Source organism: Lepisosteus oculatus, chromosome 1, assembly GCF_040954835.1.
Source record: "Lepisosteus oculatus isolate fLepOcu1 chromosome 1, fLepOcu1.hap2, whole genome shotgun sequence".
Lineage (NCBI taxonomy): Eukaryota > Metazoa > Chordata > Actinopteri > Semionotiformes > Lepisosteidae > Lepisosteus > Lepisosteus oculatus.
The window spans coordinates 4132126-4204214 of record NC_090696.1 but is presented as its reverse complement, the minus strand read 5'-3'; the positions used below and the strand labels follow the sequence as shown (position 1 = coordinate 4204214).

At 38.7% G+C, this 72089-nt stretch overlaps 1 protein-coding gene across 3 annotated transcripts; it reads right to left on the bottom strand.

The window, feature by feature from the left end:
* Window positions 1-38871: 38871 nt before the first annotated feature.
* si:dkey-33c12.4 (tetratricopeptide repeat protein 31) lies at window positions 38872-68002 on the bottom strand. Of its 3 annotated transcripts, none has more exons than XM_069187678.1 (18): window positions 67793-68002; window positions 61044-61096; window positions 60631-60712; window positions 57468-57652; window positions 56702-56785; window positions 56137-56187; window positions 55596-55796; window positions 54591-54749; window positions 54043-54097; window positions 53676-53766; window positions 53028-53169; window positions 51292-51396; window positions 50638-50728; window positions 49816-49993; window positions 49433-49507; window positions 49218-49320; window positions 43350-43468; window positions 38872-41014 (listed from the first exon to the last, which is right to left on the bottom strand). In XM_069187678.1, exons 1-18 carry the CDS (start codon window positions 67833-67835, stop codon window positions 40921-40923), a joined length of 1911 nt encoding a protein of 636 aa, XP_069043779.1. In that variant the 5' UTR covers window positions 67836-68002; the 3' UTR covers window positions 38872-40920. The 3 variants fall into 3 exon arrangements, with proteins under 3 accessions (XP_069043779.1, XP_069043748.1, XP_069043794.1); XM_069187647.1 differs by having other exon boundaries at window positions 38872-41018; window positions 67793-68001; XM_069187693.1 differs by lacking the exon at window positions 67793-68002 and adding an exon at window positions 67318-67557 and having other exon boundaries at window positions 38872-41018.
* Window positions 68003-72089: the final 4087 nt, after the last annotated feature.

Below are 72089 nucleotides of genomic sequence, written 5' to 3'. Positions count from 1 at the left end.
GGTGTGGTGGGTCCATGTTAGGTCGTCTGTGATGTTGACACCTAGGAATTTGAAACTGTTGACTCTCTCCACTGCAGACCCGCTGATGTGAATGGGTGCATGGTCTGTTCCTCTGTGCTTCCTGTAGGCCACGATCAGCTCCTTAGTTTTGCTGGCGTTCAGAGAAAGGTTGTTGTCCTGGCACCATGCTGTCAGCGTTTCTACCTCCTCCCTGTACACCGTTCGTGATCAAGCCAATGATCGTTCTATCGTCCGCAAACTTATTGATCTTCAACTAAGTCACAATGATAGACAAACACTATCTGCTTAAACTGATAACACACAAACAGTTGTACTTCTTTTTGTCAGTACGGAACACATCGTTTAAACATTCACAGTCTAGATTTGAAAAAGTATGTGAAACCCTAGTCTAATGGCTTCTCCAAAAGCTAATTGGTGTCAGGTGTTCTAATCAATGAGATGAGATTGAAGGTGTAGGTTGGAGGTGCCCTGCCCTATAAAAAAAGGAGTCTGCTCTTCTCAAGAGCTGTTCATGTGAACCATGCCCAGATCAAAAGAAATATCAGAGGACCTTAGAAGAAGAATTGTAGAGATGCATAAAGCTACAAAAGCTACAAATGAAAAGGCTACAAAAGCATTTCTGATGGCCTGGGTGTTCATCAGTCCACAATAAGACAAATTGTCTACAAACGGAGGAAGTTCAGACCTGCAGCTGCTCTCCCTAGGAGTGGGCGTCCTGCAGAGATCACGGCAAGAGTGCAGCGTGCAATGCTGAAGGAGGTGAAAAAAACCCTCGGGCAACAGCAAAGGACCTGCAGAAAACTCTTGAACTTGCCAAAGTCTCTGCTCGTGTGTCCACTACAAGAAAAACACTGAACAAGACGGGTGTTAATGGAAGGACACCAGGGAGGAAACCACTGCTCTCCAAAAAAAACATTGCTGCACGTCTCAAGTTTGCAAAAGACCACCTGGATGTTCCACAACACCTCTGGACGGTGCAGCAATGTTTATGTCATCTGTGATGACCAACATCCAACATCTGTGGACGGATGAGACAAAAGTTGAACTCTTTGGCAGAAATGCACAATGCTATGCTTGGAGGAAAAAAAGCACTGCACACCAACACCAAAACCTCATCCCAACCGTGAAGCATGGTGGAGGGAGTATCGTGATTTGGGGCTGCTTTGCTGCCTCAGAGCCTGGACATCTTGCTATCATAGAGGGAACAATTAATTCAAAATTGTATCAAGAAGTTTTATGTGAGAATGTCAGGGTAGCGGTCCGTCACCTGAAGCTTAATGAAATTTGGGTGCTGCAAAAAGACAATGACCCGAAACACAGAAGTAAATCAACAATAGAATTAAACTAAATAAGAATTAAATAGAATAGGCTTAAATAGAAGGAAATTTGTGTTCTGGAATGGCCAAGTCAGAGACCTCAACCCAATTGAGATGCTGTGGCATGACCCGAAGAGAGCTGTTCATGCAAGGAATCCCAGAAATATCAATGAACAGAAACAGTTTTGTAAGGAGTAATGGTCTTAAATTCCTCCTAACCATTGTGCAAGTCTCATCAGCAGCTACAGGAAATGTTTAGTGGAGGTTATTCCTGTTAAAGGAGGTTCTACCAGTTACTTAATACAAGGGTTCACATGCTTTTTCCAGCCTGGAATGAATGTTTAAAGATGTGTTCAATATTGACAAGAGGAAGTATAATTGTTTGTAAATCCAGGTAATTTCAAAGGGTTTACAAAATTTTTCTTGCAACTGTAGATGTGAGTGCAACAGGGCAGTAATTATTTAGACAGCTAACTGTGGTTTTCTTGGGGATCGGAACAATGGTGGTTTTCTTAAAGCAAGACATCCTTACAAGTTGGGTGTTATGATTATTTATTTTAGTTATTGACGAAGCTGCTCGGTCAGTTTCTGATATCTCACTGTTTTTATTACCCCCCATGTGTAACAATATTTTACCTGAGATTGTTGACCTATGAAACTACTCAGTAGTTGTTTGGTTGATCTGAAGGTTGAATAGTTTCAGCAACACACTGCATTAAACTAATGACTGAATTTGCAAAAATATACTTATACCAACTATTCTTTCACAATGCAAAGCCAACATTCTAACATCAGAGATGTCAGTAAACGTCATATTTACATCAATTAAATAATTACGTCAGTAAAGTACTGTACATATACTTTAATTAATAACAATAGTTGTATGGAAATAATCAGGAGCAAAGCTGTATAAATTGTATACAACATTAAGGATTCTCTCTAAAGGATTGTAAGATGTATCCCATTTAAGAAACCCATCACTAGCTTTGCTAGTTTTTATCCATTAAATTGCCTCATTTTGAAACTACTTTGACTATTTTCATTATTATGGTGTTTTGCTTGATAGTATTGTTATATGAAAAACTCAGTATACAGGATGGGTGAGTGCAGACAATTTTCAAGTTTTCTATCTTTGCAGATCAGACTTGCACAAGGAAAGTCGATTTGTGTGCAGTTCACGATTGTCCGATGCATTTGTCAAACCTGTTCATCTGGATTCCTTTTTTTTGCTCTTGTTATTCAATTAGAATTTCCAATTTAATTTCCCCTCCATTGATCAAATGCATCCATTTGGGAATGTCCCATTAAAATTTCGCTTTACCCTTTGCTGATCTTACTCAGCGGGGGTTATTGAACTGTTGAATCCCAATTGAGTCGGTTCAGATAAGGTGAGGGCTGTCAGATATCACCAGGTACAAACTCAGTGTGAGATCCACTAAGTCTGGCCCAAGTTAGTTTTCACCTCCAACTCCAGGACATTTCAAAACTGTTTCCACTCCTCTTGATTGGTGAACGGGCAGTGTCTGAAATTTAGGGGCACTAAGGAATTAATGTCATACTGCCATTAGTATTATATAAAATGAATAACATTGTACAAAACAGACCAAGAGCTAGAAATTACCCTGCTCTTATAAAGGTGCAACATCATCAGATTAGCAAAGCTAAGGAGGTTAACATGTACTTGACAAACTGACTAATGCCAATATATCTTCACAGTATGTATATTTAGAAGCAAAAGCAATACTTCCACAATAACAGGCTAATAAGCTATGATGACACACTTGTGTCAGATTATTTCCTTTATTTATAATATTGTGTTCAGATTTTGTATAGCAAAATATTGAGTACAGTACCTTTCCATGACATTGTTCTGAGGGTACTTTGGTTCTGGTAATTGGGGTTCTTGGACTGCAAGTCGTGTTATGTGCTCTGTGTGTTGGGTGAGCAGTCATAGGAATGGCTGTGTTATGGGATTACATTCTTGCGATGGGACAATTGGAAGACTGTAATAAAATGGGATACGCTATATGATAGCTATCTTGTCTGGTCTGTGGGTGCACTGGTGGCTCTGGGAGATAAAAAGAACCTGTTGGCAGGAGAAAAACGGTTCTACCACCCTTACAACTGCTAGATGTCAACTACAGAGTTAAAATAGTTTGACAGTTTAGGGGTCACCTAACCGAGACACAAATGACAGTTTGGTCTCTGTTAATTAAATTAAGGATTCAAAACAAATACATATAATTAAGTTACTAGTTACAAGCCTAAGTTTACTTTGAGCACAGCCCTAGACCCACTTAAATAAATCCTCACAAATTTCACATTTATTTACACATTTTTGAATGTTTGCACTTTTCATTAAGAATTGTTTTTTATTGTATAAATAAATGTAATGTTTTTGGAAGGCTTTACAACCTCTGTTAAGACTTAAGTGGCCTTTATTTCTTCACTAAATACAGTGTGTAGCTACACTCCATCGGTCAAATGCACCATAGCGCAGTGCCAAATTAAGATTTATCTGCTCTAATTTCAAACATTTTATTTTCTAAAACACAAAGAAAAATTTCATTTCATGTTTCAGTTACCTTTTAACCCCAAAACATATCAGAAAAAACTTTCTATCACTTTTATATTACATAAGAAACCATTATAAAGCAGACTTTTTAATATATTTTATATTTTACATATATATATTTAATATATTAAACAATCAGATAAAAAAATAAGCTTAGGCAAATTCAGGTTGCTTATTGCAGTCAAGCTTGATGAAAGATATCATACCATAATTACTATGACAGTCATTCAGGTGCTATTTAATTATTTCTCAAACTGCTGTCCACTTTCACTCAGTAAATATGTCCTATATTTAATACCCAGTCAACACAATGACTTGTTTTCTTCTCTGTCCACTAATCCACAGTGTTATTCCTTTCACTGAGGCGCTAAAAGCCACACCTGAAATACCCTTTTGAGCTCCCTCACAGCGTTTGTCAGCAGGAAGAGGAGAAAAGAACGTAGGAACATTCAACAAGTTTCAGATATCAGAGCCTTTTGAGGAGCTAAAATAATAAACAGTCACGTCTCAGGCATTTGAAAAAGCTTGCTGCCGCGGGATGAGTGCTTTGATCTCTAGTGGGGTGGAAAATCGCTCTCCTTAACATGAATAATGTACATTAAGCCTCATGTCAGAGTTCAGGCTGCCAGGAGATAATTGCAGAGAAGCTCTAATAAATCCCAAATGCTTAAATGACACAGATGAATAGCCGTAACAATTTAACAACAAAAGGAGTGCATACTCTATTTACAAAATACAGAATTGTTCCATTGCAGTAACATTGGCTGTAGGAGCATCGTTTTTTTTTCTGTGGGTTGTTTTGGAACCTTTGTCAAAATGACATTTTAGGCTTTCAAAAAACTCTGCAGCATCAATGATATGCTCTGATCTCTGCAAACACATCGGTGTGTTATTCATTTCAGTAATGAAATTTGTACTTTTTATAGTATTCATAGAAAACACTTTGCCTTATTTTGTTCCACTCTTTGCTCCAGTGTGGATTAGATTAAGATTAGGATTAGGATAGGAAAATAGAATAACACCTACACCTACAATTATACTATGAGTGTAAGGACTTGGGCATTATCAGTCACTGATTGCACAACTCACCACTGCAACTCATTCTGGAAGAAGAAAACCACATGTATCTGTGCACTCACAATCACTTGAGCCACTTGCTCCTATGTTCGGTGTAATACTGAGGACAGACATAGTGTACAATCTGTCACATTTTCCAGCATTTTGTAAAAATCATTAAACTTGCTTGCATTTGATTTTTTCTGCTTCTAAGTCAAATTAAAACATAATAAATAGCTTTTCCCTTTGCAAACTGGAATTTAACATTAAAAAATAAAGAACTAAAATGTAACTATTTTCATAACTAAAGAAAAATAAGGATAAAAAATGTAATGTTTTTAAAAATAAATTTGAAACCAGTATTAAAGCTAAATTCCTAATATATAATAAAAGACAACTTTGTTATGAACCTCCTGAATGCCCTACTAGACTACTCACACTTACTGTAGATGAAAACAAAATGTTGAGAACTAGCAGGAGTTGGAGGCAGCAGCTCAACTCGTGTGAAACGAGGAGTCTTTTGACCTTGACAACATGCCACCTGCTCTATTACTGGCAGTCTGAGGTCAAGTTAACCCTTTAATTTTAAATTCAACATCCGACACTTTTTAAACAGGTCAACAAATCTGTCTTAGTTTGAGTTCCTGATAACACACGGCTTCTTTTCCACACTGTAGACCACACCAAGGCTTCTCTGGGTAAGCGCTGTCTTTAGATGCAGAAAAGGCATGTGGTCATGGACCTTCCTTTGGACTGCTCTCTACCACACTGGCTGTCACGCCCTCTACAGCTGGGGCTCGGATGACTTTCTCTCTTTTCTTGTCTCAGTTTTGTTGTAGCCTGAGCTCTGTCCTTTTTTTTTTCTTTTTTCATTCTTCTTCTCCTGCAATGTTTTGATCTGTGTGAATGTTTTAAAAAAGCAACGAGAGGAGAATGACACAGCTGGTGCACAAACCTTCAAGAGCGATAGAAGACGAGCAAATTAAATGTGCACTTAATTAAGCATAAAACAAAGCTCAAAATGTAATCACTAGTTAAATTGATTAAAAAGACTTACTTAAGATGGATTTACTTAGACAGATGACGGACAGAATAAAGTGAATTAAAAGTATTGTGCAAAGCAAAAAAAAATCAGGCAGGCAGCTAACCTTCCTTGGTGATATTCTGAGTACATTTGCAATTCGGAATCATATTAAAGACTTTTGGTTGGGAGTTTAGACTCAGGGCGGAGCTTGTAAACATGGAATATTATAAAGATGGGATACATTAACATTATTCCTTTTGACACAACAATACAATCTACAGTATATTGTAAAGTTGCATTGTATGGATGCAGTTAACACTGTATAGCAGAGATATTGCAATAGAACTAAGCAACTTTAGTACTGTTGCTGTTAAACAAGCAATATATGTAACAGGGAGGATAGGCTTTATTTTGTAGCTTGTTTGCAAAGGGTATATTGTTCTGAAATTACTCTATGTGACAGTAGCCCTAGGTGGTATTACAATGACCAGCAGGCATGCCTTGGAAAAGTCAGCTCATGCTCTTAATAGCAAAATTCTAAACAAAAATAAAATGCCTTCTTATTTTTAGATTCTAATCTCAATAGGATACTTTTATATATCACAGGCATAAGTCCTTATTTTTAAACCCACATGTTGTTTAGTATACAGATATAAAGTCATGAACCTGCCAGCGTCAGTGAAAATTATATGAGTGATTTCCTTTCTTCTTTAGGTTAAAATGTCAAAGGCTCTGAATATGCCGTTTACAGAGACATATTTATAAAAATAGTACATTATTCCCCTACCTCATCCTCAAGAGGTCCTTTATCACAGTAACCTGCTTCAGGAGCTAATACATTTTACAAAAATCTAAACCCTTCAGGGAGATTAAGGGAGGATAATTAGGTGACCTTTTTAAACATTTTGTAGAATCTGAAAAGATGGTAAATCTAGTTTGATCATCCTAGCTTCAAAAGCCACTAGCTGTTCAGATTTATGCATTTTCATTAGCATAGTGATCGTGTTTTATGGACCAGTATTTCATGGCTGTCATTTACTTCCAAAGATCACAGAGAGGACAGACACAGGAAAGATTTTTTTAAAGGGCGTCAGAAGTATATTACGAGGGCTGTAACATTCATTCAGGACTTCTCTTCCTTGGGAAACAATGAACTGTAATTGCACTTGTAAAAAATATTGAGAAAACAGAATTCTGCATGCCACAGTGCTGTTAATTGTTAAAGGAATAAAGCCCAGGAAAGTAGTGTGATGATCAGTGCAGCTGCCTCACAATTCTCACCTGGGCACTGGCTTGGGTCCCAAACTGGGGGACATTCTCTGCGTTGTTTGCGTGTTCTCCTTTGTTCATGTGGGGTGTTCCCTTGTGCTCCGGCTTCCTCCCACAGTCCAGACACATGCTCTCTAGGTTAATTGGAGTCTTTCAATTGTTTGAGTTCCAGTGCTTCTTGTGTGAGTGCCCTATGAGAGTCCAGTGTCCCATTTAGGGTGAAGGTCTACCTTGCACCTTGGGTACAGGCTTTACCAGGAATGAATAATCTTCTGATAATGGATGGATGAACAAACCCATGTTGCAAGATGATCAAATCCAATGTACAAATAAAGTAGATTTGTTTAAAAAAAAGGCTTTTTAAAGTTTTTGATTTTGAAGGATCACATCAAGATTCACACAACTCAATGCAACTGGAGAAAAACACACACTAATCTTTCAAATAAAGCCTTGAAATAGCCCAACGTGTATACACCTCTAGCTTCTAGTAATGAATCGAGTCCCAGATGTTCTTGAGCTGAGGTTGGAGAAGGTTTTGTCGTCCTGTTTTGCTCTTGTTAATGTTCCCTGTTTTTAGATATAAGAAGTGCATATACTTTGCAGATTTAAAATATAAAATGTCTATAAGACGTTTTTTAAACGTGCAATATGTATTACAGTTTATTGCAGCTCTGTTACTCTCTGTATGCATTATCTTATGTTTGTTCCTGCATGTCAAGAGAACCGAAGACAAACAAAGACAAAGGCAGCTTCAATGTGACTCATCCATCATCATGCTCACTAGTGCAGATGCATCCTGCAGTGAATGCATGCTAGCCACATAGAATGATTACAATAAGCACAAAAAAGTATTGTGTAGTATTTTGAAAATAGAATATACTGTATTCACAAAATGTCTAATTATTATACTTATTATTATAGCTTTTTAAATTAATTTCTGTGAAGGAAGCTGACTGACAGCTCGAAATGGGATAAAGATTTCTTTGGTAAAAATGAGAATCTGCCAAAAGGCTGCTGCATACTGGATCAGTTTCATACTACTGTTACTATTGTTTGTAATCATCACCTTGTTTTCTGGCATGATATCAAAGCATTATTGAAAAATGGTGAAAGCAGAAAAATTGATAGGCCTGACTGTCATCGCTGGTGATAATGAGCCAGGAAAGAGAAGTAAAAGAGAATGACTTCATCATGTGGGCTGCAGGTGTGCTGCTGTCTGTCCTGCTTGCATAACAAAAGCAAGGCTATTCTGCTGAAGGTCACAGGCAGCAGTGTGATAGCCTTACCTCACGGCAGGTGTGGAGAGGTGGAGTTTTCATGATCCTCACACCTGGCTTTGTTCTTCCTTCTTCATGATCAAATTACTCTCTTTGTTTTTTCTGGCCGATAACTTTTCATTCTTTCATTTTTTGGACAATTTGTAACTTTTTGCTGGTGAACATTTTAGTTGCATCAATCCTACAAGATATTCTAAGATTTCTGGTTGCTTTAGTATTGTAAATTCCCTTCATATGTACAGCCAAACATCGTACTGTACATCACAGTGTTGCCAATCATTCATCTTTCCGATTTTAAACTGAGATCATGACTACTTGGTTATTCGATCCCAGGGCACTGTTCATGAGAGTAGGGGTCTGACCCCAGGCGTCCTGGCTAACGTTTGCTCTGGACTCGCACAAACTTTCACCCTTAAACACCCCGGTGAAGTAATCTCTCAATTCTCTACCTGATCAGCCATGTAATGGGGCTTCTGGCACGTAATAGCTGCCTTGTGTCACCCAGGCGGTGCTGCACTTCAGTGGTGGATGACATGGGTGCCCTCCTACCCATGAAAGGCATAAAAGCACCTCTCAGATGAAAAAGCTGTTACTGAAATTCATGGTTATTGTTCCAGGCAGCTAACAACAAGCAGATCCAGCTTTTTTAACAGTTAACAAACAGACTGTTACACACCTAATGCACGTCTCAATCCTAAGGTAATCATTTCCATCAGTCCACTCCAACTTAAAATGCATCATTATTTTGCAGTCTTACAGCAATGGCCCCTGTCACTGGCCAGGGATCTGAACCGGGGACTGACAAGTATCGGTGTGTGAGCAAACAGAGTGGTTTATCCTTGCAGCACATCTCATAAGACACCTAGTTGACTTGAGTTCTCCTCCATCAGTGGATATGGATACTTTATGGATATTTTTATAAGGTTGTCAACTAATCATCTGCTCAGACCTGCCAATAAAACAGAAGCCCTTGTTTCTGTAATTTGACACTCCTGTGTGCCAGTTCCATTCATGTCATCAGACAAGACTTTTCCTGAGATGCTGTACACTTCACAACATAACTCCTCCTCATTTGATATGACAACGTTTGTAAGAAGCGGATTTTGAGTTACAGTCTCTAAACTGTACTGTAAGCTTCTGTCTAACACTGACAGTTGCGGCTCAATAATACAATACAGTATGTATTTTTCTTCACCTACAGATGCAGCCATTCAAAATGCGCGGGCGATACCGCATTATTTTCCGGTACGCTGTACGCAGTCTACCACAAACTACCGGTAAATACCGCTAGTTACTGTAAATTCTCCTATAATACGACAAGCAAAATAATAGTATCCGGAATTTCCGCAAGGTGGAGCTAATAAAGCTCAACCTCTCATGTTTGAGCTGTCGCCATCAAAGTCTTTAACGAAGATATTACTAATAGTATTAATAATGAATGACCTTGGACAAGCTATAAGTGTAAACTCAAAGTATTGCCCTGGTCCACATTCTTTTATTCATTGACCGTCTTTGTAAAAGTAACACCACAGCATTTCGCAATCGCGCATTTGTTTCCAATCACGCAAAGTACAGTAACTTTTGAGAATCGATTCACCATGCCTTTCACATGCTCATAAAAGAGATTGATTTAGGAACATAAACATATTACCGTATGAAAACTGTACTGTATACAGTATGTATATGTATATTTAATGTCTTAACTGTGCCCGTTTAAGTATTGAATATTAATATCTAATTTTACCACTGAAGGGAAATCTTAGTCGCTGAGCATAAAAAGAATAGGAGCATACTGCAACGCGTGTGAAGGCCATAAAAGATATTCATTTTGGAACATAAACATACAGTATATGGCTGGTCTCGGTACTTTAAAGAAAACATACACGAAACATGGTTTCATTATGACCAGAATCGGTCTTGAGATGTCCTCTCTTTGCTAGTTAGTGGCTGTGTTTCTGCGTTGGGTAGCAACGGGTGACTGTTCTCAGGCGGAAGATGTAAACAGCTTAATTTTCGTGTTAAATAATTTTTAAAAATTAAAATTCATTCTATACAGCAATCACATATTTGGGTACCGTTTCATAAAACTTTCATGCTTAAAATGTTTAGGGAGAAATGGAAGACTGGTGTGTATTTTTTCTTTAAACTATCAAGACCAGCCATACACAGTACAGTTTATGTACATACAGTAATGTTTATGTTCCTAAATTAATATCGTTTATGACCTTCAGATGCGTTATGCTCCTCTTCTTTTTATGCTCAGCTACTAAAATTTCTCTTTTAGTGGTAAAATTCCATATAAATATTCAAAACTAAGTGGATTAAAATGTGCACAGTAAAGACATTAAATGATTAAATCTTTTCGCTACCAACCAATGCACCACGAGTGCCCCTGTCGGTCATTTTGGCCAGCCAATCACTTACCGCGGTGCCCTCCGGTGCCCTACGGGTTGGTTACTGTACCGCGGGTTTTTACCGCTCATTTTGAATGGCTGCATCTGTACCACTGCAAAGGACAGGATTTAAGCCCTGAATTCATCCTGATCACTCCTTCTTGACCAACGCCTTAACCCATCTCATTAATACTGTAGGTGTCTGGCATGCCATCAGTGGAATACGGCATTGGCCTTCAACCACTTTATACTTCATACCTTATTCCCAGCTTGAGCCGTCATGGCAATGTAATCCTCACATCCAGACAAATCTCCAACTTTAGATTTTTACTGCTCTGTCTGCAGAAGGTAATAATAATAATAATAATAATTAATAATTGCTTACACTTATATAGCATTTTTCTAGACATTCCACTCAAAGAGCTTTACAGGTAATGGGGATCTCCTCCACCACCACCAGTGTGTAGCCCCATCTGGATGATGTGGCGGCAGCCATAGTGCACCAGTATGCTCACCACACACCAGCTATCAGTGGGGAGGAGAGCAGAGTAATGAAGCCAATTCATAGATGAGGATTATTAGGAGACCATGATTGATAAAGGCCAAGAGGAAATTTGGCCAGGATGCTAGGGTAACACCCCTACTCTAATCCAGAAACACCCTGGGATTTTTACGGAACACAGAGAGTCAGGACCTCGGTTTTAATTCTTAACTGAAGGATGGCGTTAAAAGTCTGTTTAAACAAATGCAAGATGAAATGCCCATAATGATCTCACTTTATCTAACAATCAGACGTGAGAGAACTAATTCATCCATAGAACCATAGATCCCCAATCATATGGTATGCTTTGAAGTTATATTTTGAAACTATACAGATTTAGTCTAAATAAAAAATGTACAATCTCTGGAAAGCAGACTTTGAAGGAACAAGTTGGAGAAAGAACAAATCAAAAGCTAAAAAATAATATCCCATATGCTTTACTAAATCAATTTGAAAAAAATAAGACAAAATAATGCACTTAAAATATCATTAAAAACCAACATGATTCATTATTGCAAACTCTGGTATTAGATATTAGAAGATAGAAGATATAAGAAAGGCCACTAGAGAAATTGAAAGGAATATTGCAATGGAGGTTAAAATAAATATTATAAAGTTCTTTCAGTTCTATAAGAACTGCCAAGAATAAAGTTAAATACATTTGGGGAAATAATGAGAAACAACTTGACAATGAGAGGGAAATGGTTGAAGGACTAAAAGTATATTTCACTCGGGTGCCTACCAACTAAGAAATCAACAACAGGTCTCAGGCAACAGAAGGAAATGTTCAATATTAGCCAGTATCTCCACCAGAACAGGGAGAAGTGCTTCTGGTACTAGGAGCAGATGAATAAATTCCTAGAGCCAATGGGATTATTCCAATTGTACCTCAGTAAGAAAGGAACGTTATACATAAACCATTGACAAAAGTCTTCCAACAGTCTGTTGAATAGCAAATGGAGTGCCCATCCATAAGAAGGGTGTGAAAACTGAACAAAGTAATTATAGACCAATAAGTCTGACTTACATTGCATTCTATTATAAGTTTCTAGAAACAAATTAGAGGTCAAGATGAAAATCTTAGGGAACAGTCAGCATGGATTTAGAAAAGCTGGGTCTTGCTTTGCCAAGCTTTACCAACTTGTTAGACTTCATTTACAAAGCAACTAAAGTAACAGACACACACAGAGCATGGTGTATTTCATTAGGCTTTTGATGAAGGTCCTCACAAAAGATGAATGTAAGGTTTTGGATTGAGAATCTGGTAATAGACCTCAGAGTACAAATAAGGCATGAATACACAACTGGGTTTAGGTAATAAGTGGAGTACCACAAGGTTCTGTAATAGGATCGCTGGTCTTCCTAATTGATATCAATCAACTTCATTATGATGTAGTTAATAAACTAGTCCATTTTTCAGATGATAACAAATTAGGAGGTTTAACAAACTGCAGGAGTAGCAAGTGAATTTCTAGCAGATGTACTTACTGTAAAATTCAAAACAGGGCACATATCTGGCATGTGACATTTAATGTACTGTATACAAGTCCAGAATATAACATGCAAAATACAAAATGAAAAACACTGATCTTGAAGAGGCTACTTATGAACAATACTTAGGTTTTTACTGTATGTTGACACATCATTTACATCTTCTAGACAGTGTGGGGAAGCAATGAAACAGGCAACAAATGTTAGGATATATTATCAGATGTGCAGAATTTAGATCAAGGAATGCTTGTATTATATTATATTAAGAAAATATATTACTGCTCTGGAATATGTCCAGAAAAATACAAATACATTTCAGGTCTTGAGGGAATGTCATACACTGAAAGAGTGAAACAACACAACCTTTAAGTGATGAACAGAGATGACCCAAAAGGGGACCTGATTCCAGCATTTAAACTCTTCAAAGACACTGTCAACCCAAAGGACTTCTTCAGAATGAACAGAGAAACACAAAACACAGGACAACATGCAGAAACCACGCTGAAGGGTATTTGAAACCAACAACAGGAAACACTTCTTTAACTCAACGGATGTGGCAATATGGTATTTGACCTTGCTATTGTTGTTGATGAGGATGATGCTCTGGTTTCTTTCAGGAAATGACTGGATGAGATCCTTGGGGAAATGGGCTTGCCGGCAAATCAGTGAGATAGGTCAAATGGCCTCTCCTCATGCATTTTCTTCAAATCTACATTTTTAAGTCTTGTTTCAGTTTTGGATTGGATTTCAATCAGGTCTATGGCTGGGCCACTCTGGGACATTTCCTTTCTTCTTGTGGTTTTGTAACTCCAGTGCAGTTTTGTGTCATTGTCCTACTGAAAATATCTGAGCACATGGCCATACTGTAGATGTCACTTGTTTGGTTTTAAATTAAAGGGGCAATTGATAATAAAAGAGATGAAACAGAATTCTGATTGCAACAAGCATTATTGAAAGGATTTGGAATTTAAAGAACATCTTATTTTATCCATCCACACCAATTGAGGGTCCAGGTTTGGAAAAGCAGATCACTACAATAGTGGCTAAATGAGTATGCGACCCCTTCCATTGCTTATATAGCAAAACAGAACTTTGACCCAATAAAGTAGCATTCTTCATTCTTTATTGGTAACAGACTGTATGAAGTACTGGATATCTCCTACATCATTCCCTTACAAATGGGTAAGCTGAAAATTAAATTAAAAAAACAATATAAGACGCCATAATTATTTAATTGGCAAATGCAGGACCAGAGCTTGCCTCACATACTGTATATGTGAATGCACAGCTGGCCTTTGGCCTCATTTTCGTATTTCGTATCATATTGCCAGTGTCTAAAGTCCACTCCAGAAAAGGGATATGGGATGAATGGAATTCACAGGGCAAACATACAGTTCAATGCTTCAGTGGTCAGGAAAGTCAGTAAAATGTGTAGTGAGGTGTATCCATGGAAGAAGAACATGTCATGGTAACAGAAACAACTAAATACAGTATAGGTTTATTCCATGCTGAAAAAAAGAAGAAAGAGAACACAACGTTTCGGCCGTGGAGCCTTCTTCAGGTGTGAGAGAGACAGGGCAGTAGGCAAAGGTAAAGTAGCGGGAGAACAAAGGTTGGGAGGGAGGAGGAGTGAGAGGCGGGAGCAGGGGACAGAAAGAGAGGCCTCTATTACTTGTTCCTTTGCAGCCTACGCATGCTGACGCAGCTACCCACCTGAACTAAATACAGTATATACCAGGAATGCATTTCAAATGGCGCAGCATCTCTGTCTGCCTTTTAGGCATTTGGCGAAAGAAATTCAAAACTGCTTGCATGAGAATGTTATTGTACTTTCACCACACCATTACATCCTAAAGACTGACTGGAGCTGTCAACTTCAGCAATTATCTACCAGGCTATACTGCACATAAGAAGAAAATACTGTATACGCCGTGCTGCAAGACAGTGTAATGCATGAAATGTAGAAGTTACATTTAAAGATGCAGACATATTTGAAAAAAAAAATCAAATCATGATTTATGAGGCAGGAGCAGAAGGCTCGGAGTTAAGGAGATGTGACATTTGAATAAAACCTTGGGAATTATCAATGGGTGGGACTCATTCCCCCCACAGTAAATAAAGAAATAGAAATGCCAGTATTTAAGATCTTGATAACGGCTGCTGAGCCTGGGCAAGCGACAGCACCTGCCTTTAGCGGAGGGGTGAATATTGAACAGGCTGTGCTGCAGCTCTCTCTCCTGGGCTGCTGGGAGAGCCCCTGATGATGATGGATTTGTTTCTCATGAGCGCTGACGGTTCTCCCGCTTGAGTGGATAATTCCAATCTCAGACCTGCCAGTCGTGTTAAACGGATGCTAATTCTGCGTTGCTTTGCAATACACGTCAAAGTGCACAGGGGGGTGAAGCCTGTATTTCTGTATGTAGCCCCAACTTTACAACATATGGTTTACCAACAGAGGAATGTATTATTTGCTCTTATTCAAACTACTGTATAATACATGCAGATTAATCTACCTAATAATAAAGGGGTTCTCTGCATGAAATCCTATAAAATAGAATCTGTCTTATGTAGAGTGAATTATAATAATGCTGAAAATTACATTACAGCACAACCGGTAATCCCAGTGATCATGGTCTGCGTATATCAAAGTTATGCCCATTTGTTTAAAATACATGTAAATGTTTTGAAAATTTTACTGAAGCTTCTGCTTTTCAGAATATGGGTTCAGAGCCCATGATATATACACATAGATGTGTAACATACTGTATTACTACAGTCCAGAAGATTTACTGAAGAAGAAACTGATTGAGAAAGAGTCAGCTGTGTGAGCGAATGAAAAACAAAGAAACTAAGGAGTGAGTGTGAGCCCTCATAATCCTTTACAGTGACAGGGGCCACAAAAAGTATTGGAACAATAAAGTAAAAGCCTTACTGTCAAGCAACCTATATTTTTGATCATTGGATTAATATGATGATTCCTTTTAATATTTAATTCATTATTTCATGCCCAGGCCATGACACTACCTCTCCCATACTTCATAGATTTACATCTATAGTTCTTCTCTTTTTCCATACCTTATTGTACAATACAGTATTGTGCTGCCAGGCCCCAACAGTGTAGTTAGAAGTCTAGCTGCAGAGTTTTGGGCATATTGCAACTTGCTGAGAGCAGAGTTAGGAAGCCCATAGGGTAAAGAGATGGAGAAACCAGGCTTTGATGTTGTAAAAGCATGAATCAGGCACTCAACATCGGACATTGATGGAAATTGCCTAATGTGGGCAATATTTCTAAGGTGAAAAAAGGTGTCTTAATCACATTTGTCACGTGGGCTCAAAAGACAGGAGAAGATTGAGCGTCACTCCCAGAGTGACTCTGACTGTGGCTCACGTGTGGATGGGAAAGCCAACTCACCATTCCTGTGAAGCTTTTCCAGCTGACATTTGCTGCCCACTAGTAAAATGTCTGTTTTGTCACTATTTAGCTTCAGGGATTATTTATTTAAGGTTAATTTCTCCCAAAGTTTGAGGTCCTTTGAAGACACTGGGTTGAACAGAAAGCATTTCTGGGTCTAATATGAATAAAAATACACATGTAATTATTTACAGTAAAATACAGGTTATATTGTATTTATCGTTCTCATTCATCCAAGAACGGCAAATACAAATTGTTTGACTGTAAAGCAAGATTAACAGCTGTCCCACATCTTTGGGGCAGTACTATATACAGTATATACTGTAGACTGTATATTCACTGTTGTGTTCAATTTTAATAGTAATGTAAATAGTCATACTAATCTATAGTAAAACATAAAATGAAAGTAAGTAAAATAATATTAAAGTCAAGAGAGGTTTGATAAGGTTTGAGTAATTCATGACAACACAAAGTAAAATTATGGTTTCATCATGATATATCTGTAGGAAAAGCAGAGCAACACAATACACACAGCGGAGGCTCACATGTGGGGAAAACCAGAAAAATAGAGAATGTATTAATGAGGATACAACTCAAAAGAGACATAAACAAAGCAGTGTAATCACAAGAAAAAGCAGGGACATTAATTAGAAACAAATACAGAACCTTTAATACAATCTTCAGGAGTAAAAGAATTCCTGTTGCTTTGACATACAAATTCTTGTGAGAACAGAGCCATTGTAATACTCATTTTTACTCAATACTCAGAAGCTCATTTTTGTCTTCTGGACAAGTGAAAAAAATTACCTTCTGGTTCTTGAAAACACTTAGGACATGTATAGATGAGACTCTCAATTAAATGCTTTACTAAAAAACAGGAAGGCAGGAAACTATTCCCATTTTGATGGTACATTTATACAAGTGAGGCTCCTATAATATTTAGATAGACAATCACAGTCATTTTGTACTTATGGTCTACAAATTTCAGGGAGTTACCATTCAGACTTCTGTTTCTACTCCTGCTGTGTTAAGAGTTCCCACAAGCCCATTAGATTTTCACATCAGTATGCATGAACGCCTTACAAGTCTTCAGCGTATTCTGTAGATGTTTTTTAACTCTCCTTCTATAATGGATGTAAAATCTGCAACAAACTACAGAGAGCCACCACTGGGTAGTACAGAACTGACAAAAGAAACAAATCCAGAATTGCAACCGGTTCTCCCATACAAATTGCTAGTTCTAATAGCAATAGACAAAAGGCACCTCTACACTACAAATGAGGAGTAGGCATGTCTCCAAAACAAACAATATCTATGCTGTTTTTTATAGTGATGTGCATTAATGAGATGTATTACACATGGGAAATGGTTAGCAATGATTAAGGGAAATACCTAACATAAGCGATTTTAACAACTTATGTCCTTGACTGCATTTTATTGATCAATAACAATATTAAAATTAATATAATTGTAATTATAATTAGTTGCCTCCCATGTCTTTGTATACCCATGTATACACACAAACTGCACTGCGCAAGAGCTTGTAGTTAAAACGTACATTGCATTCTGTCTTGTTATGGATTGAAATAATTTCAGCATGGTATTTTGTGGTGTACAGATGCCTTTCTATCAATATAATCAGTATCAAAATCAATAGAATATGTTGAAGTACTCCGAAACCACTTCTGTATGGGGCATGTTTCACTTCCACAAATCTGTGTTGTGAAGAGCAGACTCTGTTGGGAACCACGATTTGTGGGGTTTTTTATAGGGCAGGGAATCTCAAACACACACCTGCGTGTCATCTCATAGATTGCAACTCCTGACTCCAGTTACTCCCTTTAATAGCGGTCATTATTCTAGAGGGTCACATACTTCTTCCAGCATAGACGTTGAATGTTTAAACAATGTGTGTAATATGGACAAGAAAAAGTACAATTGTTTTTTTGTTATTTGTTTAATCATTTTGCGGTTATGTACTATTATGACAAAGATGAAAATCAGATCACATTTTGGGAGCAATTAATACAGGAATACAGATAATTCCAAAGGATCAAGTCTCAGTAACTTCACCTGTTCATGGGATGTCATCTTTCTTTTCTCTTTTACGTGTTTCTTTTTGTGAATTTCTAGTTGTTAATCGACTTGACTCACTATTAGATTGTTTTGTGCAAGCACAGGAGAAAGAGTCACATTTTCCTTCCAAATGCAAATATTTGTCATTGTCGGTTGTCAATGCACACCTTGAGCTCCTTGGTATCTGAAGAACAGCAGGCAAGGATTTAGAGAGTGAATTGGCACCTGCCAATAACTGTGTGAAGTCAAAGTCTTCTTTCAGACCTCAGGGGTCACTGTTGCACTGAGGGCTACAAAACCCTGATGCCGAGTGGCCAACCATGAGCTTTCCCTTGGAGATCCAGGTCACAGCTCTCACATACTATAGTTCAGGCTTGAACTAATTTCACCTCGACTATGAGGGGTGTGATGTGCTCAAAACTATTTTTAAAGTTCTCAAATAGGAAACAAAATAGCCATATCTGCTGTCATACAGTTTATTCGTCTTTAAAGGAAAAGCTTCTTTTTGACCCAGCAATGTGTCAGGAAGACAACAGAAGCAACTCTGTGGCTATAAAATGGATGGCAGCTCATTCAATGGCTAAATGCTAAGGTATGACATGAGTAGTAGAAAATGAGTGGCAGAAAGTAGGTCCTGCATTACAATTTATCTCACTAGGAGTTTAGAATATTGTGATGTAAGTTTCAGATATGAAAAAAAAACTGTCAAGACTATTAGTAACAGTTGATGGCGTCTCCTGGAATTCCCGAGATGTGCCCTAGTATCACAAAACTACAGTACCAGATTCAATACAGGAGCAGCACAGGATTCCAAATACATAGCAAGTTCAGTAATGATTAAAAAATACAAATAACATTTAACCCTATACATATTGCTATGTACTGTATAATGAAAAATGCTGTGAAGATGGTCATTTTAGGAAACTCAGGAAATATGAGGAGCTATATTTGTGGCACTGACAAAAAATATCCAATCCACAGAATAATATTTCATATGAGGAGATAGTATTCACACAAGATAACATACACAAAATAAATGTTGCATTGTAATATTTGGATCGATTACAAGGCACTTATCCAGAAGGAAAGAGGTCTCAAAAGAAACACTACTACTGTATGTAACAAACCAACAAATAGCAGCAAGGATGTACAACACCAGGCTAAACTGGCCAGTGTTCCCTATCAACTTCCCTCTGGCCTGTTTAATTCAAAGGTAACCAACACAGGCAAACACACCTGAACATTTCCTCTCTGCAAGAAAGCAACAACGTGCAAATACAGGCACGCACATTCTCAGACTCCCAGTGCTCTCTCAGGATCCTTCCTGAACAACAACAGAACTACAGCTACCTTTCAGATGGATTTCAGAATCCATCCCACATGCAAAACATTACAACATACAGCATGCCTAATGACATACATGTATTGGCATTGTCAGCTCAAATATTGGAGTGCTCTTGACTCGGTTCACTATGGAAAGCACACTGGATGCCTCTTCCATGGTCGTTTTTCATTTTTAAAGCAATCTTTAAGGACAAAGACGATGCTCTTCTATCTGTAGCTCCTGCTTTTTGGCAACAGCTAACACAAATTATTTCATTTTTTAAAAGCAAGCTAACTCTGGATTTTTGTACTGATGATATTTCATGTGACATATGGACATGACTGACTTGATAGCCCTAGATCTAAAACTGCACTCATTTTCTGGAACATCTATAAACTATTTTTAACTTAATGGCCCCTACATTTTCAATCAATCTTTCGCTGGAAAGGAACATGCATTTCTTAGTGCAGGAAAGGATGTTTTCCAAGGCTATGATGTTAGGGAGAACAATATAATTGGATCTATTTTTTGTAACGTGAAGACCCTAGGCACACATTTCTATGAATATAGATCCCCAATATACTGTACTATAATAGGCTAAATAATTAGAGGCTGTTAACACCTCTGTTTTAAATGGTAGTTTCAACCTCTATATCCCTAATGGGTTGAAAACAAATTAACTTGTTTCAGAAGTTCTAGACTACCGCTATTAAGGGAAAAGTCACACGAGGAAAAAAGTAGGCTGTTCTAAAGAAATGCATTGAAATCATCTTTGATTTTTTTTTCTAAAATAGACTTTGATCTTCCCATTCCCTGAAAGGAATGTTTTAAAACTGTCTTTTTTATGGCTACACTAATGATGGCATTGCAATATATTATGTTTAATCCAATGCTTCTAGTGAGGTTCAGTAATGGACCAGAATGGATTTTGTTCATTATTCTGACAGCCTTCACTTAATTCAGTTAATTACACAAGTTGAATTAATACCTGAAGTCAAAGCTTGCTTTGCTACCGTGAAAACTGGTGGAATATCTATTTTTCCAGACTCAGTAACATTAAAACATCAAGGACTTTTAATGAGCCACTTTTATTAGAAGCTGTTTAGAATTTTATTAGACTTTTGATAGTGTTGTGTCCAGTACATATATCTGTTCATTGTTAATATTTAAATTAAACCATTATTTCAACAAAAGACAATTGCTTATTATTTTGAGAAATACATTTCATTTTAATAACCTCTTTTCATGGCATAAGTTGTTGAAGTGTCCTGTTTGAGAACTACCCTGATATTTATAAATGAGCTATGAATTTCAAGGCATTTGCAGTTAAAGTTCTGACATCAGCAATGGGAATTCCTCGTTCCTCTGTCTTTTTGTGCCCCTTGAGAGTATTCATGTTAGAAGCATTCATGTGTGACTTCTACCGCCTCAACAATTTTGCATGTTACCAAACAGGGAACTACAGTGCTCCTTTCATACAGTCACTGGATCCTCTGTTTCTCAAACGTTTTATCAAATCCATTATGATGTGACTTCAGCTTCTGTGCACATGATTCTGCAGATCACTTGCTCATCCCTGGCAGTTCTCATCCACTGCCTATAGAATGCATCTGTGGTGAGAAAAACATTTATACCTGCTGTCTTCTGTTTACCAGTACACACAAAAAATAAATCCCTTCACAACCCCTTGTGCATTGTTTTTCTTCTTTTGATATGTCTTCCGTCTTGCAGGAATGTCGGATGGAAAATGTTCTTTCCATATTGTAACTGACAGCCGGGGACGAGGCTGCCAGGATCTGTGTCCTCCAGGGGATAACTCCTTTGCAGAAGACAGACTGTTTGCACATTACTGCTTCGTTAATTACGGATCCTCATGGCTGTCATGTTAACTCTTCTTCCTTAAGGCAGTGTCTCTTCTCATCCTCCTCTTTCAGTCTCTGTGTATTCCCTGTTTCCAGTTTGAACAAAACTGCATCATTGTCAGTTTCAAGCCGTGTCTCAGTTTATTTTAAAACATCCGTGTTATAACGTATAAGATGACAAATCAGTGTCATTCATTAAAACAGTTATCTTGAGTTTCAGACTTTCTGTGTTTGGGAATGAATTATGGTTTGACTTTAGGGTAGTTTATTGTGGGAAGTATCTCAGGGCTAGCAAGTTCCAGCCTTATTGCATTTCCCGTCCCTGGCAGAACAGGTACAGTAGCTGTCCTTCTCACAATGTCTCCTAGTAAAATATATAACTGCAGAAGGAACCCTGTTCTCATTTATGAATGTGCCATCAAATTAATTTTGTCGCAGCCAGTTTTTACAGTGGACAGCCCCTTTAATAGGAAGACATTTATACAGTATAGGATTTCAGTCGCATATACTATATATATATATGGTTTACACACTTTCTAGCTACACCATAGTGTAGAACTGTTATTCTAATAAAGTTGCACTCACTGAGTGGGGTTAACATTGAAAAGCTCAGAAATAAACTTGTATTACTGCTACCGGCACTACAGTACATACTATATCAGACACAAATCTGATAAGGTTTTAAATAATCCTGCTCAATCCATTCAATCTTTTTATCAAGCCCATTGGTTAAAAATCTGAGGAATAATGCAATTTGGGTCATTTTTCTGTAATTCTGGGATTTGTTAATTTTTAATATCTTTGTGTTCTTGAACAATAGAACTTTCCTTAAGAGTGCAACCCAAGCACTAATGATGATATTGCCTCATAAATTGTCATTGTTTGTCAATCTTATACTACAAAAGATACATAACCTCTCGTGCCTGCTGGATGTCATGCCTGTTGCTTGATAAATCACGCCTAGCTGCTTATGTGAACAATTGTTTTAAATCTGGGACAATGTGCTCTTTGAAAACATTTGCTTACTTCTTACACTAAATAAGAAGAAATCTCCTGTATGTTCAGAGAAACCATTATATTTAAGTTGCCAGTACATTGAGTCAGTAAAACAGGAAACACATACAGTACACCACACCCTCCTGAGTGATCCAGCATTCTGGGAAGAAGAAAGAAAAACAGGCAGGTATCACACTTCTACATCACAATCTGTTCTATACATTACAGAAGAGGAGACCGTTACCTATTATGCCAGCTGCTCATGTAAAATGCCACAGTGCTCACATTTCTGTGCACATTCTCGGCAAGCCCTCATGGAGATGACCAGCACAGTCAAAAGTTGTGGCTCACAATTTTATCTGTGATAAATTTCGGATCTGGCTTCCGAAGTCATGAGAAAGAGAGCAAGGAAAGTGGAATGGGGAAAAAATAAATATGGAAGCATTAAAGATGGTTGGTCACCTTTCAAATGTAAGCTCTTGAGGGACAAAACAAAAACTGATTGCAGAAAGTAATACTTCTCCGCTGAATGAATACTGACACGAACAGATGGAAGATATTAAATGAAATTTGGAAGAGATAAGAACTACAAGTCAGTCTCGCACAGCTGTACCTACTGTTATCACTATCATTATGAAAGTAGCGACCTATACTGATCTTAAACGCCTCCCTTGGGATTCACCTCCAGCATCCCTTCTCTACATCTAGAGGGCACTCCTGCTCTGTCCTGTTCCTGCTTTCCCTGTGCTTTACGTGTTCTTCCAGTGTGTCTTGTTGTCTGAGGCTTTATATTTCCGGGCTCCCTCTCCTCCTCGCTCGGCATTGGGATTGGATGTCATGAGACTGGCCTCACCAGGTCACCCCACGTCCGCTCCCTCAGGGCTCTCGTCTCTTTCGCCCAACTCCACCCGATACCTCGAGCTCCGAGCAATCCCCCGCGTCCTGCCGCTACCCATAGGGTCTTCCTGTTCTGCCGGTCTCTCTCCGCGGCTAGCCTCCGGCTCCCGTGACGCCCCAGCTCCATCTTACAAGTTACAGCTGCCCCTTGGTTCGCTCAGTCTGAATGGGGTTTGAGCCTCCTCATCCGGTGGCCTGGAAGTTGTCCATTAACCAAGCGGGTTAAGCCAAACTTTTCTCACCAAGAATCCCAAGTATTTACACAGCATTCAATTATTCAATTACGCTGTTGCCCCAGTGAAATAATCAATATCTACATGACTGTTTCATTCAGGAGTTTACCGAGGAAGGAACAGACAAAACGCCTCAATTGACAAAAACCCAAAGTTAAAGTTACACAAAATAATTTTAGCATAAATGAAGCAGAAGCAAATACACAAATCAGCAGAGCCTGTTGGTAATCTACATCTTGTTCTTAAGGTAACATGATGGTAACATAAAGGTAAGATGTCACTCATAAGCCATTAACAAAACGTATCCTTTTAAGTGTTGTGGAAATATAGAAAAACCTACCCTAGCTTGTCTTCAAAGTTGACACCCTTCTTCTTGATGAAACCCTCAGATCAATTAGCTACTAGTAACCATACAGGGAATAGGGGCGGAATGGCCTCTGTTCTTGTTTATTGCCATTATTATGTTCTTATGAAAACGTGGTTTAAATTATTTAACAGTTCGATTAAGAAAACATCAGGAGAAAGAGGGGTAAATGGATCAAATGAAGAAAAAATGTACTTCGCCTATACAAGGCACAGTAGACATTAGAAAGGCTGAAAGAGGTGGAACGAATAGTGTTTTGGTGGTCAAAACTAATACAAAATAGCTCTTCCAATATTCCAATAGGAAACTGTGACAAAGGGTATTAAGAGATAATAGGGACATTGTGTCATTGTAGATGGTGAACAGAAAATAACAAATATTTTGAATAATTATTTAACACAGGTGTTCTCTAAGATAGATACTTGAGTCTTCAGATTTGAGCATTTTCACTATAACAGCTGCACATGTATTACAGAAATTAAGGACACGTGCTGTAAATAAATTACCAGGTCCAGATGGTATTTTTTCAATTATTCTCAAATAAATAAGGAACATTGTTCATTAACCATTAGTTAGGATCTTTCCTTCTTAGGATCTTAGAAACTCATCCTGTCAATTCTTGTAAGAAACCGGGGCTTCAGCTTCAACAACTTTGCTGGACAATTTGATCCACAATCCCACAACCCTTTATGTAAAGACGTCCTTCCTGTTCTCAGGTTTCAATGCACTTCTACAGAGTTTCCACCTGTGACTTCATATTTCACTTTTGATACTGAGGAAGGTAATCAGTGGCTTTCAGAATATTGAGCCTTTTTTATTTGTGTAAACATTTTTTATTGTTTGGTAACATAAGCACAAAATACAATCCAAGAACATAGAATGTTTAGGTTTTTAGGTTTACTATATATTTTTAATAATCCCAGGATAGTTAACATGAGATTACAGAAGGCAGATCGTATTTATCTCATTATGTCCGGCTACTTTGAGCTTTCACCAGCAGAGTTCATGATATGATATATTTAGGTTTTATTTTTATTTGTTAATGTTCCACATAGAAAGTTGATTGTGGAGCTGAAAGGTACAGGAATTAAAGAGAATTCATGGAAATGGATTGAGATCTTTTTGAAGTAGTGATAAGAGAAGAATTTCAGCCTGGTCTGATGCAATTAATGGGGTACCACAGCTTTTCCCAATTTATATAAATGACCTTAACTCTAGAGTGGTTGGCAAAGGTATGAAGTATGCAGATAACACAAAAAGGAGGGTTGGCAAAACTACAGAGCCTGCAGAAGAAATACAAACTCTATTTAAAAATGAGCAATCAAAGGGCAAATTCAAGATCTAACAACTATAAACATCTAAGAAAGTAGATGTTTATATTGATTGATCATTGTCATGTTCCAGACAATGTGGAGGTACAATTAAAAAGCCTGGAAAATGCAAGAGTTTATACTGGAAAGTCCATCCACTCTCAGAAAAGAGCTTATTCCTGGTAAGGGCTGCAACAAGCCTGACCTGGAGGCACAAAGTGCAAGCTGGTCATCCTGGATGCCAGTCCATGAGAAGGCACCCACACTCGACTTTGAGACACCAATTACCATAGCTCAGAGCCAGCATATTCCTTTGGGAGATGAGAGGAAACTGGACTAACTAATGAATATCCACATTAAACAGCCTGAACACAGGGAGATCATGCACACAGATGGCGCCCCAGGCTAGACTTGAACCCCTGACCCAAGCAGAGTGGGGCAGCAGTGCTACCACACTACCATGATCCCACCCATAGAGAAGTGGAGACTTTCAATCATAGGAAGTAAATTTAAGGCTACTGTATAATATTAATCTTGTCTACACTGTAAAAACGACACCGCTGTCTTATAAAGTTCAAGGAAAGGCACCGGAAATAATTCCAAGTCTTAAAGCAATGGTACACACAAACAGGTTTAAATAACTCAGTCTTTTCCATCTTGACAGTAGGGTACTCACGATTGGACACCAATGTCTAGCTGCTTGAGAGGCCAGAGGAGGAGGCCATGAATAGCAGAATTTGTTCACTTGATGAAGAAAACAAGCTGCAATTGCTTCTAGGGTTTTTAGAAGGCAGATAGCTGTGTCTGGTCACATGATGTGGGGACCACTCAAAGAAGTCCCAACAGCCCTCCTCTCTCTGGGCTAATATGCATCACACCTTGAGCTGGCACACCATAGAATGACGGGTCTGTTTATCATTTTTATTACATATACCAGAAACGAGCAGTGGAGCGGGTCAGAGACAACTGAGCACAGCTTACTAGACAAGGAATCAATTCTAAGTGGGTAAGCACCATCAAATTACGCTGTCCCACAACAGGAACAGCTGATTCACAATCATTTCACTTATCTAAAGTCCAGCTGAACCCCTGAACCCTTTTTATTGGGCTGTAAATTTAGTTTAATGTGGTTTAACAACCGAGTGACAGCGCTTGGCTGAGGTACAGAACGCAGGGTGTCTGGAGATGCAAACCCTTACTTTTTGAGTGACACCAGTGTTCTGCGATTCGCCAGGTATATAAATCTATCCAACATATTTCAGTTTCACAATGACTCCTGAGGGGCAATGGCCTGCACCATTCCACTGGTCATAGACAGTGAAAATGAACTCATTTCCTAAGAAAAAAAACATTGATTGGACTGAAAAAAAAAAACAGAAAATGTGATTTATATCTGTCAGATTTGTTTTTGCAAATGTCAAGCACAATACTAGAACCAAACATGGACAGATTATGGGGTAACATTATGTAAAAGTGTAAAAATGAGGCCTGTATGTAACATTTCCAACACTGGCACAGTGTCTTGTTCAAAATACCACTATATTCAGCTTTAGTGACTGAGAAAATCATGTACATATTAGTGGAACCATTTAACCCACTTGGCAGAATATCATTACTGATAAAGAACAAGTAATAGGTTTATTCCCTGCTGAAAAGCGAAGAAAGAAAACTCAACGTTTCGGCCGTGGAGCCTTCTTCAGGGGTGAACCCATACCGCTCACACCTGAAAAGGGCTCCACGGCCAAAACACTATGTTTTCTTTCTTCTCTTTTCAGCAGGGAATAAACCTGTTACTTGTTCCTTTGCAGCCTACGCATGCTGACGCAGCTCCCCACCATTATTACTGATAGGAACAAGTAAGAGGTTTATTCCCTGCTGAAAAAAAGAAAGAGATCACAGAAAGAGAGCGGCTGAAGAAGGCTTCACACACCTGAAGAAGGCTCCACGGCCGAAACGTTGTGTTCTCTTTCTTTTTTTCAGCAGGGAATAAACCTCTTACTTGTTCCTTTGCAGCCTACGCATGTACGCATATACTACTGATGGAGTTTCTAAAGATGCTGAATAAATAAAAATCCAAAATGGGCTGTGAAAGTCACCCGTGGAGCTATAGGTATACATTCTGCAAGAGTGAGACTAAACACAGTTTAAGGTTTCAAATTAGTAGAACACATTAATTTATCTCAGCAGGTAAATAAAATAACATGAACCAGTCAGTGTGGGTAAACACCCGGCTCACTACGAAAATGCTCTTGACTGAGAATCCTCCCACATTTGACAAATACATCTCTTTTAGCACTGTACATAACAATAAATCTAAATAACTTTACTTTTTGGCAGTCCCTGTACTGTCATCTGTGTGAGGCATCAGAAATAGTTCATGAATGTAATCGTTGTTACAAGATAAGGTGATTATTTATTTATATAAAAAAAATATATAAGGGGCAGCAGGGTGGTGGTTTAGTTAGCCTCATAGATTACTTATTTTTTAAATCTTTTTAATATATTGTGTGGAATTTGCATGCCCCCCCGCGTTACAAGGACACCTTTCAAAGACATACTGTACTGGCTTGGTTTGATTGGTTTATGTCCCAACCAGGGGAGGAGCAGCTGTGTGCTTTCTGACTTGCCTTATGTCCAAAGTAGACTCCAGCTCACCGTGTCTGTCATCTGGATATGAAGGGTTTCTGATGGATGTATGGAAAATTGTAATGCAATATTTTATTATATTGTGTTAAAAATTGTGTTTATCATTTATAAATGGCAATATCTACCAAAATTATATACTGTACACTCACCTCTGGCCATTGAATTTTGTTTTTAATTTAATATTTTGCAAATAATGACAAGATTTAATACTTTGTACCCAAAGTAGTCTGCCCTAATTTATATTAAGACATGGTAAAACACAATGTCCATGTTTCCTTTAGGTTAGTTGCCCAGGAATACAAGAAAAGGCTGAAATAGTGAAATTCAGCCTCTTTCCACATAGGAGGTCTCCCAGAAATGCTCCAGATGTCTGTCATCTGGATATGTAGGTTTCTGATGGATGTATGGAAAATTGTAATGCAATATTTTATTATTTCTAAAGCAACAGAAAATGTGCTGTTGTTTTTCTTCAAATTTATGTGTGTCTTTTGTTTAAAACTACTTAATCAATGCATAACAAAATGTGCATTCCACTTCTCCCCAAGTGAAGTATTATCTATTACACCAATCAATTCCAGCAATACATTCTTTAACATCATCGTCTGTTCTACTGCTCATCAGCCCGCTGAATGCTGTCTGCCATTCTCTGCATTTCTGGGGCATTGGGTCCTACCAATTTATTTCCAGTCAGGTCCCAGAATCCTTTGCAGAACAGTCAATTTTCAGCTGCAGAGTCTCAATTGTCCCTTGTCTGCAGTTTATCTTCATTTTCTTGCTTTTTCTTTTTGCTGCCTTATGGAAGCTGAAACAAAGCAAACAATAGAGACTCATCTACCACAATACTGCACACGCACACACACACACACTAGGCTATAGTGTCCAATCGTGGACGTATACACATCTAAGTTTATTACTAGCACAATTACCTAGCCTATACACACACACATACTGGTGGAAATAATGTGGACAGAAGCGTGAAAATGTATTGATATGAATTTCAATTCTGTGTCTTGGCGTATGTGTATTAAGGAGAGGAAAGAATGAGAGACTCCCTAGAGACTTCAGGGCCTTGGTATTTTGTCAACAAGCTCTTTCTTATCATCTTATCTCATTCTAAAGCAGCACTGCCGGGCCTCAGTTGAAAATAGAGCTCACTTCTAGTTAAACTAATGCAACCAATGTGATTTATTGTTGTAATTCCTAAGGCAGGCGAGCGAATGGTATACATAATTCCCAGAAGCTGTCGAGCCAGCTGTTGGGAATATTGCTGCTTTCAGTGATTTCTGGTGTTGTTGTGTTCTTCAGTTTTCTCTGACTTTTGAAACAAATCTTTTTGCTGGCTTTTGAAGAATGGTGCTTTCTGAGTAGCTTCATCCAAGAAGCGGCAGAAGCTTCATTTTCTTAACCCTGGATGCCATACACATAGATTTGCAGTGAATATACCATGCAGGAATTGAAAGGTCATTAATTTCAGACTTCAGGCAAAGCATCCAAACACTAAAAGGCAAACGTTAAAAATTGTGTTTATCATTTATCAATGGCAATATCTACCAAAATTATATACTGTACACTCACCTCTGGCCATTGAATTTTGTTTTTAATTTAATATTTAGCAAATAATGACAAGATTTAATACTTTGTACCCAAAGTAGTCTTCCCTAATTTATATTAAGACATGGTAAAACACAATGTCCAAGGGCTTCTTGGCATGGATTGTTCTGTTTAAAAACCAATTATTCACAACCACAATGAAGGTTGGTATATACATGTTTCCTTTAGGTTAGTTGCCCAGGAATACAAGAAAAGGCTGAAATAGTGAAATTCAGCCTCTTTCCACATAGGAGGTCTCCCAGAAATGCTCCAGATATGACCTTCAAGAGGCCATTGAATGAATAGAGACCACCATCCATATGAGTAAATTCTTCATGTGCAAGACTACCTATAGATAGTGTAGTCAGTGTAAGTAAAATACTTGACTTGAAGCATAGAGAACAGACCAAAGATAAGTTGTTCAGATGAAAGTAATTACAGGCAGAGACTGGCCAAACATTTTTGCATTAGGGTTGAATGAGTTCTGTAACTGTCATTGGGAAGTGTCCGGACTCTCTTCACATCCTCCGTGTTTTTCCTACAGTAATTTCCTGTTTTCTGAAGTTATTTACCCACTGCACATCATTAACAGAAAGGCAGCAAGGGGTGGTTTGCAGGAACCAGTTTGGAATCACTGTCTTCACGGAAGATTAATTCTTTTCTCTGAAAACCTTGCTCCTGAACAGCATGGCATGATGAATAAGGATGCGTTTGTGCCTGTCAGGAATCCATTTTAGTCTTGAACTTGAGCTTGAACTAGTCCTAGTCCTAGTCTCTGACTCTATCGGGTAGGATGCAAACTTTTCCCTGTATTGATCCCACAGCATCCTTCACTGGCCACTGTGAACATTTACAAAGATATTGCAGTGCTTGCCACCTGTGAAGAGTGTTTCCAATCAATTCAGAATTAGATGAATCTGTAAATAACTCTTCTCTCATGAGTTTTATTTCATTTTATGCTATGCAGCATTTGGTTTCAGTACCTCTCTCCTTCAGTACCTTCCACGTTGCATAATATCAAATGATTCCACTGTGATCTAATATATATGCTATTTTCCCTGGAGGCAACAGTCACTGGACTGTGAAACAAAGAGAAGATTTTCACTAAATGTCTATCATATGAAAAGCATGCCCAAAGATCCTTAGCATCACTTCACCAAGCAACTTGAGAGAGCTTGAGCAAATCTATCAAATTACATCAAATTTGCATGCAAAGGTGGTAGAGACCCAGAAAGAAGGGTCTGAATACTTTTGCAAGGCACTGCATACAAAAATAAAGCCATACCAATTCTCCAGGGAGATAAACCTAATCCTAACCCTAACCATACGTGCAATTCACAAGTCTGACATCACCCTACTTGTGATGAGATATCTCAAAACAATAAGTATCCTGAGAGGAGATGGTTTTGACGTAATTTACAACTGCAGCACCTTTTAAAACAATTCTCAGTGTTTTTACAGTTGATTATATTGGTCTTTTTGAAATGGGTTCAATATTCTGAGCAGCAACTTAGTGCTGAAGTGTATTTTTAAACTCACACTGGGTTGTAATGACTTGGCAGAGTCACTAATGAGGAAAATAGCTTTAATGATGAAACGCATAGGCCTGAGGCAAGATGATGGTGTGCTGGGGGTCACATGAGACGGCACCAGCACAGAAATCTAATTAGAATTATTTACCTTTAAAATTGCAAAACTGATAGCATGAGTATTTTCAAAATGTTACTGTGTTTACAGAATTTCAATATTTTGTCAAACTGCAAAATGATATTCCAGTTAGAGTCAACTTTTCCAGACATGCTTAAGCAATATTCCTCTAGTCACTGCCATTGTAAAAATATAAGCCGAACAAAAATGAGATGTGCATGCTTCTCCTTTGAAATGACAATGGGTTTCATTTCAGTCACCCGCATATTGAACTGACAGCAGAGCTGGGATACAGAGCAATAACTGAGAAAGAGGACTCTTGCACTTCCACATCAGGTAGACAAAGAAATATTCGTTCAGGATCTAGAGTGCTTTGTTAGGAGGCATCGGAGCATTAAAGACTCTAAGCTCAAGCAGAATGCCGGGACAGAGAGACTGGGAACAAAATAAACAGGGAGGAGGAAATGTGGACAAAGAGCTATAAAATGACCCAGTTTGGTATTTGTTCTGCCTGTGAGTAATTCGTACTGTAGGACACTACCCTAACACTGTACTTCAACTAGTTTGCTGTTACATGCTAAATAACGTGTCACAGCCAAGTTAATGTCACATTTTGTTTTCCACAAAAGCTTAATGAGACATAAGTGTGGTAATTTGGCATGGTCAAATCACCACCAATTCATTGAACATACTGTATGTTTCTTAATTTCTATGCACTGTTACTGCATTTCAGGATGGGAAATGATTGCACTCACTGTCGTTATGCTGCTGGATATCAAGCACACCCTTAAAATAAATTCCAGTCGATATTGCTTACCATTCAAATAGCTCCCTTAGATGACTCCGAGCCATGTTGCTTTAAACCCCCCTTTACGGTGAAACATACTGATCCTTCATGAGCTACTGTATGCAATTTAACTGGAAAGGTACATTGACCATTTAGCATAAACCAGTCCAAAATGTAAGTCCTTACATCCTGCACCTGCACCTCCTTCACTGTTTGGAAGGATGTGCATCCTGTGCAGTGTGCAGTGTTCTGTTTGCCAGCTGGAGCCTTTTAAAGTTTGTTGCAACTCTGGGCACTGGCTTATTTTCAGCCTCTCAACCTGTTTGTCATGGTCTTTCTACTGTCCTGTATGTCAATTTGAACTGTGGGAAGGGTGCAGTGTAGAAGACGGCTGCTGAACCACCCACCTCACAGCACTGACCAGTCACCCCAGTCCCCTGCATCTCTTTTCATCCCTTAAGGAAGCACTTGTGCAGAATGTGTGTAATTCGTAGAGAGCAAGAGGCATTGAAATCGTGGATCCTGGAGCTGGACTCAGCTTCCTGTTGCGGGACAGGTTTGGAGAATATATGGAAAACTGATACACCTGTAGCTATGAAAAACAACTTACCAGAGAGCTCTTGCTTGCCTTATTTATTGAAACACCCCCTTAATTACCAGTTGATGTTGTTCTTTTCTGTGGTACAAACAAAATTATTGCCTACAATTTCTTTTAACCAAAAATAATCTTGTAACAGATTACTGGACAAATATTGCTGGACACTATATGTAAAGCTTCTCCATCATGTATAACAGTTTGAAATTACTTTAAAATATTATCTTATATATACATGGATGCCATACTAACTCATCTAGAACAAAGAATCTCAGGAACAGCCTAGATTTTACTGGTAAGTACTGGTTATTTTTAGATACAAAACCAAGGACTAAACCTAAAAGAGGTCATTTTTCATTTGAGCAGAGGGTTTAATTCTTACAGCCAATAAAAGAGGAACTCAGAGAAGAATCTTTCAAAGTGACTCAGTAACTCTGAGTCCATGCCTGTTTCCTCCTGTTTTTGTCTTCTGTGCTCCTTTGCTTTCTGAGTAAAGTGATCTCACACACCCATTTTTGTAATAAGATTTTGAGTCATGTCCCTTTAATCCATAGAGTGCAGTGGCTTATATACTGTAGTTATTTTGAGCTAAATGATTTCTACCATTTTGTTTTTACAGAGTAATTTGTTCAGCACAATTGAGTATTTTTTGTCGGCATACACCATTTTTCAGATTGCTTGTGGTGCATTCTTTCTCAGAACAGAATAACTGAACTTCTAAATGGTTTTATACATGAACTGTAAATTAAATACATTTTCTCCACACCAATGCAAAAGTAACAAGCATCCTGGTCATTTCTTAATTTATCACAAAGTCAAAACTTACAACTCAGACTGGAATTATCCCAAACTATCAGTTTCTCCCTAGACCTGCCCTGCACAAAATTCATCAGAACAAAATAATACATAATTGCTTATAATATTATTCCTTATAAGGTATCATCACTTATGATGTATAATTTTCAATGCAATGCACCCTCAAAGACAGACAGCAATTAAGCTTGAAAATATTGCAACTTTGTTAGCAATTCTTTTGATGTGCAGATGAGCATGCTTTTCACAAATGAAAGTTAATAATGTGGCTCATTTTAGGACATGTTTACTCTAACAGCAAGCTTAAGGAAAAAGGTAGTAATTATTACATTTTATAGATGATAATGAAGACATTATAATTACAAAACTGCAGGTGGCTGAATCCATAGGATCCACGTGCTCATTTTCACCAAACCTTATTATGAATTCTTCATAAAAGTAAACAAAAAATGCTTAGAACGTCTCCCATTATTATTAAGTAAAGAATCTATAGATTTAAGAATAAGAAAATATAAACACTAATGGATAAAAAGATTTAGAAAGTTTGGGGCTAATATTAGTAACATTGCTTAATATACCTGTAAAAGTGGTTTATCAATTTTATCCTCTTCTTCCTACTTAAGGTTTTGGGATTTTCATTACTTTCTTTATTTTTATTTCATTTATTTTCTATTGTCCTGCCCCTTCTTTGTTTTTGAATTATTATCGAATGGTTTTTGTTGTCGTCGATTCTCTTTGTGCCTGCGATGGACTGCTGTCCCAATCTTGTTTAATTGCCCGCTGCCTGCTGGGATAGGCTCCGGCCGCCCTGCAACTCTGTGAATAAAGTGGTTAGAAGATGGATGATTCTCGTGAACAAATTCTTGCTCAAAGTGAAGGAAATATGTTGATAACTATTTGTTTAATGGTAGGATGGCACTGATGTGTGTACACTTCAACTAGGGGTCTCTTGTTGGTTGATTTTTCTCTATATTTTACTGATCCGTTTTTTTTTTGTCCTCTCCTTTTGTCAGAACGCACATAAACTTTTGAAGTTCAGGGTCATCTTGAGTATGGCACTATATGAGGCGGGCTTGATAAACCTCCCACTTCCAACAATTCTGTTGTACAGTTTTTCAATGTTCACCCCCCACATATGACTCCTGCAAAGGGGTTCCTTATTAACTTTTTAATTAGGAGATACGTCTTTATCCAAAGGATGGTGGGAGTGTGGAACCACTTATCCTGGAAGTGCAACAGAGTTTTGTCCCATTTCCAGATATTTGCAATGGATGGTGTGTTTGTTTATGAATCCCATCTCAGACCATCAGGTCGTTTTCAGAAGCACAGAGGATAGGTGGAGTACCAGTATCATTCCACCTTTTCTGAAGGGGCCAGAGGTCCAGTGTTTCTGGTACATAAATCTCTTCCTTTAATCGTTTCTGAGGTGGAAGCACATCCAGGGGGCAGCTGTACTGCAGTCAAGGGTAAGCTTTTCGGCATGCCATCAATCCAGGCTAATGTCTGTGCTCCCAGCTTTGACAGTAGTCAATCTTTTTAACAATTTCTTATCTTGTCTTCCTGACCTTCATTCTCATCACTTAATCCTTGGGGGCAACTTCAACTGTACCCTGCATGACAAACTAGATCGCTCACCAGCAAAGTAACGCTTCCTCAAAATCTGCTCAAATGCTTGGTACAGTATTTCCTTGATACATGCAAAGTCTCAGATGTTTGCCACTTTATATTTCCCACTAACGAGCAGTATTCGTTCTTTTCATTTGAGCACCAGACATATTTGTGTATCAACTCTTCTTTCCTATGTAGTAAGCTGCTCAGGGGTGCTAATTCCTGCCAGTATCAGTGTATCCTGACGTGTGCTCTTGCACACCTAGTCTTGGACTACTTCACCTTTTTTTCCCAGCAGCTTCAAGAGTGTGTAGATAGATAAGATCACTTTATTGGCCATATACAATTTCTTGTATTAGGAATGGGTCTTTTCACATACCCCAGCCTGCTCTCCATGAGACACACAGACAGGGAGAGAAGCTTGAGGTCAGAGCACAGCGTCAGCCATTTATACGGCACGGGTGAAGGGTCTTGGTCAGGGGCCCAACGGAGTAGGATTCCTCTGCCGGCCGCGGGATACGAACCAGCAACATTCCAGCCACAGGCGTTGATCCTGAGCCACAGAGCTACCGCTCCGCCCCTGGTTTTGTTCATGTCCCTGGTTTTAAGAACAATTCTTTCTTAAAACTTATACCACCCCAAACACTTACCCACCCACCCACCCTTGGCAAACACTAAAAAAACTGTCTGGAAGGCCAAATTATAACTTTTCCTGACCAATCTAATAAATGACATCATAGTTTCTGAGAAACCTGAAATAAATTTTATAAACTGACCAGTCATATGGCAGCTTGCCCACCTCTGATCTATATAAACAGTGATTAATGCTGCAAAAATGTGACTTCCTCTAATTTAGACAGGCTGAACAGCTTTTGGTAAATCTAGATACAGTTTATGAATATGCAAATAGAGCCAGTAAACTTCTTGCACACGAGCTTCACCAATCAACGACATCCTAATTCATTGCTAACATTAATACTGCAATGGGTATCCCAACTGCTAAACAATTGGAAATAAATGACCAATTCAAAATGCACTCCTCTCTATTCATAACAGAATGTTCTTCCCACTATATTTTCACTTGATCGACTGGATTTTCAAAAGACTGTTCAGTGTTATATATACTAATTCCAGGGCCTGATTTTGGTGTTTTTGCACTTTCACTCCCAAATGTGTAAAAAGAGGGGTAACTGTTTTAATAATACTTTAAACTACATACAAACACACACTAATACACTTACAATAGATTTTACTTGTTTAAGGGAGGGGAATAGGAGGGGCTATTGTTCAATGTTCATGTTCAATGTGAACAATGTTCATGTCCGCAGGATTTTATTGAAAAGGTATTGCACCATTCTGCTCTGGCATTGTCCATCTCTATCCTAAATATAAATGTAACAGAATAGAGATCATGAGCTCTGCATTAAAGTGCGGAACTCCATTCATAAGAATATAAGAAATGTTACAAATCAGTGGATTCCACTGGGACTATCTAGCCCATTGGTAGTTAGTAGCATATTGATCTGAGGGTCTCATCCCGCCATTTATTGAAATAAGTTAGGGTACCGGCTTCAACATCAAGGCTGCGTAACTTGACTGCGTAACAGACCCCACGACCCTTTGCATAAAGAACTGCCTGCTGTTTTGTTTTAACAGCTCTTCAACTTTCAGTTTCCACTTGTGCCCTGTGGTTTCTATTTGTTCATATCAAAGTAATCTGCCGGACTTTTGCCAGTACCTTTGAGGATTTTGAATTCTTGTATCAGGTCCCCTCTGTTGAACACTGAAAAGTTCTTTCAGCTAGGGCGGAGCGGTGGCTCTGTGGCTCAGGATCTGCGCCTGTGACTGGAAGGTTGCCGGTTCAAATCCTGCAGCCGGCAGAGGAATCCTACTCTGTTGGGCCCCTGAGCAAGGCCCTTAACCCCAACTGCTCCAGGGGTCTGTACAATGGCTGACCCTGTGCTCTGACCCCAAGCTTCTCTCCCTGTCTGTGTCTCAATGGAGAAAAGCTGGGGTATGTGAAAAGATGAATTCCTAATGCAAGAAATTGTATAGGGCTAATAAAGAAATATTACATTACTATAGGCTTCCTTAAGCCCCAGAATATATCTGGTTGCTCTTTTCTATTGATATGGTCATCAGTCTGTGCTCTGCATGGGTTAATAACTCATGCTCATGAAGAATCGTCCACACTTTGCATCTGTCAAAAAACACTTTAGCTTAAGCCTGGATGCAAAAATCACCTGTTACTGTTGTAATCCTAGCTGCTTCACTGCTTCCCAATGTACAGGGGCTACAGGGTACAGTGTTGCTCCCAATTCTGTCATCTAATTTTGAAAGCCTCCCAGCAGTTTTGGAAACACCCATTGTGCATTACCCAACACTGGGTATCTTCTGAGGTTTGCCCAGTGACACCAGTCTAATAAAATGACAAGCTGATACCCAGGTGCGTTGCCAGCCTGCTGTCAGAACACCTGATCTTGACACCTCGGAGGCATGCTGACCCTATTCTCCTGCACACTGGATCAAAAATCTTATTTAAAAAGAGGAAAAAACACCATTAGGGGTTGTAGGCAAATAGTAGATATCTATATCGCAACTAGCGATGGTACAAAAAAAAATCTGTAGTAACAGCTACAAACAGAAGGCCTTTTGGCCCACCTGGCCTGTTTGGTACATCCAAGAGTCAAATCCAGACCAGCAAGTGATCGAGTCAGATGGCCCAAACGTTTTCTAAAACTTCCAGAATGGTTTCAGTCAAAAACGTCTTTCAGTGGCCTCCACTAGATCTTCGGTCCCTATTATTCCAAGTCCTAATTAATTGTTGACTATATATCTGATCTGAAATATCTGAATATCAGAGTTTAATGGAGTGAAAGATTATTTAAAACTATGGCAACACTGCCCTCTGTTGGAAATAAAGTTGGCAATTCCTCCAATTTTGTTTCAGTGAAAGGTCGGAAAAAACTCCTGCATACATCAGCGTTAAAAAAAATAAAATAATCCTTATTCGATCAGTAGCATCAGAGAGAATGGATAATAAGGAAACATACTGATTTGGCTTGACATTCACATTACCGTTGGCTTTTTCTTCCAACTTCAAAAACTGAGATGTTAAATTGAAATTAAGCCGCTGAAACATTAGTTACAATTAGGACTGAAGGTGAGAGAATGGGAAGCAGTAAAGAACACTGCATTAGGAACAATGATGAAACTAAAAATGTTTTACAATAAATGCGATCAATATAAAATATGCCCAAGCTTTTAACTTTTAATACTCTTATCATATCAAACTTTAAATACTCTATTTCATTCTCAGCTCCCAGGAGGCATCACTGCTTAGGACTTTGGACTTGTAACTGCAAGGTTGTGGGTTCAAATCCTAGGCAGGGCACATGTGTTGTGTCCAAGGGCAAGGTACTGCCCTCAGACTGCTTCAGATGCTCACCCGCCTAGGTCAGTAACAATGCACCGTGACCGTGGTTAAAAACATCACCCTAACAAATTAATCTGGCTTTCCAGGGAAAATAAGGGGTCGTCTTACAACCACTCTGTGTATGTCAGCATGTGCAGCAGCCATTTCCTGCTCCTAAACCCAAGGCTCTAAATGCCTTATATAATCATTTTAGCGCTTTCCAGTGAAAGGTGAGGATGTTCAAGCAGCCCAACGGCACAAGACACTTTCAGCAAACACAAAAGGACAAAGAGAACTGGAACGGGAATGAAAAAGGAGACCAGAAACAAGCTGTGCTGACTCATTCAATTTAATGGCACAGATCAAATATTTTATATAAAATATAACATTTTTTGGTACAGCAATAACTGGAAAAAACAGGCCTCTTTCATTACACTTAAAAAAAAAACCTCCCACCATCTGCTAATGCAACAGCTGACAAACTGAGGGGGAAATAATTTCCTTAGATTCATTTATCCTAGTTGAGATTGCTTATGCACATAACCTAGGATCATAAATAATCTTTGGGGAAAAGAAAACAACCATGAGTGATTTTATTGACAGTATCGGTTTATGCAATTTTTTCTTCTTACATTTTCTACATCAGGAGAACACACAGATTTTCACAAACTTTAAGAAACCCCTTCATTTGATTTACATCCTGTACATAAGTATTCTATAATCTCATAAGTACTATACCCCAACAATCAGCAAACCAACCAGTTGAACAGGTCTGAATTTCAGATCTAAAAATAAAGACTGTTCTCTGTTTCGTAATTAGATTCAGATTTATGAAACAGTCTGAATGCAGGCAGACCAGAATACGGCTACTGTAATACATCAAAATAGGTAAAATAGATTTTAAAAGAAGAATTACCAAGCTGTTGAAAACAGTTTCCAGTTTAGTTGGTAACAAATATTCATATAGGGGTACAAATCAATGGAATTGAAAATACTTAGAAAGCAGTTTGCAAAAGTGTGGCATTACAAACACTTTTTTTGTTTTTGGATGTACATTACTTAAAGATTTGTTTTTTGTTTTGTTTTTTTCTAATTATACCAAAGAAAACAAAAGGCTTATGTACTTCATACCTGTTGTAACTCTTTGAGATTCTATGCAAGGTACTTAAAACTGGCAGTTTCTTCAGTGACATCACCCACGGTTAAATTCATGAACAAAATGTTATATACTAGTTTGCAAAATATAATTAAACTGAAACTGTAAGCAGATTTGTTGTAGAGCATTTACCGTTAGGTGACAGGTAAATTACTAGTGAAAAGAAATGTTAAGTAAAAAAAGATAGTCACTACCATTATTCAAAACAATCCAGTCATGGGCTATAACTCATAAGCCAGAATGATTATCATTAAACTGCTATACTCCAACACTAATCATTAAAAACAATCCTTAGAGCACACTGGAAATTTATAATGTTGCTCTTCCTTTTCAGGCTCATTAGGAAAGTCTCAGTGCCATGTGTTTCATTCAATAACAGATATGCAACTGAATCGAATACTTGGCTCATGGAGATAAATTGTTTCTTTTAAGATCAAATGTATGCCTGAACAGACATCCATCACAAATAAAACTTGCAATAACATAGTCAAGAATGTTAAAAGAACCAGCTAGTAAATTTATAGATCTTTTCAAAATAGCTGAATTCATATTAAAAACAGTCCCTTTGTATTCAAATTTGGCAGCAATAAGAGGGACATCTGCAATTCTATTTATACTATAACATAAATATGGACAACAGCTTCAAAGCCCTCCTTACTCTTCAGTTGAAAATGTTTAATTCATGCATCCTTTCATGTGAATTACTTAAAAAATAAACCTTAAAAAATAAACTCTCTCATTTCTTTGATTAATACTTTAACAGTCATACCTTAACATTAAAAAGTTAAGAATATGAATTATAGATAACAGACTGAAATAAAACGTTACTTTTTTTCTCCCTTACATCTTCACAAAATTTACAAAACAATGAAAAACGAGATGCTGAGAATTTTACCTACAAAGGGAACTTCAGAAGTTAAGAGGTTGTGTACGGAACTTGTGTGCTGTTATCTGCCATAATCATGAATTCTAGTTTTTGCCCGAGCATAAATTTCAATTTCAATTGACATTATTCAATGAGCAAAAGAAAACACAGGAACGGGCTTCACATGGTTTATAACTTAATCCTTCTGTTTTTATAAAAAAAATAAACGCAGCCCCATTCCACGCTAGTAAACCCATTTATTCACATCGCAGAATACTGAAGCGGTGGTCGAGTCCCCGGGTCCAAGGCCAAAGGTCAAAGACAGCTGCTCAGGATGCTGCACTCGATTTCTTTGGGCCGTCTATCCCCTTGTGCTCAGGGATGTGTTTGAAGATGCACTTTTCTCTCTTTGTGCACCCACCGGTCCTCCAGTAAACACATTCACCATTTGCTTTCTGTCTGAGAAAAAAAAAACACTGACAGCTTTCAGCTACACAAACATTCATAGTAATAAAACTGAAATGTATCTGGGATGAAGTTATCCCATCAATCTCAAACTAACACGTAAGCCTTTCAGACATGCACATAACCCTCTGGATACACAGAAAGTCCAGTCTGGCTGGGAGAACTTATAATCTGGTTTCAAAATAAAGTATATAAACATACTGTCACAAATGTTAAACCAGAACTGTGTGCAGAACACATGATTTGCACTTGTCATACAGTTCCATAAATCATTAGCCTTCGGAGAATATTCTTTCATTTTATAATTTCACCTACGCTACACATCAAGGTGCATAGTGCATTTCCAAGTGTAACGCAGAACCATTTTGTGTGGCTTCTTTAGTTTGATCCATGGTGCTGGGAATTAAATCTTCAACACAGAAATACATTGTTAGCCCTATTAGGCCATGAAAAAAATACTGAAAACAGCTTCCCACTTGGTGCTATACTCCTTTTGACAGAATCCACAAACGAGAATGAATATCGCACTGAAGTGTAAATTTTCAAGCCTTCTTGCTTAGAAACAAGTCACATCAGCCTGTCTTGCACACGTTCACATCTTACAAATACAATGACAAGTGCTGAAGTATAAAAGTTGTAAGCTGTGAGTCAAGGAGGAAGGTTTTGGATATAAATATGGGTACAAGGCAAATGTATCCAGATGTCAGCTTGCATTTACCCTGAAACCTAAAGCCATTATTATTACAACCTGAAGAGTAATCCTCCTTCTAGCGCTTTGCTTTTTTCTAAATTAGATTTTTCAGTCCAGAATGATGCCGGGCTAAGGCCCATCTACCCAGACCTCCCACAAAATCTACTGGGAAGATACTATTGGGCCCTGGAGATTCATTAATTTTAAATGCTTAGGCTGAATCTTAACCCAAAATGCTTCTGTCTTGTATGCTGTTACTATTTAGGAACTTCATCCTCCAAATATCTGAGGTATATTGGTGACTTTTTACTCACTGAACACCTGTGTAAATTCATTTACTACATCAGCTTATTTGCTTTTGAATTTAAAGTATTTTAGCCTCCACCCCAATATTCCTTTACATTTCTCTCTTGGCCTAATATTCTTTTGCCAGTGCTTGCAATTCATTTTACTCATTTCCTTTCACTGGATTCTGTTTTTTTTTGTGTGTGTTATAAAGCACCTTTTCTATTTTTCTTCAATTGATTTGTTAAACCATTTGTGATTTTTATCTCAACCTGGAAAGTCTCAGAACATACTTCAAAGCACACCATATTATGATCACAGCTCCCTAATGTCTGTGTGCCTCACTCAGTCCCGTTTGTTTGAGAAGATCTATACAAGCATTGCCTCTTGTAGGTGCTGGGACAAAATGGGTAAGAAAGAATCATTAACCATGTTTATCCCAGGCTTTGTAGGGAAAACTGAAGTCTCCAATAAAAACTACTTTTGCTATAAACTACTTTTGCACATAAATTTGTAATTAAGCATTTTAATGTAATGTAACCTCATTGTATTTTCATTGTTAGAAAGCTATCAAGCCCTTGGTATTCATTAATTTTAAATGTTACTTTGAACAGGTAGAACTGTTACATGCTGATACTATTTCAAAAATAACTTTGTTCTTGCTGTGGTATATAGTTAATTCTTTGGCTGTTAGGCAAATGTTATGATGTGTATGTGTTAGTTCACTATACCTGTGATCTACAGTTTTAGGGCAGCATATATATATATTGACTACAATGCTGCATAACAAATGCAAACTTCCTGCATGCTTAAACCAGGTTTGACTATCCTGAATCTTCCACTTCCTTGTATATTAACTCTGTGCCTGCAATAATAAGATGCCGAATTCATAACTACAGCTTTTCTATATATACAATGTATAATTATTTAGGGAAAATACTGAGGGAAAAGGAATTATTACTATTAGTACTATATAATACTAAATGGGTGATGCTGAATTTTAAAAAGAAAACTGTGAAATGATGTTATGTTAGCAGTGAGGGCAGCCCTTGATGAAACCACCTCTTTTCAGACTCTCAGTCAACCGCTGGTTCCTGATGTCCAATATTTTAAAGGCAAAGCAATGACTTTGAATACAACAGTATTGAGTTATACCCTGTTAATCCTGTTCTAGCCAAACATAGCTCTGACAATTCGACCTGGTCTTGAAACTGTGCACTTAACTGCAGGACCGGTTTGGCTTCTGACCCATTTCAGGGCTGGCCACCAGTTTGGGTATGTGCTTCACTAAACATTTAGGATACAACCCATCACAAACACTTTGAGAGATATTCTGAACAGTTACTTACTGATTAGCAGGTTTAGCTGGTTGGTCAGAAGAAGCTTTAGAAGTTTTTGCCAATGCAATATGTTTATAAACGTGATCAGGGTAACGGACTATAAGTTTGGATCCATCAATGTCTTTCCCCTGTAAAAAATACAGTACATTTCAGAACACAGAATAGAAGGAAAGGGCAAACTATGCATGTGACATACAGAACCAGTTAAAAGTTGGAGTACTCCTGCTTGAAACCAGGTTTTTCATGATTATCTGTGCTTTCAACTGTATAAACTTGTCTATAACCACTTAATATTTAATTACATGATGTGTACTTATAATCTTAAGTAAACTGCATTGAAAACGTTAATTTTTCATTTTCAATAAAATGAACACCCAAAGCAAGCAGATTTCAGTTTGAACCCCAGGTTAGTTAAAAGTCAGAAATGTGTATAACATGGTGTTAGAACACTAAAAGAAGTTTAAAATGGTCTTTGTTAGATGTTCTCATGGTTAACTAGCATGTTACCTCATTTACTTTTTAGTCACCAGTTATTGGTAAGCAGGTGAGGGTCCACGATTACTATAAATATAGGGAGCATGGTCAAAAGTTAGTAAATTCTGAATGAACATTGCAAAATTTGCTCAGCAAGCAAGGAAAAATAACTTTAAAAAAATGAAGGTCAATCTTTAACACAAATTTCAAGAACTTTGCAAGCGTCAGTAACTGCTGTGGCCAAGACTATCAAACGATATGAAGAAACTAGCACTCATGAGGACCGAAGAAGGCCAGGCAGGCCAGAGGTGACCTCAGAATCAGAGAATACGTTCATTAGAGTCACAAGTCTGTGAAACCGGTGACTGACTGCACCTGAAATACAAGCTGAGCTCAATGCAACTAGAAGTACAGATGTTTCAACACCAACTGTTCAGAGAAGGTTGCATGAAGCACATTTTCAATGCAGTTGACTAAATATTAAGTGTTTATAGACCAGTTTATACAGTTTCAAGCACAGATAATCATGGAAAACCTGGTTTCAAGGAAGTGTACTCAAACATTTGACTGGTACTGTATGTGAAATTTCTGTTTACAAAGAAATTTGTAGCACACAAATACATTGTATCATTCATAGCAATGATACATTGCTCATCTAATGGGTGAAGCAGTGGCTCTGTGGCTAAGGATCTGCGCCTGTGGGTGGAAGGCTGCAGGTTAAAATCCTGCGGCCAGCAGAGGAATCCTACTCCGTTGGGCCCCTGAGCAAGGCCCTTAATCCCAACTGCTCCAGGGGCGCTGTACAATGGCTGACCCTGCGCTCTGACCCCACCATTCTCTCTGTCTGTGTGTCTCATGGAGAGCAAGCTGGGGTATGTGAAACGACAAATTTCTAATGCAAGAAATTGTATATGGCTAATAAAGTGATCTTATCTTAATCTATTATTAGCAGATGATACAGACCACTCCATAGTAATCCAGCTAGAGACATCCACTCCTGTATTATGCACACCACAAGTTCATTAAAACTCAGTTTCCTGAAGGATTAACAAGCGCATGCGGGAATTAAAAAGTTTAATTACACATACAGCACCTGATTCTTTACAGTTAAAGAAAGGGCAATCTTTGGAGCATTGACTCTGCTGCCCCCTTTTTTTTTCTCGTCATTTGAGATGGACCATTTCTGATAAATCTACCTTTTTGGGGACTGAGACACGGACATACAGTTTGCCCAATACATAACAAAAACAAAACACAGAGGGACAGAACTAGAAAACCAACAAAACAAGGTAATTTGAGCACCAAAAGGAACATATCACCCTGCAGCTCACAACAGGCAACCCACTGAAGCTAAGCAGGTGTGAGCCTGGTCAGTCCCTGGATGGGAGACCTCCTGGGAAAAAAGGTTGCTGCTGGAAGTGGTGTTGGGGGGGCCAGCTGGGGGCGCTCACCCTGCAGTCTGCTTGGGTACTAATGCCCAAGTAAGGCCAGGGGACACTACACTGTAAAATAGGTGCCATCCTTAGGATGAGTCATAAAATTGAGGTCCTGACTCTCTGTGGTCACTAAAAATGTTACCCCGGCATCCTGGTCAAATTTCCCATTGTCCTTTCCCAATCATGGCCTCCTAATAATCCCCATCTCTGAATTGGCTTCATCACTCTTGTTCTCCTCCCCACTGAGAGCTGGTGTGTGGGGAGTGTACTGGTGCACTATGGCTGCCGTCGCATCATCCAGGTGGGGCTGCACATTGGTGGTGGTGGAGGGGAGTCCTCATGACCTGTAAAGTGCTTTTAGTGGAGTGTCTAGAAAAGCAATATATTAATTAAGTAATTATTAATTATAAAAATAATCCGGGATTTAGCATATGGATGGTTGTCTTTTAGTTGTAGAAATATTTTCCTTTTTGTTTTCCACCAGGCTAAAGAAATCACATTGGTTCAATGTTCTATTTGTAACAGGGAAAGAACTGCCATTTATTTAGCATCCATTTTAAAGAGTGATTTAATCTTGTGTAGACCCTTAATTTGACAAGAAACAGGTTCTCTCTTTTTATATGGTATGAATGTCTATTTTCTTGTTCTATAGAAGACATTATCTGGTACTTGCATCCTTGTTCTGTGCCTCCTAACATACTTTCACAAGGGCAGGACATTTCCCAGGAAGAAAGCTATGGCATACAGTGTCTGTAAATTTTATACGATTAAAAAACAAAGTCAAAACTAGGAACAAAATGAAAGGCAACTTCATTTCCAGCTGTTTTTTCCTCTGTCTTCAAGAACAGACTTCTAGGGCCTTCTAAACATATAGATGGGTATCATGTGAACACACAGATGTTAAAGTTATACATGTTAGAGACACACTGGACAAGATATGCAGCCCCTGGGCCATCTAAAAATGGACTAAATTTATGTCTATTAAATAGTTTAAACTAAACTACATAAGAAAACGGTATAGCAGCAAAATTTAGTGGTATCAAACTGAAAATGAGAAAAGTTGGTAATCTACAAAAAGTAAATGCTAAAATGATGAAGTAGAAAATCTCTGCTAAAAAAAACTGAAGAAAGCTTGTGCTCATCATTTAATTCAGGGTGAGAGACAGTTCACATCTCTTGTTTAAGAAGGAAAAATGAGGAGTGAACCATAAACACTAAAAATCTACTGCCAAATTAAACTCTTAATACAAATTCTGAAAACACTTATTTCTTGTTCTCTGACTACTACTGCTAACTAAACCGGTGAATAAGAAAACTTAAGTGACATCTGCCAAGGTCTCAAAGTGCATTATATGACAAGAAGGTAGACCTTCTGACAGCCAAAAAAATCAAACATTTATTTTCTAAGATGAGCAAACCACAATACTGACAAAGCAACACCTATGGGAAATAAAGTAACGTTCAGTTTTACATTGCAAAGATCACTATCAGCGCTGTTTCAAGGGCTATAGAGAGCGATGATTTAAAAATAACTGTCATTCTCCCTTCTGAATGTTTTATAGAAGTACAGAATGCTAACCGAATGAAACCTTCCAAGCAGCACTTTCTGCTGTAATGCACCATACACATTGGTTAATATAAAAAGAAGCCACGATCTATAAAACAGGTCACTGCTGTACTTACGGTTTATTTACTACTCATCATCAGACCCATATGTAAAGCAGGGGTCTCAAGCTGATTTTTCCTAAGCGCCTCGGTCAGCTTTCACTTCTCCAGGCAACCCAAGTAGATTCACATCTCTTAGGGAAAAAAATTAATCGAACTATAAAATTTCTTGCCTGCCAGACAGTTATTTGAATTTGACAGACACCTGGCAACACCCCTGTTCTGCCAGTTTGTTGATGTTATTTTTGAGACAGAGTAATTAAGATCTTTAGAACTGTGCTGCATATTTCGACTTGGTGATGATCTTTGCGAGAAATAAGTTGTTCACAAATGTAAGAACGGACATGTTTCTTCTGAAGATGTTGTAAAGATTTGGAAAAGATGGTGGAAGATATCTGGAAAGGACTCTACGATACTCTGTCTAATAAAATATTTCAACTGTGTTCTCAGTTCAAAGAATCTCTTTAAAGAAGAGCCCGTGCTCAGCCACCATATCTCAGGGAAGTAGAGCAAATATTATAGAGTCCATTTCCTCCAAGAATGTTCAATTGTTGTATCCAGCCTTGCGCAAATCCGATCCACACTTTTTACAACAACTGACATGGCAATTTTCTGCACAGTGCATGTTGATGCACAAAGCAGTACATACCTAGTGCATTTGGTTCATTCATGCATTTTTCACTGAAAACGTGCAAACAGTTTTTGACCAATCACTGCTGGGACACTGTGGTAAAGCTTGCTAACAATTTCCAAGGCAAAAGGTGGTGTTCCAGTGCCTATAAAAGGCAGAAAAGCTTTTCACTCACCCTTATGCATTTTTCATTCACTTTTGATAAGTTCCCCTGTTCTTCGGTTACGGCAAAGTTTTCATTAACAAGTCATATATACATCAGATGGGCACTTTGCTCAACAGTGAACATGCACAGAAAGCTGCGCCTTTCTCAAAATGCTCATTGATAACTTTCTGGATGTCAAAAATACAGTCTGCAATCATTTGAAGATTGGAACACTATTTTAATCAGTCTATTGGAACATATCTGCAATTTTCATCACACATTAATAATACCCCACTTTGCAACTGGTTTCCCAGAATTAGCAAACATTTCACTCACAATGTAACTAGCCAAAACATCTGACTGACTGAAGCTGTTGCTGCTTAGATAATTGTTCAATAGTGAGAATACCCTCTCTTCCCTCGTGTAGTTATGATATTGCTCTGCACGTTTAGTTGCAAAATGCCATTCATTACGGTAACTTTTTACAACAACAACATTTTCTTTCAAAATACACACAGCGGCCTGGTTGTACTCCATGAGAAAACAGCAGTTTACTAATCTTGGACTTGGTGATGTCCGGCGTCAACGTTCCTTAAAGTGGGAGATATCTTTATACCCTGATTTTTCCATTAATTTTTTTTCTGGTTGCAAAATGTGAGTTACGTACACCAGCATACAGTTCTAACAGTAACTAGGTAAATAATCCCCCATTTGGCCATGATCCCCACTTACTTTATTGTTTGTACTACTGTTGTTGAAATCACCAGGATCTCTAGCATTTTATATTGATATCAGCAGGGACAGAGTGACACCTAGTGGACCGATATTGTCACTGCACTGTACAGCCATAAATGTTACTGATACATTACCTTTTAATAATAAGGAACAAGTAATAGGTTTATTCCATGCTGAAAAAAAGAAGAAAGAGAACACAACGTGTCGGCCGTGGAGCCTTCTTCAGGTGACCTTGGACTTGGTGGTGACCACGGCCGAAACGTTGTGTTCTCTTTCTTCTTTTTTTCAGCATGGAATAAACCTATTACTTGTTCCTTTGCAGCCTACGCATGCTGACGCAGCTCCCCACCTGAACTACAACTTTTAATAATAATATCACTTTATTAATCCTTTACAATTTTTTGCATTAGGAATTGTCTTTTCACATACCCCAGCTTGCTCTCCATGAGACACACAGACAGAGAGAACGCTGGGGTCAGAGCGCAGGGTCAGACATTGTACAACGCCCCTGGAGCAGTTGGGGTGAAGGGCCTTGCTCAGGGGCCCAACGGAGTAGGATTCCTCTGCTGGCTGCGGGATTTGAACCGGCAACCTTCCAGCCACAGGCGCAGATCCTGAGCCACAGAGTCACCGCTCCGCCCCATTTGATAATAGTGCTTGCTGCTATTAATGCAGACTTGATTCACTTTTACTGGACTGTGGAGCTGCTTGGGCCACAGTTAGTCTCCAGGATATGACCTTGAATGCCTAGACTAAAGGATTCCCAGTAAGATGTCTGAAAAGAAATTTACCTGCATTGCCAAGATCGCTCTTTCAGCAGATTCCTTCTTTGTATAGTTGATAAAGGCACAGCGCTTACCATACAACACCCGCATGCTGTGAATTTCACCAGCACTGCAATAAGAAGAGGGAAGACTTTAGCTATAAAAAAAACTGGAGTATTCCTTTGGACCTGTAAGCAAAACTGTCTATATTACTACTTCCTCACACTAAAACAACAACTCACCTGCTAAATAATTGCTGAAGCATCTTCTCTGTCACTGAAGGGGTCACGTTTCCAACCCATACGGCTACAAGTTCCCTGTTCAAAAGGAATTGAAAGGAAGGATTAAGGAAATTTAAGATATTTTTTAAATCAACAAATTAAGCCACATTTTATAAATTCATAACTTTAAACCACAGCATTTAATTTAAGCACATCCACATTCCAGCGACATTCGGTGAAAGACTTTGATACTGCAGAACAACGGCTCTGTATCTTTGTCATTATGAACACTGGTGACTTCGCACTTGAAGCTGGATTACCTTGGACAGGCTGCCTTTGATTGTAAAGCACTGTGGCATGAGCGCAGAAAATTAAATTTAGAAAAAAGTGTAAAAAATACTTGCAAGGGCTGCTGTTCTGGGCCCTTTAAGCTCTTCTGCGGGAGGCTGGGTTTGGGCTGTGGATGCGTTTGCAGGACAGGTTTGGCAGCAGCGTGAGGTTTTTTCGCCTTTGGCACAATCCAGTCCTCTTCAGCAGCCGGACTGCTCCCAGCATCAGGCTGGGTATCATACACTTTCACATCTGCAAGACAGCAAAACTACAATGTATGCTGTCCAGATACCATGTGGATAATAAGTCATATGAGCCGGAGGCAAAGCGCTCCAGAAAAAGGAGATATAAATTCAAATATTATTTTCCTTAACGCATCGTAGTACATTTCACATCGACACAGCCCAGCAACAGCAATTCATGCACACAGCTAAGTATTTAGTAAAACATGTGAGTGGTTTACAAACATAACTGAACAAAAAGCAGCAGTGATTTAGCAGCAGGGAAACAAACACGTCAGTTGGATGTCAGCATTGGAAAGAGAAACTTTCTCCAGTTCCAAAGCTGAGACAGCACCCCAAGTTACAGGCCAACAAAGAAGTCGCTACAGTGCAACCCCAGAAACAAGGCAACAAAATTGTATCTAGAACAGCCAAGTAAGCCTCTTTTGCACTCTTGCGGCAGAAATAAAGTGAACTGCAGTTACAACAGGTGCTCAACCTCAACAGCCACATGGCCCCAGCACACGAGCTTCCACATGAGCCAAAGCATTTTATATTTAAAAAAGAAGGACAATTTTTTAATCGCATGCTTGAATCATAGGCTGAAATTGTTAGGATGAAAGCAGCAACGAGACTTTCAAGATTAAAGACAAAACTGGAGAGTGGAAGTCTTACCATGAATACTGGACAGTGCATCCAAGGCTTTTTCAAATGTCCCATGTATTATTAAAGCATTTGAACTTTGTTCTCGAGTAAACCCCATGTCCTGCAATAAAATGGTTCGGAATGTTTTACTCACTCCTTTGTGTTTCCAAAAAAAGTGAATTTCCCTTTGGAGTTTGCAGAAAGCTGCAGTGAAACATGCTGGATTTAAAGGGCCCAGTCTAAACATCCACTTGAATCAGGTTCAAGAGTCGCCGCAAATAAAGCAAATTCAAAAATCCATACACACAATCTTGGAATGTACCCCTTAAATAAAGAACCCCCACTGAACCACAGACTTGTACTGCAGAAGTCTGACATGAAAAAAAACTAATATGTGACATCACTCTACCGCAGTGTGTTCCTGCTAATGCAGGGGTAAGCAAAAGTAAGATAATTCATGTGGCTGACATTTTCACTCAAAACAACCACAGACTAACTGAAGTACCTTGCTCAGGTGTACAACAGTGCCCTGCATGGGATAAGAACCCTAAACATTTCTGTAGGAGGCCATCTGACCCATCATGATTCAGTGGCTAACTAATCAAGGGCATCATCTAGGTATTTCTTAGATGACCACAACCAAACAAGGTTATTAACATGGCTCAGCGGTTTGTCCCAACTTACCATCAATTGTGTGATCTGAACTCTCATCAGCTCCTGGGCTGCATCGGTACAGGAACTGTCCAGCTTTAACACTTCTTTAAATGCTTGTGCAGCCTCAATGTACCTCTGGAAATAAGATGAAATATTACCTTTAGCACACATACCAACTCTGTCACCACAGATTTTTTTTTGGAAGGTGTTACTTATTTCACATGTCCTGTTATTTCAAATGGGAACTCTCAATAATTCTGGTCATGTCGTTCATTACTGAAGCAGTTCAGATTTGTCTCAAAGCAGAACCTCTTTTTAATTCAATAAACATCTACACACTGCAATACAGCCAACAAGTTTCAAATACTGTTTGCCAATATACATTCACAAAAATACTGTAATAAGCAAAAAGAAAACACAGATAAAATTAATTTATCCTTTGAAATCTCTTTTTGCCATTGACCACTCCAAATATACTGCAGAACAACTATAATGCTAACAATCTGATTTAAAATAAATAGCAAAATGGACTGCTAGGAGCAAACTTAAGAAGAGTCTTGCCCTGGAGACTTACATAATGAATACACTTTGCTTTGGTATACTATAATAGATCTATTTATTCTTAAAAGAAACTCATGGTTTTACAAAAACTTTGCTTGTACTTATGTCTCCCTCTCTTTAACTGCATTTTGAAGGTATAGGAAAACTGATCCAGCAAAAACTGAGGATCAAAAGTCACTCTAAAAGGATTATAGCAGATTGTGCCGCTGTTTTTTTAGGCATGTAAAAAAATTAAAAGATTTTAATATGACATCAATTTGTTCAATGCACAACTGCAGTCCAAAATAAAAAAATCAACTCTTAAATTTAACATTTCTTTCCAATGGTGTGAAATTTGCTCTACTTGATATAAATCCTGAGTGTCATGAAATGCTTAATCAAATGTATTTATAGATTCTGCTTATGTATTAGTCACTACCACATTTACCTATTATTTTCATTTTTTTACATTAATGTTTTTAACTAAATTTACTGTTTCTTGAAGTCTCTCAGTAATTTGTCACAAGCAACAGATTTTCTCCCTAGCCAGTTATGAAATGGCATACTTTTTAATTCATTATCTTTGACAGAATATATAGATGTTATTAAAATAACTTATACAGGCAACTTTAATAGTGCAAATGAATTCATACAGTCACAAGAACAGCTGTTGCTTACCATCCACAATTACACATGCATTATTAAAACAGATGGAAAATGTGAGGTGTTTTTTTGGGAGTCACCACCAATGAATAATAAGATGCATCTTCCTTCAAGTGTGTCTGAAATTAATGCCCCCGATTTTTGCTTTACAGTCTCTAACGAATGCAGGAGATAAGCTTTCAATAGACCCGATCACAAATTCTTCACAATATTTTGCATCTGGTAAAGTCCGGTGTTTATTGCATCATCACAGAACAGCCCTCTGGCGTTAGAAAAAATAATTTTGAGTAATAAGACAGAACCTGTAATGCACCAACCCACCATCTTTAGTGAAATGCTACAGACAACTGACATGAAAAGAGCAAAGCATGATGACCATGCCCATGAACAGATCTCCGTAGGGACACAAGTTTTAATTAAATGAGAAAAAAGATTCTGTATTTCAGCTTCAGCAGAAGGCTGTTTTCCACACTGTGTATTGAGTGTCTCAAGCAAGACATTAAACTGAATCATCTCTTAGCTTTCTTGAGTGCTCAGGCAAACCAAATTGTTGGAGACATTACCTTCAAACCAGCCAGAGCCCTGCCTTTCCTGTACAAGCCTTTAGTCCACTTAGGGTTCATGCTGAGAGAAATCTCTGCATCACTGAGCGCTTTATCATATTCTTGCATCTTCTCATAACAGAAAGAGCGATTGCCAAAGATTCTACAAAGAAAAGATTTCAGAATCACCTTAGCACTGAATAAATAAAACTCGGAATCACAAGCTATTTTTCAGCATAATAATAACAAGCATGATTAAACATATTTGTGTAGGGATACATTATCTTAAATTGAGACTGAGTAAAAGAAAGGTTACAAATGAGAGGTGATCATTTTTAGTGGGCAGTTTTGCTGCTTACTATAGTAAATACCTAATTGTTCTGAAGGTCTCATCTACTAATTTCATGAAAGGTGCCTGGTTAACAGCTCCAACCACATGGATAGGAAGCTCGTTCCACACACCCATAACCCTTTCACGTAAAGTAGTGCCGAACTCTCATCTGTGAAAACATGTTCTCCGTTTCGTGCTTCAATGATTTTTTACTTAATTGATTTGGTCAACAATTTTAGTGGACCGGGTCCCTTGTAGTCCTCTCTGTTCAGGACTAAAAGGTCCAGCTCTTTTAAAGCATCACAGTATGAAAGTGTTCACTAAATGCAAAGGCTTACCTAAACTCTTTTGGATTATATTTAATTGCATCCGTAAAATACTTCACAGCAACTTCAAAGCGGCCTGAATTAGCCAACTGATTTCCAATCACTGCGGAAAAAACATGGTCATAAAGTTTTTGATTACACGGGCACCTCTATAACTACGTCCAAATAAGAAAAAAAAACTCTACTGGAATATGCAACAAAAAGGAGATCAGTTTTAGCTCAAGAAATACACCAAGCTGTTTTATTTAGATACATTACAATCTTGCCTTCTGCACTTCCTTAAATCAGTGAAAATCATCAATAAAACTCATGCATCTAAGAAATACACGAAGAAAAGATGCAAGAATCAGAGTAAAACAGTTAAATTATGCTTACTAACCTGCTAACTCCATACTCTTCATTATAATGTCCTTATCACTATTTTCTGCACCATTCTGCAACAATTTTCAAAGAAGATATAAAGTTAAGGTAAGATTCTAAGTATATTATTTATGGATAATCCATTAGCAAATGTAAAAAGTCTGAACTAGATTTGGCAGAAGGCATGCTGAGAACCACAGTGAAGCACATCAACTCTGCTCTCCTATGGAAAGGTCTCTGAAGGGTGCAAGGAGACAAAACATGCAGTTCTCAGCAGTCAAACTTTAATACACAGGACATATTTGCTATTGTCATTCTACTTCAAACTATTATTCTTCACTAACACACTCAACATTGAACTACTTAAGAATAAGGGAGCTAGAGATTACATTTCTCTGCCATGCGATTGTGCCACCTTTAGATATTTGGTATTTAACAGCCATAAATTCAGACCATATTAAATATGATATATTATATATACAGATGCATTCCCCGATTTCCTCTTTTTTTTATGGTATTGCATTCTCTCTTCAAAAGACATATGGTACCCCCACCCCCTCATTTTACCTTTTGCTGGGTATTCAGTTCCACCTCCGACTTCCTATCTGATCTATTTGGAGAACATTTCTTTTTTTCTTTCTTCTCTGGCTTAGGCTTTTTATCCATTTTACGTTGAGCAATGCTAGCAGCTTTAGTCACAAAACAACTATTCATGTCCAGCTCGTCCTGCGAGACAAACAAAAGTTATAATGTGACAAATCTCAACAGGTGAAGAAAGGGCAGATCCTTCAATATTTGGAGTAAACATGGTGACACTGACTTACTGCTTACATCTGAACATACATTTCTTCTAATTGCAATCTTCACTTAATGGAACATACATTCAGAACACCCTACATCACACCTAGTGTCTGATGAACACTAGAGAAAAAAGAAAGTGGTACAAAAAAACAAGAATAATCAAATGATGTCGACATGATCAGGGAAAACAAAGGTAATGCCTGCACCTGCAAATAAGGAAATGTCAAAAACTAAACACACAGTCTGGCTCATTTTATAATTAACCGATGAGCATCTTATCCAGCTGTTTCTTGAAAGAAGCCAGGGGTTTTAACAACATGACAGGGTAGCTTGTTCCACACTCCTACGACCCTTTAGATACAAAAATCTCCTGTTCTCAGTTTTAAAGGCACATCCAAATACTTTCTAATAATGTTCTCTGATGTGCACTTCACTGTCTGTATTCAGCTTGGGTAGACTGTCAGTGCCCTTGAGGGTTTTCCGACTAAAAAGGCTCAGGTCGTTCAGCCTCTAAGTTAAGATATTTCCTGGACTGATTCTAGAGCGTTGTCTGCAATGTCCACTGTGACTTTGAGGATTTGAATAACTGTCCTAGGTCTCCTCATGGTCTACTCTGTTCAGGACTAAAAGGGTTCAGTACTTCTCATCTATCACTGTAGGACATTTCCTCAAACACAGGAATATATATGGAGTTGCTTTTGTCTGGACTGATTCCAGAGCATTAATATATTTCTATAACATGATGATCAAAATTATACACCAACAGCTCACCTCTGATTCACTTTTTGAGCTGTCTTCTTGGCTCTCATCTTCCTCGCTATTTTCAGTACTAATTACACCTTTATTTTTCTTTTGGTCTGATGGTGTTGAAGCATACTCTTTTTCAGGGGATATATCTTTATTAGACTTATTTTCTTCTTCACTGACAGTGCTATTGAGCTTCTTAGATGATGCTTCTTTCTGAGAGTTTGCCTGCGCAAAATGCCATAAGAAAAAAAAAGATTTAACACAAATTGAAATGAATCCAGAGAACAGAACTATTCATTGCGTGTCAAATGATTTGCTTTCAACCAGACCTTGTTGTGTAGATTTTCTTAGAGAGAATAAATGAACACCTGCCACATATTCAGCACTAAGACAACAGAATCCAAATCCAGATGATAATCCACATGTACAAAATGTGGCAAAATTAATAATGGATTTAAGCATTTTTGTCAAGAGTGAACCAAGAGAGCATTTGAACAAATGGTGTTCACTACTTAAATTACAAAAATTCACAATTTGTTCAAAGGAGGCACATCGAGCGACTCACTTTTTTATTTTTATTCTCTATTTTTTCTTTTCTTTTTCTCTCTTTCTGCCTCTGTTGGAAGACAAAACACTAAGTTAGTACATACTGCATTTTCTCAAGATCAAGAAAACAGCACACTGCACCTTGAAGAAAGTAACGAAGAGAAGACCAAATAGCCTATAAAGAGCTTTTAACTTAAAATAAAATTAGATATTTTTTGAAATCATAAAAGTGGTTTTTGAAAAGCAGACTGGAAAAATTAGAAGACATCACCATGCAATTCTTCTGTTTTACTTTATATCCTTCTTGCATCTCGATGTATTTAAACAGATAATCCTTTAAATAATACCGATGATCGATATAGTTGACAAGCCAGCATAACAAGTGTTTATTACCTTGTTCTTCTAAAACAGCTGCAGTTAGTTAATATCCTTTGATCAAATACGTCAAATTGTTTTAATAAGGTATAAATACATGCAAACCCATACAGCTGAATAAACCCCTCCACATCTGATAAAAAATGAGCAGCTTAACTCTTGTTGATTTAACTCATTCTGCATCCATCTTGACTTATGAATGTACTCACCATTCTTTTAAGCTTTTTCTTTTCAGCTTTTTGTTTAACTCTTTCTTCTTCTTCTATTAATTCTTTAGCATTTTTTTCTGCTTCCTGTGGAGAAAATATTTTGACTTTTAGTCATACCACATACAGATTTGTCACAGATGTTTCCATAATTCCTCTGCTTTCAACAGAACATAAGGAGATGTGAATTAAGTACCATATTTTCACTCTGACAAAGAGCCTGAAAGAGTTGCACAGGCCTTAATGGGGCAGTACAACTTTCACTGAAAACCATTATACTAATCTACAAACTAAACACTTTTAAAATTAATGTAAAAATTAAACACTTTTTCCCCCACTACTGATCGACTGCATTAATCCTAGGTGCCTTCACTGACCCTAGCAAAAATGTTTTGATAAGTAATTCTTTAAAATTGAGGCATCATCTCAATTTCTTTTACACCTCCCCCCACCCCCAGGACTCAGTATTCTTGTGAATCTATGGCACACAGACTCACCAGGACAAAAAGAGTCAGGAGCTTCCCAAACAATACAACTGTGTATTCAACATAACAAGCAGGAAAGACCTCAGCACAGCTGTCATTTGCACCCTAATTATTATCCTAAGCAAGCTTATGAAGTGAGAACGTCAAGTTTTGACAGCGGGGTCCCATTGAGCAAATCAAAAACTTACTACTATCCAGTTTTGGGGTCGTAATTTGTAAGTGGCACATGAGGAGAGTTTCGATTTAATCCAGGCCCCCCCCCCCAAAAAACACAAAACTCTCACCTCGGTGGAGAAACCTCCTAGATATCTGTAATTTGTATGGTTATCAAAGCTGCTTGCTGTGGTCAAAAAATGTTTCTTAAATCCACAGTATGGTGTTTGACTATAGTCTGCAGGATTATAATAGTCATCGCTGTCGTCATCACTATTGTCATAATCATCATCATCATACCTTTCAAAATCTAAACCTGAAAAAGAGAGGGAAAACAAAACCCGAAAATATAACGGCACTGAGCAACCAGATCTTCCACTGGAACAATATTCATTAATCATAATGTTAATTTCCACCTTTGCACAGTCATTGTATATTCCTTAGAGTACATGTAAATTCTTTCATTAACCCATTTATTTTCGTAGTTCAGTCTGTCAGAGTTTACTGGAGCCGAAGTTTAAGTGCTGTCTAACTTGACAGTCGTATTGCAGATTCATAAGAGTCTAAGTGAGGGAGGGTTTAGAGGGTGACTTGTCCAATCTGCTCCTTGACAATCAAACTGTGCCCCAGCGGTCATGTAAGCATGTGCTTGACAGCACCCAATTAAGAACTTAAGACCATAAATCATTAACATAAGACTCTGGTATATGGAAATAACCGATACAGATGAAACTGAATCGGGGATATAAGGCTAAAGTGGGGTTAGTATCTCTGCTTTGTTATACATCACAATGTAAATGAGCAATATAAACCCAGGACCTATAACCAGATCCTCCTTAGGCTTTTAGTCATGGCTTCAGTAAAATCCAAGGTAACCAGGGATATACAGTAATTCTCCGGTTTACATACATACAGCAGGGGGAAAACATTAGGTTTTAGTCAAAAACTCACAATTGGACTGAGTTTTTTTTCTTTAAAGGCCTGTTTACAATATTTAAAAACACCTGAGATCTGTAAAATTTACCTAACAAAAAAGGCCTGAATGGCTTGCACACAGTACTGGGAACATTTTCAGGACTGCAAGACACAAACTCCTGTTTTATTGTGCAGTGCTTATACAAACATTTACAAATAATTCGCTAAATGTTTTAAACATTTAGAAATGTTCACCCTAACCTCACCACTTTGCAAGTTGCATATGATGGTAAAGAAGTACAAACTGCCAGCAGCTATATCACCCTGCAACTCACAACTGGCAGCCCACTGAAGTAAACAGGTATGAACCTGGCCAGTGCCTGGATGGGAGACCTCCTGGGGAAAACTGAGGCTGCTGCTGGAAGAGGTGTTAGTGGGGCCAGCAGGAGGCGCTCACACTGCGGTCTGTGTGGGTCTTAATGCCCCAGTATAGTGATGGAGACACTACGCTATATAAAATGCACCGTCCTTCAGATGAGATATAAAACCAGGGTCCTGACTCTCCGTGGTGTTAACCCGGAGACCTGGTTAAATTTCCCTCTGGCCTTCATCAATCATGGCCTCCTAATAATCCCCATCTCTGAACTGGCTTCATCACTCTGCTCTGCTCCCCACTACCAGATGGTGTGTGGCGAGAGTACTGGCGCACTTCGGCTGCCGTCACATCATCCAGGTGGGGCTGCACATTAGTGGTGGTAGAGGGGATCCCCATTACCTGTAAAGTGCCTTAAGTGTTCAGAAAAATGCTACACTGATGAAAGGAATTATTTTTATTATATACTTGAATGAAAAATGTCCACATGTTAATCAATCTATAAACTTGCAAAAGCTGTACATAGACTGTAAGGTACCAAAATAACAGACTGAAAACCAAACTAATTTTTGACATATAACAATTTAGAAATACAGATGGAGCAATGTAAATAACCAGTCCAAAAAGCAGTCTTTAACCTCACTTTAACCCAATGGGTTAAAGTTAAATCAGGTTTTGGTTAAAAACAGTACACTAAAGGTAAATCCCATGGATATGTTTAAAATATACTGTACATGGTGTGTTTTATCATATTTAAGTTAATCAATTATTAAAAAAGAAACCAACCATATAGAGATATTCTAACTTAGATGTTACCTTAACCAGAAGGTTGGACAGACAGAAATCCTCCTTCTATAGACTCCCTATGCACCAAGTTACACTTTGCATGTAAAAACATGAGATTACGCCTGAATTCCATTAAATTTCAATGAACTCCAATACAATTTTACTTCAGTTATAAAGTATACTTTTAAAGGTTTTACAGACAATTGGGTAACAAAGCAAATACAACTGAGTGGCCAAACAAGACAATATCTATGCTGTTTCTGCTGGAAGAAGGATTGTGTTTTGTTATAAAAACATGCTTATGAAAATTAATTGCTGGGAATATTGTTGCAGTATGTGGAAAACATGCCACAAACAGTGTTGTGTTACTAATTCAAGTGTATGTCTTTAATTACAGGCCTTAAGGTATGCGCAAACTGCACTCAGGAATGGCTATAAAGCAAAATACTGTAGAGCTTTTGGCAGCAGATCCAGGTATTGCAAAGGTTTGTCAACTAATGCAGTAGTACACAGCTGAAGCACAATTCAGTTTCAATTCTTTCCCCGCCTGACCCTTCAAAACACTTGCTTCTTCCAACTCTTTTTCCAAAATCATTTTTTTTATAGTTAGATTTTACTACCTATATTTAAACCCTGTACTCATTTAGGTTAAAAATCATCTGACAGGTATTTGACCAGTCTTGGATTTCATTTGCTGCTATTACAGTACTTGGAAATTCAATTTTTGTACCTATAAACCTGAGTAGATTATTAACCATAGCAGAATACTAATTTTTGGTACAAATTAGAAAGAACATACACATCCCTATGGTACTGCAGTCATGACATTATTTTCCCTTTTATCCCTACAATGTTTTCCATACATTAACTCATTCTGAAATGAGAAATAATCAGGGGTAAAGAGGAGGACAGCAAGGTTGGAAGAGTCTGCAGTATTTAATTTCAATTTTTAGCCAGGCCAGATTTGACTCCAATATATAATAATCGAGCTGAATTCCAATATAAAAGATTCTTAATATTTACTGCCTAGTAATAAAACTCACTTAGGCATTGACATGCCACCACTCTTTTTGAGAACTGGATCCAGTTCTCTTAGTATTATAGAATTCCCTAATGTAATTACTTACATTAAATAATTAAATCTCACCTTAAGATAAGACTATTGATCCCGAAGGGAAATTGATTAAATTTATATCAATATCACAAACTGTGCACCTTACCATACATAGGTTGCCTCAGCACTCTTTGATTAAGAATATATGGTAAATCTCTATGTTGTTCATGCCATAAATCCATCACAAGCTGCAAAGAAAGAAAAAAACTTCTTACAGGTCAAACATTCTATGATAAGATTACATGAAGACAAAGTGCAGGGGTGTTGTTCCTCATACAGGGAGATGAGATAGTGGCAGACCTAGACAGTAGATTACTAACACATTTGCCTTAAGCTCTGTGATAATTCAGGATATTTATATCCTCACTAATTAACATTTTCTGTATTCTTCTAGATCAAAAGTCATATCTGAGGAAAATGAAATAATAAAAAGCCCATTTCTAAAATCTAATCTATTTGCCTATTTGCAAAGCAACAGTAACCCAAACCAGAACAGACTGAAAAAACTACCAGACTTACTTTTGATCTAAAGTCGACTGCTTCTTCATCAGCGTAATTTGGAGTTCTGTAACCTAAAGGAACAGAAGCAGGACAGAAGAGTGCGTGTATCAAATATCAGAACCAAATCACTTGCAGTGCCGTCACAGAAGAGCTCTGCACTGACTCATTCGAAAAGGGATACTCGCCAGCAGTAACTTTCGTTTTCTATTCTCCAGCCTACCCGGGCATATTTATGAAATACAAAGTCACCTGGGTGTTCCCTGTGACAGGATCAAGAGAATAATTTACACGGACACTTTATACCTACCTTCTTGTTTGAGAATAATACACAGGAAATATACTGTATGCATCAGCAAACACGTATTAGTAATTAAGCTATAGCCTCAGTGGTCCCTCTGGGGAGGGGGGGGGGGTGAGACAGGCTAGATTTTTTAGCAGGTAAATCACTGAAAAAAAATATTTTAACATTTTTGATAACGGGAGCGAGAATGTATCTTGAGAATCAAAGGGGTGTCAGGCTGCAGTAAAGGTTAAGTACCACTGACCTACGTAACGTAAGCGATGTTACATCACATTTCCAACATAACACAATCTTACACAAAGTCAAGCCTAAAGGATGTCAACTGTCTGTACAAAGCTGCAGACAGCTGAAAGTGAAGCTCAATCTCTGTCATAATGAGACTACAGGCACGGGGTTACCGCGTGGAGCCTGGCACAGAGCCTGGCATCCTGTAGGAGAGACGCAGCACCCTTCTGCCACGAGAAACTCGATCAGCTGGCTGATGACGGTGGAAAACGCTGTCTCAAGTATCACTCCAGATCTGGTGACTGAGCAGACCATGACATCTGGGTAACAACGGTGTTATGCTCATCAAAACACAGGGGGACCACTTTTGCTCCATAGATGACTTTTGATCCTAGATGACACCCCTCCTGGCAGGACAGAAATGGTGCAGCATAGGCTGATAACGGTCACTCTATAATAAAGCAGAGATTGCGAGTGACTTAGCCCCCTAAAGGAACGGGAGCATCCCAGACCCGGCATACTAAAGAACACATCACTAGAAGCCAGGTTATCGGCTTCATCAACATAGCTCTGTAGCTTGTTCCATACTCCTACCAACCTTCGTGTAAAGAATGCCTCATCTTGAGTCCTCTGGTTTGTGTTTCACTGCTCATTCCAGATAAGCCCTTAGAAGCGACAATCAATGCTTTTGCGGATTCTGAATAGTTCAGTCAGGAACAGTCCCCCGTCACAGTCTTCTCTGTTCAAGATGGCCCAAGAAGGTCCGTACTTTGAGCACAGAAGCACATTGCTCTCCTCTGAACCAATTCCAGACAGGAAAGCCTTTCTCACAACATGGTGCCCAAACCTAAGCAGTATTTTAATGAGGTTGCACAAATGCAACCCTTGATTTAAATTTCTTCACTTTTTACTAAATATCCTAACATGGCTTTTGCCTGTTTTTCCTCCCCCATATGAGCTGGAAATTAAAATTAATAAACATAAGGTCTTTACCACATTATAGCTTCTTTAAGGTCTGCTTTTGCGATAGATAGATACTTTATTGATCCTGTGAGGGAAATTGCAGTGCAACAGCAGCTTTACACAGACAACACAGCCACAGTGTAACGAATGATACAATAATAATAATAGTACAATACATACAATACAATCAGTACAGTGAGGGGTGCACTAAAAGAGTTACTCACAGTCCGGACACACGAACAAAGAACAAACTAGAACAGAACAGTACGCAGAAAAATCCTATGAAAATAAATATAGATCTAAACATATAGATATAAATATAAATATAAATATATTTATATCTAAATATAGATATAAAGCTATCTTACATAGCTTTAGTTTATGTTTTTACTACCTGCATATAACACCCAAGATGCATTACATCTAAACTAAATGTCATCTGCCAGGTGTTTAGCCAGCACTAAATTTGGTCTAAATCCCTAATTTCTTTCAGAGGTTCTCAAGTGTTTGCTAATCCTCCCAAGTGTGTTACTACCTGCCAAACTGATTAGTTTGCTAGTTATGACAGAAACTCTAGATCATTGATCTAATGAAAACTTCATCTTCTGATGACATTGTAGCCTTCTCTGCCACTGGGAAATACTCTAAAGCAAAGGTACCTGTACAAACATGACAGATTACATCCAAATGAGAACCGGTAGGCTTGAGATAAGAACCTACAGCCCAGTCTGGGGGGACAAAAAAAAGATTGGATGTGGAAAGCATCTAAAGAAAAGGTCGGCGCGCAAGACAAAAGCATGGGGAGTAGATTCTAAAGGTGAACCTCAAGGAAAAACAATGTCAATAGTGCAGGCAACTAAACGCTTACACCTGGGGGAAAAAAAAAGACACGATACAAAAGCTGTGGCACTTGCAGGCAATTATGATGGAATTGGAATCGCTGAAACCCAGTCAACAGATGGTGACACAGTCCTAGTGGGCACACAGTGTTCCAGAGAGACAGGGAAGTGAAACACCATAAATCACACAGAACATTCAGACACGAAAACAGCCAAACTGCACCAAGGGTTTCAGAAACAACTTATAGTGTTATAGGCAGTGTTAGGAGTACGCTACAGATAACCAAATTCAGACTGAGCATCAGAAACAGTGCATTCATGCATGTTTAAGCAAAACAGAGCTTGGAATCTGGATACTGATTAGATTATAGAGAAATGAGGTACTTTAATAATGCTAAAAGATAACGAGTACAATGCAAACCAATGGAGGTTAACATAAAACCCTTCTTCAGCACGGCAACGCAAAATAAGACGTTTGTGATCATGACAAATGATCAGGAAATGACTTCAGGTGTGAGAAGAAGGCTCCATAGCCAAAAAGTTGGGTCTCTCTTCTTTTCATTTCCGCATGGAATAAACCTTACTACTGACATACTGACACAAATCCCTACTTGAAGTTCATTAAAAAATATATACACTTCTAAATTGCTGGTAGAGTATTTTTGCAAATAAGATAAATCACATACAGCTTTCTATACACTAGAGCTGAGCAAATACAATTGTTCTTCCTCTTGACGGCAACTATAGTAACAATAAAAACGTCATAAGGTTTTATTTGGTGCTCAATCCAAAATTTAAGTTGACAATGTAATGGCAAGTCACTTTTGTACATTAGTAATTATGTGTTTTTCAACATTCCTAATCTTTCTGTTGCCTTGACCAGACAATAACCTAGCAGTCTAGGCCTCTTTGTAAAGCAGTAGGAATGCAGCTGAGAGGGCCTCCCTGATAAGAGGCACATGAAGGTCTGTAACACAGACCAGGACATCGTAAACATGGCCCATTTTCAACCTCCCTTATGATGATTTGTCCAGAATTGGCACCTCTGAGTCTACACACGAAAGGCGACCAACCTGACTAAGGCCTTGGGTCATGTCATGGTCAGTCACCCAAACAATGACCAACTAATGGAAAACCTACAAGCTGCAGAAAGACATCACACCTGATGAAGTCACAACCAATCCTGGTTTGAGAGGTACTGCACAGCTCATCTTTCTTTGCTCTCTCCCCTCCTCTCACTCCAGCAAGCCCTGGCAATCTGACAACATGACCAACTAAATGACAGCAACCTCTACCGACCAAGTAAGGACTTTTAACTCTTGTTCAGGACACCAGGAGTCTGCGTGTAACTGTTCTGCCCAATTTTCTCTCTGAAACAGAAGACATCTTGTGTCTCGTGAGCCAAATCTTAATTTTGCCTATTTTTCACAGTGCGTTACAGACAGGCTTTCGTCCTTAAGTTATACGCAATGTTATTGCTACAAAAAGACAAAATTCCAAAAATACAGAGCGTGTTAATCCAAAATTAATCTTAACTGCCAACTTGTAAAGTTATGCCAAGAATATAACCCCAGCAGTAGGAATAATTAAAGGCACCAGAGTTCTCTGGCACAGCTCTGGTGAAAAGTAATATAACTCAAGCACACAGGTTTAACAAATATTTATGAATAATGACATGACCAAAACTTAACAGCACCCAATGCAACATACACCATACAAGTCACACCATGTCCAAAACGCTGATCTTTTTCTCCCGTTTCCTTCCTTCTGGCCTCTCTTCTCTCCATGTTTGTCTTTTCATTCTGTGCTCCTTGACTGCTGATAACTGGTATTCACTTACCCAGAGCGTAATTAACCAAGGTAAACCAGAGGATGTCTCAGGCGCCCTACCTCTCTGCCAACACCTCAGCTACTTTCTTGCTTTGAAGCTTCCAAGAACTGCAAATTTCGACACCACCCAGGTGTCAACCCTTGTCCCTACATTCTTAAAACACCTCAACAGCCATTTCCAAAAATCCCAACATCTTGTTAAAATACAATTCTTATTGTGAAATAGCGCAATGTTATCATGTTAAATAATAATACTTTCTTTGTGCTTGGCACTAAAGGGCCTCAGAGAAAAGTAACCATACACATTCCTGGATACATTCAAACCAACACTGACAAGCAAAAAGAGTCTTAAATAGAGAAAACTAAAAGAGGACCAGATTAAAGTACTCAAAACCTTCAAATCCATTGACCAAGTCAGTCTTGCGCACTTCTTCAGAACTGAAAATGAAATGCAAAGCAGAGGAAGCAAACGAAAACAAAGGCCACCTGCATGTCAAACAGGCCAGGATGCACTGCTGCCGTGACGTGGGGGCCGATGCCATCGCGCCTCCCAAGAGAGAAGTATCCGTCCATTTACAACCATTCGAATGTCACAGCCTGGCTTCTCTTCCACCAGCAGCACATTTGTACTTCTAGTTCTGACTGTTGCAATAATACAGGGGTAAACAGCCAGCAGCTGCTCAGACAAGCTTTTCTCATGGCCTCAGAAAAAAAGGCCAGAAGCAGCAACATGTTCCTCTCCATGATCCATGCTGCAGTCTCCCAGGTCTCCTCGGCTCTCAGAAGCTCTTAGCCAGTGTCGGGGAAAACAACTTTTAAAAAGTAATCCATTTCGCATCGCTTAACAGGGCAACTACACACACACTAACTAGATAACCATAACAGCTTTTAACTTTCCATAATGACTTTGCAAATTTATCTTCCAAATTCTTATTGATTTTAAAAAGCAGTGTCTTACACAAGTAACTTGTAACAGATGTATTACTTTTTAAAGGCAACTTTCCCCAATACTGCCAACTGCACAGCTGCTCATAATCCTATGCACTGCATTGTTATTTAGTTGGTTGCTACAATGCGAATTACACAGGTCAAAATTCCTTACTACTGGAAACTTATTTTGGACCCCATCTATACCATTCAATTCAAGCTTTGTCGTCTCATTGGGGAAATATGTGTTTGACAGCACACTTCCAAGATAAAGTGACAATTTTACCAATAAAATAGGAGTGATCTGGGTAAACAGCATGTCTCCCACATGGAATCTGAACTCTCATTTCACACTGCCACACCCTTATAACTTCAGTATCACATCATTATAATGTTCTCCTTAAACAATTCAGACCATCCAATGATAGCTGCAATATATCTGAATTTACTTCATATCTACTATAACAGCAGGTCAAAACGGGTACTTTCCTTTAATAAGACAAGTAGTATATTGATATAGAACTTTACAATTTACCTAAAAGTTTGTTTTTGTTCTTGTTCTGGATGGACTACCTTAACAGATGACTGGTTACATGATGTATACCATTCCACTTATACATCACATTTTTCTTGATATTAACTTTGAACCTTTGAGGTTAGCTCACCATGGGACAGTACTACATATTGATTAGTATTTTTCCTCTATAGGAACAAGTAATAGGTTTATTCCATGCTGAAAACAGAAGAAAGAAAACAAAACGTTTCGGCTGTGGAGCCTTCTTCGGGTGAGGACACCACGTCCGAAACATTGCGTTTCCTGGAATAAACTTACTTGTTCCTTTGCAGCCTACGCATGCTGACGCAGCTCCCCACCTGCACTATTTTCCCTATATATTCTTAAGTCTTGGACTAGTACAGAATTCCCTTTTCCCTTAATAACTCACCTGAAATGCCAACAAATCCTGCACCATGTTTTAAGCATGTCTTGTTCTTCTTTTAACCTACACGAAATAAACTGAGCTGCATCGCGTTCACCTTAAGAACTGTAATAACGCACGAGTTTCACACAGGAGTGTCAGGTACGCGCACAGTGCTGATTCAACTGGGAAAGACAGGGTCTAAGTTTGTAACACGGGAAATCATTTTAGGATGGAATATATATATATATTTTACAATAGCCCACCAAAAAAAAGTAAGTTTTCCAAACCTGATGCTACGCCGCGGAGAATTCGGCACAGGCTGGCAAAAACCAGCGTTTCCTTTCAGACGACAAAACCATGTCCCTTGAGGTGTAAACCCTGCTCGCAAGCGCACGCCACGCGTGGTGAACAGGGGATTCATTTCAATCGTCGATTAGAAATACAACACGGCGCGTATCGACAGCGAGAGGATGTGGACGTCAATACCCCCGCAATTAAGAGCAAGATGAAGAAACACCGCCTCTTCCTGACGCCAGATATCCCCAAATACACGTAGGTAGTTCTCTCTCTCTCACCCAGATACTCCGAAACTGTACGCACCAAGGAAAATAAGACTACATCAGGTTTACACACGGCTACCATTTGAATAGTTCACCCCCCAAAAAAAAAGATAGCAAACAATAAAACTTTGTAACTAAAACGGCCCCGGACTCCGTTTCCTCCAGACACTTCGGGTAACTTTAGAAACCCGCAGACTCTTACCTTCCGATACTTTCCCCCTTCTAGACATTTCCGCAATTAGCATGCGATATGTTTATTAATGTAATTCAAGGCTGTGTAAAACCTCTCCAAAGGCACTTATTCCTCTTGCCGACTATCATGAGTCCCAACAGGCAGCTAACCTCCTCCCGGCCTGTTACCAGTCCGGTACAAAACGCTGCCTCCGGCCCGCGCACTGCGCATGTGCAAGAGGGCAAGGACCGCCGCGGAAGCTCAGCGCGGTATTGCGCATGCGCCTGCCCAACAGGAAATGGTCTGCTGGCGGAAAGCGTGGGACTGTCATTGTTGGGGTTGAACGCACTCCCCGGGTTTCGCTTTCTGTCATTAAGAGCGCTTTTTTTATATCGCAGGATTTCGGACTGTGGCATTGTTGAGGACCGATGGTTTGGGACTGCATCAATAAATTCCATTGTTAAGTGGAAATTGCGAGTCAGATGCCCTATGTTTAAAGCTGAATTTAACACATTTTCAGGACATATGTATACATGTTATAATATTTGAGGCACGAACTTTTCGTACGTTGTACGTTGTATTATTGTCTGTAACAAAAACACTGGTCAAAATAAGTCTGGTCTCCATGTCAATCCTAAAGACTTTACACTCTTAGCCCATGATATACTCCCTCTCTGATTGTTCCTCATGGTCTATTCCAGTTTCTGGGAAATCTTGCTTATTCATGGAAGCTAAAAACTACTTGTGAAATAGAATTTCTCGACACATCTTTTTGAAAATAGGGGGGGCAAAGGCAAGAAAGTTAGGAAAGAAAGTTAAAAGTGCAGAATTAAAATCAAGGGAAATGTTATGTTCAAATGTGCTAGTGAGGCCTCTTTTAGAATATTATGTACTACTGTGGTCACTATGTTATAGAAAATGTATTGCTGCTGTGGAATCAGTCTGGATAAAAGCAACCAGATATATTCTGGGAATCCATGTCCTGTGCTGAAAGACTGAATAAACTGAACCTTTTTAGTCTTAGAGAAGACTACGACAGGTACCATATCCAATTTCACAATCATCAGAGGTATTGACTCAGAGGATTGCTTCAGAATGAAACATGAACAAGAGCATACATGTGGAAGTGCATTTAAAACTGAGAGCAGGAGCTCTTCCTTACACAAAGGGGTGTGGGAGAATGGAACTACCCAGCCAAATTGTTGAAGCCAGCACCATGTCTTCTTTCAAGACACAGCTGGATGAGAGTCTAGGGGAAATTAGCTACTAACTAATAATCAGACCCGCTCTTGTAGATGGGCCAGATAACAAAAGTGTGCTGTTGCAAGTCACTTACGTGGCTGCTGGACCTCAGTGGTGGCTGAAGAGGGTTCCCTCTTCTATGAGAATCACTTTACCAACGTCCGCAATTATTAAATAATGAACTAAGAGATGCAAAATCAGTTTGGGCCAAAAAATCTACATGTGCTTTAGAGAAATGTACCACTTTTTAATAGCTATTTAATCACAGCTAATAAAACTTATAGTTCAAGTCAGACCAAAAGTTAAGTGAGATCGCCTGTATACAGCAGGGCAGTGGATGGGTCAGATGTCCTGGATGGAGTCTGATACCTGTGTGGTTCCAATACGCAAGGCCCACCTTCTTATCAAAGCGCTATCTCTTGCCCATGATCTGGGCTACTATGGGAGTGCGCCTGTCGAATGAACTACATCACACCTGATGCCCAATGATTCTGCCCTTCTCTGTGGTTCCTTGCCCTTCGGTTCTGTTCACCAATGTCCATGAACAGAAGAGTTATAAATTATAAGGAAGAACGGATTTAATGGAGACTCATTTCATTAAGGAATAAAGTTGTTTTTGTCTGGAGATCGATTAAAACAAGTGGTATTTCACCTGAAATAGGTCACATGGAAACATTCTAAAGAAATAGTGAGGGGTACTGCATACAGTACTTTTTGTACAAGATCAATAGAAAGAATTGGCTTAATTGTGCTCCAGCTTCAAAGATTTCACTGCTGCAATTATTTTAAATGCTAAAATAGTAAGTTTAACTATGCAGTATTCCCATACGTTCAGTTTCCAGTCTTTGTTGTTGAGCGTGTCTTTTTAAAATATGTTTCCCTTAAGGAAACAGCATGGATCAGACATTGCTCATATGATGCGTCTCCGATCAGGCTGAGTCTTGTTCTCCTTCAAGGCAAAAGGACAGTGTCTCATTGACAAGTAAAAGCACTCTCTGCTACAGTCTGTCATGTGACATTTCTGCCTTACATTTCCTGAACTGGCCCTTTCCCAACAGGCAGCATTTGTTCCTTAAAAGCTAAGATAGGAGTTACTGCAACATGTCTTTGCTGTCATTATTATCATCTGCTTGTTATTCCCATTGCACACTTATGGAGGAAGACATACTACAATATATAAAACATACTGCAATGCCAATGTTTTGAAAAATGCAGTACAGGGATTAGACTGACACCTATCAGGATTGTGCCACCCAGTAGAGAAATTGTTTCGTATCTTGAAACATCGAAACAAAGTTTCATCAGCTCAATTAAGGGAGTATTAAGAATTAGGTGCTTAAATAATCAAGTAGATCTAGGGAGGTGAGTTTGGAAGGCCACATCCTGTATAAAGATCCTGGTTTGGTCTTCACCAACCAGGTGTGTGGAAACAAGTCATGCCACAATCTAGTGAAATCGCTCAGGACCTCAGAGAAATAGTTATTAATGTTCATTAGTCCAGAAAGGGTAACTACACCATTTGTAAGGATTTTTGATCCTCCACTAATCACCTCTCAGACAGGTAGTCCACAAATGGAGTAAATGCAAGAGCAGAGTCACACCATTGTTAGATTGGCTATCAGATGAAACTCTCTACAAGAACAAGCCATAAAATCATCACGGAAGTTACAAAGATCCCCAAGTAACAGCAGGCCACTCTCGCCTTGGCTAATGTGACTGTTCAGGACTCACAAGAATAAGATCACTTTATTAACCATATACAATTTCTTGCATTAGGAATGGGTCTTTTCACATACCCCAGCTTGCTCTCCATGAGACACACAGACAGGGAGAGGAGCTTGAGGTCAGAGCACAGGGTCAGCCATTTATACAGCACCCCTGGGGTGAAGGGCCTTGCTCAGGGGCCTAAACGGAGTAGGATTCCTCTGCCAGCCACAGGATTTGAACCAGCAACCTTCCAGCCACAGCACAGATCCTTAGCCACAGTGCCACTGCTCCAGCAGTGTTCATAGCACTGAGAAAGCAAGGACTGAGATTTGTTCTACTGCATATGTGAGTACTGGGCCAGGACCCAGGCACAAGGCTCATTGTCAGAGTTTTCTGGAGAGGCTCAGAGAACGGTTGTGTGTACTGAAGAGAGAGAAATGCCACAGGCAGGATGAAAACAGCTGGTGACTGGAGAACCAAGAGAGATGGGCGCAGGCTGTCCGAAGAGGGCTTGAATCCAGCAGAGAGAGAAGCTGCCTGGACAGGGGCAGTGGAGAAAAAGACAGTGAATCCAGCTGAAGAGCAATAACGCAGGCGATCAGCGGGCTGGGTCTTCGGGAGGCTGCTGTCAGAAGTAGGGATGAAGGCGAGAGGCCGCTGAATTGGTGCTCTAAGATTAGAGCAGAAACAGGCTTCTCGAAATCAGGTAGAGAAAGTGTTTAGTCGCTTTGGTACCTCAGTGTCAGAGCACTGAGCAGTGGAAAAAGCAGTCTGAAACAGGCAGCCTAATGACCTGTTCGAGAACTGGACTGTGTGATTGAAAGGCTGGTGGCTGAACTGAGAGGCGCCCCGAGGCTGTGAACTCGTGCAGGTGTTGGGGCTACCCTGGGCAACAGCAGGACACCAGTCTATCCCAGCCCGTGCAGCAGGATTAAGATCTAAAACATTTTTAAGTGTCAAAAATTGGGAAATACGGAGAATATACCGAGGGGTGTGCAAATATTTTTCAGCACTGTAAATAGAAGCATCTGCTTGGGGCTGTGAGGTTAGAAAGATCGGATCTCCTCTCTCAGTGTTGTTCCCAGCTGTCTTTTTTATTTAATTTTATTTGTGTTACTTTATTGAATGGTTACACTGGATTGCACTGCTTCAGAGTGAAAGAATAATCGCATGTTGTTGACAGCAGAAGGCCTTCCCCGAGTTCCTGCAACAATTTAGGTCTATGCGCAGAAAAGGAAAATAGAAAAATCTAATAATAAACATCCTGTATATTTTAGGATACAAACACTATTTATTCTTCAAATATTATATGAATCAAATATAAGAATATATATTTCTTTAAAGAGCAAGAAATATTAATTACTTTTTTATTTTTTCA

Coding starts and splice junctions, on each gene's coding strand:
- si:dkey-33c12.4 (XM_069187647.1), bottom strand. CDS start 67,835: ATGCTAATTGCGGAAATGTCTAGAAGGGGGAAAGTATCGGAAG. Junction 57,653..60,630: donor GCTGAGGCAACCTATGTATG/GTAAGGTGCACA, acceptor TCTCTTTTTCAG/GTTTAGATTTTGAAAGGTAT. Junction 49,994..50,637: donor TGCACTGTCCAGTATTCATG/GTAAGACTTCCA, acceptor GCTGTCTTGCAG/ATGTGAAAGTGTATGATACC.